The sequence below is a fragment of the Cervus canadensis genome, chromosome 22 (assembly GCF_019320065.1).
Source record: "Cervus canadensis isolate Bull #8, Minnesota chromosome 22, ASM1932006v1, whole genome shotgun sequence".
NCBI classification, from domain to species: Eukaryota; Metazoa; Chordata; class Mammalia; order Artiodactyla; family Cervidae; genus Cervus; species Cervus canadensis.
Genome location: NC_057407.1, coordinates 37,061,683 through 37,133,771, shown reverse-complemented (window position 1 = coordinate 37,133,771; position 72,089 = coordinate 37,061,683). Strand labels below are relative to the sequence as shown.

The following is a 72,089-nucleotide window of genomic DNA, read 5'->3' as shown; positions in this document are numbered from 1 at the left end:
TGAGCTTGCTCTGTGAAAAAAAGTGAAAAAGTGAAAAACAGTGAACGTGTTAGTCACTCAGTCATGTCTGACTTTGCGACACCATGACTGTAGCCCGTCAGGCTCCTCTGTCCATCGTTCTGTAGTTGTTTGCAAACTAACCTTTTGTTTTATCTGTGATACTTAGTATTAAACCTTGCAGAAAATGTTGTAAGGCAAAATTTTATCAATGACACCAGTTAATTACAAGTCCCTGTCCTCTAGGCTGTATATTGTCACCCTACTTATTTAATTTGTATGCAGAGTACAAAATGAGAAACACTGGGCTGGATGAAGCACAGACTGGAATCAAGATTGCCAGGAGAAATATCAATAACATCAGATATGCAGATGATACCACCCTGATGGCATAAAGCGAAGAACTAAAGAGCCTCTTGATGAAAGTGAAAGAGGAAAGTGAAAAACTTGACTTAAAACCCAACATTCAGAAAACTAAGATCATGGCATCTGGCCCCATCACTTCATGGCAAATAGATGGGGAAACAGTGGAAAGAGTGACAGACTTTATTTTGGGGGGCTCCAAAATCATTGCAGATGGTGACTGCAGCCATGAATTTAAAAGACACTTACTTCTTGGAAGGAAAGTTATGACCAACCTAGCGAGCACATTAAAAAGCAGAAACATTACTTAGCCAACAGAGGTCTGTCTAGTCAAAACTATGGTTTTTCCAGTAGTTATGTGTGGATGTGAGAGTTGGACTATAAAGAAAGCTGAGCACCGAAGAATTGATGTTTTTCAACTGTGGTGTTGGAGGAGACTCTTGAGAGTCCCTTGGACTGCAAGGAGATCCAACCAGTCCATCCTGAAGGAAATCAGTCCTGAATATTCATTGGAAGGACTGATGCTGAAGTTGAAACTCCAATACTTTGGCCACCTGATGAGAAGAACTGATTCATTGGAAAAGACCCGATGCTGGAAAAGATTGAAGGTGGAGGGGAGGAGAAGGGGACAACAGAGGATGCGATGGTTGGATGGCATCACTGACTCAATGGACATGAGTTTTGAGTAAACTCCGTGAGTTGGTGATGGACAGGGAGGCCTGGTGTGCTGCAGTCCATGGGCTTGCAAAGAGTCAGACACCGCTGAGCAATTGAACTGAACTGTCCTTATCTGGTGTCTCTTGCAGTGATAACAGACAAGGCCATTTATCTCAAATTTTGAAGAATCCTTAGCAAGAAAATAACATCACAAGATGAGATCCCCAGAGAGGCATGGCCAAGAGTTCTGCCTCTTTCCATAATATTCCCCACTGTTTATTTACTGACTGAATTGTTGTGGTGGAAGACAGAGTGTTTGCTGCCCTGGAAGGAGGTTAGGAGATTGGCTGGGGTTTGATTATAACAATAGAGGGAGTGGGTGCTCTGCCCTTATTACATTGTTGGAGGTACACCTACCTGAGGTGTAGAAGCCTACCTGATTCTCTCTGCCTGAGGGCTTATTTTGATCACCTTACTGCACTCACCTGCCTTTAAACCTGAAGTATTATCAGCCCAAGAGCAGTCCCTAACCAAAAACTGATTACAAGAGTTGGTACATGTATTGGTTTCCTCTTCATCAAATTACCACAAACTCAAATAAACACAAATTTATTATCTTATGGTTTTGAAGGTCAGAACTCTGTAACACAAGTCCAATGGAACTAAGTCAAGGTATTAGCAGGGCTGTGCTCCTCTTAGAATACCTAGGGGAGAATTGTCTCCTCACTTTTTCTAGCATTTATTTATTTATTTTTCATTTATTTTTATTAGTTGGAGGCTAATTACTTCACAATATTGTAGTGGTTTTTGCCATACATTGGTATGAATCAGCCATGGATTTACATGTGTTCCCCATCCCCATCCCCCCTCCAGCCTCCCTCCCCATCCCATCCCTCTGGGTCTTCCCAGTGCACCAGCCTTGAGCACTTGTCTCATGCATCCAGCCTGGGCTGGCATTTAAACTTCTTTGATTTCTGGCCTCAAATTACTTTGACCTCAACTTCCATAGTCATATTTTCTTATCTGACTTCAACTCTCTTGCCACCTTCTTATTAGGGTTACACTGGACCCATTTGGATAATCCAGGATAATCTCCTCATCTCAATGTCCTTCCTTAATTTTATCACACCAGCACATCCCATTTGTAAGGCAACAACATATCCACAAGTTCTGGTCAATAGAATGTGGACGTATTTGGGGGTCATAATTCTGCCTATCTCAGTGTAAAATACCCCAATTCCACCACTCCTTGAGTGAGACGGCTCTGAGCATACATTCTGTACAGTTTCCAGACTTTCCCAGCAGGGCTTTGCTCTAGCTACCCACATTACTTACTTGCTCATTAGTATACCCTTTCCTGGTTTCCTTACCTTTTCCTATTTCACTACACCCTATTTCCTGGAATACTCTCCCAAATTCAAATACATATGGTCCCCAGCTTATGATTGTTCTACATTACAGTGGTGTGAAAGTGATATACATTCAGTAGAAATTGTATTTTGAATTTTGATCTTTTCCCAGGTTAGCGATATGTGGTGTTTTCTCTTGATTTTGAGCAGCTTTAGTGAACTGCATCTCCTGCTCAACCACTCACAAGAATAAACAACCGATACACTTACAACCATTCCATACTCAGACAAGCACTCTGTTTTTCACTTCCAGTATAGTATCCACTACATTACAGAAGATAGTCAATACTTTATTATAAAATAGGTTTTGTGTTGGATGATTTTGCCCAACTGTAGGCCAAGTATTGTAAACACATGTAAGGTAAGCTAGGCTAAGCTATGATATTCAGTAGGTTAGATGTATGAAGTGTACTTTAAACTTGCAATGTTTTCAACTTATGATGGGTTTATTGGGATGTAAGCCCAAAGCAAGTCAAGGAAGATCTATACTTGCATTCAAATTTCAGGGTCTTCTTCTTAGCTCAGTTGCTTAATATCTGTAAATGCTTAGAAGACTGAATCTTTGAGTACTCTAAAATGATGAGAGTAGGTCAAAAGAACATGAGAGCCAACTTGAAGGAACTCCCACTAGCCAAATCTGGACAGTAAATAATGATTATAAATGATCACAACCTACTGAATAGAGTTAAGAATCCACCAGTCCACTGATAAACAATTAACAAACAAATAAGTAAGAAGGGAAAGTTCTTCCTTGCAGCCAGATTCAACTACCAAATGAAGAAGGGAGGATAGAATCACAAAATTATTATTTGGCAAACATTATACTAATAACTGATTCAAGCAAGAAAGTTCAGTGGATGCTAAAACCAGGGAAAAACAGGAGTTTACATAGTCTCAGAGTATTTCTCTACAAGATCATTACAAAGGGTAAAAGAATAGCTTGACAGTGGAGAAATCTGATAGACATCACCTTAATCAAATTATTTAATTGGTCAATGGGACATATTTATGTGCCTTTCGATTGGATGCATTGAGAGGATCTCAGTGTATTCCTGCCAAAGCAGCATAACTTAAATCTAATCATGAAAAAAAGTGACAGAACAAAATTAAAGGACAGTCTATAAAATAACTGGCCTGTCCTCTTAAAAAAAATGTCAATGTCATGGATTACAAAGTAAGATTTCAAGAACTATTCCAGAATAAAGGAGACTAAAAATACATGAAAACTAAATATAATACATGATCTTGAGTTTTTATTTTTCTATAAAGAATATTATTAAGGCAACTGAAAAATCTGAATAAGGGTTTAGATAATAGTATTTTCTCGGTATTAATGGTCCTGATTTTATAAATTGTACTGTGGTGATGTACAAGAATATTCTTATTTTTTGTGGTTAGAATACTTGAGGACTTTTCTTATTTTTAAGAAATGCACACTGAATTATTTAAGGATGAAGGAACATCATATAAGAAACAAATAGTTCAGGAGAGAGAGACAGAGAGGATAAAACAAATGTAGTAAAATGTTATCATTTGGTGTATCTGGGTAAAAAGTATCTGGGAAATTTTTTGTACTATTTTTGTAGCTTTTGTGTATGTCTTAATTGTGGCAAAATTTTTAAAATGTAATAAGTATTAAGCATTTCAGTAATGGAGTCATTGCCCTGCTTACCTACAGGTTGTTGTCTTGCTATGTGGTAAATAGTATGTCCCTGACTTTCTTAAGCCACATTATCTCCTCACTGTGTCCCAGGGATGTGTTGACTATTGAGTAGAGTTTCTACTACCTGCAACAGAGCACTGGATTGAGAACCAGGAAACTGGAATTTGAGTTCTGACTCAATAGCTATACAACCTTTGATAAGTTATTTTACTTTTCTTGGCTTCAAACCATGTCTGGAATCTTACAGATTTTTAACTATTCTTTGATTCTGCTTCATCCCTTTTAGACACTCATTTATGATTCTCTAACATTCTTTGGTTATTTGAATAACTGGATCTTTTCTTCTGGATGTGGGATTCATGATGACTTTGCCTTATAATAAATTCCATTGGATGTGGCTACTGTGATTCACATCAAAGAAATTCCCAATGGAAGGTTATTATTATTTGTTGTTGTTGTTGTAAAAGAGGGGGAAAACCAGGCAAAATATTCCAGAAAATTATTCAGTCTGTGATTCCACTTTTTAGATTTCTCACATAGGAAATTTTATAAGTTTAGGTAATCAAACTTCATAAGAATGACTACTGGGAACAATTTTCTTGGTGTAACAAATTAGCCCTTTTTGCTGAGTTAGTTTGAGCTGGTTTATTTCCAGAAGCTCCAGCCATGTGTGAGTTCCTAAGTTACACTGAAGGGTAGGATGAACAGTCTAGAGGAAACAGCTAGGAACAGGGGAGTTGAGCTCAGCTACTGCATCAGCCCTACAGCTGCTTTGCTCCTTGGTATTTGGCTGGCAGCAGTTCTCCAGTTATTGCCCTTCCTCTTTTTTTTTTAAAGAAAAGGTAATGAGGCTTGAACCTCTCTCTCTCGCCTCTCAGAAGTGCTGCAGTGATGAATGGAAATGCCATTTGCAAACTGCTGTGCATCCTTTTCTAGGGAGATATTTAACGAACAAAGCATCCTCATCAGTGTACAGTCAGCTCTTGCTGCAGTGGCAGCACCCAGGGTATTGCATCTTCTCACATTAGCATGATCTACAGTGTACTGTACATAGCCATGCTGGGGGAAAGGAACAGACCAATCTTTTGTCCCACGCCAGTTATTTTTATTCACTACTTTCATTTTCTTCATAAGACTTGTCATAAGCTGCAATTAATTCACTAATTATTTAACTTCTCTCCAGTTGCCCGTCAGGAACATAAAAGTTCAAGGCATGCAGGAACCAAGTCTCCTCTGTTCTTCTTGTGTCCCCAGCACCCAGCACAGTGCCTGACAAATAGTAGGGGTTCAATAAAGACCTATTAGTGATGAGATGAATGAACTATATAAACTGTGATCTAATCTTCCTGTTCCTTTATGACACTATTTGACCACATTTGCCAAGCTGCTTAATAACTGCTCATGAGCTTTCAAATTCCAATAACCAAATAGGCAATTTCCCATGAATGTGATTTTAAAGATACCAATTATGGACAAGAAATAAATAAGCTGACATGTGATAATGAAATGTGGGTCTGTCCTGTATCAGTGGGAACTTCCTAAGGAACTTTATTATACATATCTGGTAGCGCTGAAATAGGCAATTCACCAAATAGATTCTATTTAAATTTGAAAAGTAATCTGCTTATCTCTTTACTTTTCTGGTGAAGACCTCTACATTTTGTTTTGTTTAAATTGCTTAAAAAGTGCATCTTTTTTTGGTCAGTTTTTAAAATCTAAACAGCTCCCAATACTGAGGCAGAAAGGAGGTCAGGAGATAGTAGGGATATGCATTGAGATGAATCATTTGCCCTAGATAATCTCCAGCCTGTGTACTACTTCTCCAATGATTTATTTTTCTTTCTATACAGCTTTAAAAGTTGAGGCAATATGTGTGTTAAACCTGTGAGGATTTGAGTCACCCGTCTCTCTAGCCTCCTTTGTTGTGGTACCCAAAGTTTGATGACCTAGAGACATACATGAAGTGAGGGTGAGGAGGAATGGAGACTCTCACGGACTGCTTCAATTCCTTAATGGTAGTCAAGCTTGGGAAAGAGCCTTTGTTCTTGAATGCTGTACTTTTTTTTTTTTCCCCCACTCTGCATAAGTTCTGGGGTCTTTTTTGTGTGTGTATTTTGGACCCTTGATCTGTGATTATTTAATCTCTTTACCTTCCTAAAGAATGACATTGATTATGTCATTTTTGTTCAAACCCTTCACCAGCTCCCTAACACTTGAAAAATAAAGTCTTAAGCATTCACTCTGTGCTTAAGTGTTCTTACAGTCAAATTCTAGAACAGCATTGTAGTTATGAGCATAGATTCTGGGATTAAATATCTGATTCTGCCTCTTGGATGACCTTGGGCAAATTGCTTAATCTTTCTAAATCTCCTGTTTTCTCATAGAGCAAACAGTGGAAACTGTCTCATGGGGGTTGTTTTGAAGATTCATTAAAATTATGCATAAAAGGGCTCACTTTTATGCCAACAACATAAAGGCTCAACAGAAGGTTGTTATTTTTACCATTTCTCTCTCCCCTGATCCAGCAAACTGGACCAATTACTGCTGCAAGCACTATTGTGAGTACCCCATAATTTATATTTTCTCTGAGACTTCTTCTGCCTCATGCTTTTGCTCACTCCTTCCCCTCTTTTCTGAGTTCAAATGTAATTCATTCTCTGGTATCCTCTCACAGTGTTGCTTCCTAGATAGGCAACACCGCTTCCACAAAGGTAATTCCTCTTTTTCTGCTCCCCACATTTCTGAATGACCTCTCTTTTCTTTATATCCCCTTGACTTTTTTTTTTCTAAGGTGAAAGTGGCAGCCACTTGAATCAAGGATGCCCTCCAAGACTCCCACTGGTTGAGATCTGGAGCACGTTTTTTCCTTCACCCATATCTTAACGTCAGTCCTCCCCGACATGCTGCTCAGCCTTAGCTGGTAGACACAACTACTCTGTGATCAAGTTCAGCTCTCAGCAGATGCTCAATGAAGGAAAGTATCTGTGCAGAGTGAAAGGGACTCTCTGAGGATACCACGTGTATCCTTCCATCTGAAGACCTCATTTCATCCTACATTGAAATTCCCTAGAGATTTGAAAAGCCTTTGCGCTTTGAGCCTGGGGAGGATTTGGTGACATATCAGATGTATTTTTTGGCTCAGGAATATAACTCGGGCTTGGGGATTCTATGTGTGAAGCTCTCTATGACAGCTGTCATTTTCTCTTATGGTTCAGGTTAAAAATGATTGCATGGAAAACAGAATGCTTTGTTATTTGAACAGACTATGATGGATTATTTCTGTCTTGTTATCGTCTTCCTTCACAAGATGGTAGAAAAAAGAAGTCCCCTAAATTTTGAAAATAACGTTTCTTTTCAGGACTAGACCTGGCCTTGGGGTAGGAGCGCTGCCTGTAGTTTTACTCAGCACTACTGGTATGGAGAAGGTTTTGAAGCAAAAACAGAAAGGAATTTCCGACATATAGGAACTAAAAGCAAGACTCTGGGTGCAATCTCAAAAACGACAGAATGATCCCTGTTTATTTCCAAGGCAAATCATTCGATATCACAGTAATCCAACTCTAAGCCCCAACCAGTAATGCTGAAGAAGCTGACACTGAACGGTTCTCTGAAAACCTACAAGATCTTCTAGAACTAACAACCAAAAAAGAGGTCCTATTCATCACAGGGGACTGGAATGCAAAAGTAGGAAGTCAAGAAACACCTGGAATAACAGGCAAGTTTGGCCGTGGCATACAGAATGAAACAGGGCAAAGGCTAATAGAGTTTTGCCAGGAGAACACACTGGTCATAGCAGAAACCCTCTTGCAACAACACAAGAGAAGACTCTATACATGGACATCACCAAATGGTCAACACCAAAATCAGATTGATTATATTCTTTGCAGAAGAAGATGGAGAAGCTCTATACAGTCAGTAAAAACAAGACCGGGAGCTGACTGTGGCTCAGAGCATGAACTCCTTATTACCAAACTCAGACTTAAGTTGAAGAAAGTAGGGAAAACCACTAGACCATTCAGGTGTGACCTAAATCAAATCCCTTACAATTATACAGTGGAAGTGACAAACAGATTCAAGGGATTAGATCTGATAGACAGAGTGCCTGAAAAACTATGGACAGAGGTTCCTGACATTGTACAGGAGGCAGTGAACAAGACCATCCCCAAGAAAAAGAAATGCAAAAAGGCAAAATGCCTGTCTGAGGAGGCCTTACAAGTAGCTGTGAAAAGAAGAGAAGTGAAAGGCAAAGGAGAAAAGGAAAGATATGTCTATTTGAATGCAGAGTTCCAAAAAATAGCAAGGAGAGACAAGAAAGCCTTCCTCAGTAATCAATGAAAGAAGTAGAAGAAAACAATAGAATGGGAAAGACTAGAGATCTCTTCAAAAAAATTAGAGCTATCAAGGGAACTTTTCATGCAAAGATGGGCACAAAAAGGACAGAAATGGTATGGACCTAACAGAAGCAGAAGATATTAAGAAGAGGTGACAAGAATACATAGAAGATGTATTATATGTATTATATTTATTATATAATATATAATTATATTATATATATTATTATATAATATATTACATATATTATTATATGTAATACATATAAAAAAGATCTTCATGACCCAGATAATCACGATGATATGATCACTCACCTAGAGTCAGACATCCTGGAATGCAAAGTCAAGTGGACCTTAGGAAGCATCACTACGAACAAAGCTAGTGGAGGTGATGGAATTCCAGTTGAGCTATTTCAAATTTCAAATCCTAAAAGATGATGTTATGAAAGTGCTGCACTCAACATGCCAGCAAATTTGGAAAACTCAGCAGTGGCCACAGGACTGGAAAAGGTCAGTTGTCATTCCAATCCCAAAGAAAGGCAATCCCAAAGAACGCTCAAACTACCGCACAAGTGCACTCATTTCACATGCTAGTAAAGTGATGCTCAAAATTCTCCAAGCCAGGCTTCAGCAATATGTGAACCATGAACTTCCAGATGTTCAAGCTTGTTTTAGAAAAGGCAGAGGAACCAGAGATCAAATTGCCAACACCCGTTGGATAATTGAAAAGGCAAGAGAGTTTCAGAAAAACATCTATTTCTGCTTTATTGACTATGCCAAAGCCTTTGACTGTGTGGATCACAACAAACTGGAAAATTCTTAAAGAGATGGGAATACCAGACCAGCTGACCCTCCTCTTGAGAAATCTATATGCAAGTCAGGAAGCAACAGTTAGAAGTGGACATGGAACAACAGACTGCTTCCAAATAGGAAAAGGAGTATGTCAAGGTTGTATATTGTCACCCTGCTTATTTAACTTATATGCAGAGTACATCATTAGAAACACTGGGCTGGATGTAGCACAAGCTGATATCAAGATTGCTGGGAGAAATATCAATAACCTCAGATATGCAGATGACACCACCCTTATGGCAGAAAGTGAGGAAGAACTAAAGAGCCTCTTGAAAGTGAAAGAGAGTGAAAATGTTGGCTTAAAACTCAACATTCAGAAAAATAAGATCATGGCATATGGTCCCAACACTTCATGGCAAAATAGATGGGGAAACAGTGAGAGACTTTACTTTGGGGGGGCTCCAAAATGACTGTGGATGGTGACTGCAGCCAAGAAATTAAAAGACACTTGCTTCTTGGAAGAAAAGTTGTGACCAACCTAGACAGCATAGTAAAAAGCAGAGACATTACTTTACCAACAAAGGCCTGTCTAATCAAAGCTGGACCTACTCTTCTAGGTCCAAGTAAAAGTTCTCTTCACTCCCCAAGGGAAAACCCAAGTGAAAGAGGGGGTTAGGAGTGATTGTAGAAATGTCAGACCACTTTGCCTAGAGAAAATGAGGAAAATGGGAGGGGAAAGGAGACTGACTCACAAAAGATCCATTTAAAAGGCTCTTTTTTCCCAGCTAACTTTGTCCTTTGTCTGCTCCTACCATGGTTGCATGGTACAGAGCTTTCAGGGAGGTGGATTGCTCTCTGCTCTCTGTCCTTAGATAGCTGTCTGTCCACATTGTTTCTATTTTTTTGGCATTTCTACAGTGGCTGCATTGCAAGGCTTTTTTTCCATCTCTCCTCTAGTGGCATTATTCTCCCCAAAACTCTTCTCCAGCCCCTTGCTATTGGTAGTTGTGAAACATGAGATACATTGAATATGAATTTCTGTTTGCCTTCAAAGCACAAGGTTTAATGAGAAAAACAAAAACAAAAGGGTGGTTGTGCTATTTTGAATGAAGCTTCCATAACTGCGGAATTAGTAAGGTGTTCTCCAGCGAACTAAACAGAATATGTATTCATCTGCATGGGGAGTGTCTGAGGCTCTCAAATCCACGGATAGTTGCTCTATGCCCAGATAGTGTAAGCTGCTGTGTGGTGTGTTCAGGAAATCCCAACAATCCTGGGTCACCACAAGTGGCTCAGTCCAAGCAGGTGTTTTAGGTTGCATGATACCCACAGACTTGAGTTGAAGTTAAGACAAAATTTCCCAGACCTCAATACAGGAAAAAACAAAACAAAACAAAAAAAAACCCAGGAAGAGCAGTCTGTTCCCCAAATCAACCAAATGCACAGCTTGCTCCCTCCAGCAGTCCAAAAATGTATTACCAGACAAAAGAAAATCTAACTAGGAAGATGAATCTGTTTCTAGCAAAAACTTATTATTCACTCCAAAGTCAAAATTGTGAATGAATTCATTCATTCAACAAACCACTATTGACTTCTGGATTGCCCAGTGTTTTTCCTTGTCTACAAAACTGCTTGTCTCAATTTATATACCTAATAGGAGACTAACTATAACTTATACTGTCTGTCTGGGGAATGAAGATGATTCCCAATGATTGGAATGAAGATATCTGTAGAATGGTTATTTGAATCTTTCTCCAGAGAGAGACCAATACTTCAGAGACTGAGTTGATGGGAAGGTATAAACAGTCTTGGACAGATCTCCCAATAGAGGGAAAGAGAAAACCTACTAAATATTATATCCACTAATATCCTTTTTAAGAGCAGAATTAGGAAAAAGAAACTTCTCTCCCAGTCTCTTCTTGCTGTCATGAATTTCTATTCTCAGGAATTAATCAAATTAAGAATCCAAAGGAGATTTTGTAAGAATAGATTCTAGATTCAGAAGTATTTTATATTAGGTTACACTACAGTGTCTCTGATCTGTTTTACTTTGGGGATCAAAGTGTGGTGCAGTGTGTGAGTTTGGAGGTAGATGTGCCAAGGTACAGCTTGTTCTTTATTGCTATTGCCAGCCCAAGGCCTAGTTTATTACACTTAAAAAAATCAGATTTTTTTGGAACCAGAAATGTTTGTATTTAGTGGATTAAGAGCAAGTTGAAAAGAGAATTTTTGTGCTTTACAATCCCACATAATCCGTTTCCGTTTTCCAAACATGCACTTCCTATTTCCTTGACACCAGGATCACTGAAGGAAACGTGAACTAATTGCAGGCCTCTGATGGTGGCAATTAGGGCAATCTCTCATCTGTGTAATGCTTGGGTTTTACCTATCTCCACAGTTGAGACTCCACGTTGAAGCCCCAGGGATTGGGAGGTTTATCAGGTTGCTCCTGCAAGCTTCTCTTACCTCCCCAGGAAGGCCCTCCTCCAGGGATTCACACAAAGGCTAAAAGGAATTAAACTGGGGACAAAACTCCTGGAGCCCGTACCCTCCTTGTATTACTCAGCCTCATCTTCTCATCCTTGCACAAAAACTATTCTCCTACCTCAGCTTCCTGTTGAGTTACTCTGTACTTTTCAGTAGCCCTTTCCTCATCACCAAAGTGCCTCCAGAACCCCCAGCTTCTCGGAGAAGCCTTCTTCCAGGCCCTGGGACACTGTGATCATGGGGCTTCGCTCCCTTCACCCAGGCTGCCTCTCTCTGATTGTTGGCTTGTTGAATGCTCACCTCATCTTCTAAATCTGAGCTTAGGTAGTGAGATTTGAAGTCTGAGTTCCTCAGCTGACCTGCATTCTTTTTTCCTGAGCTTTCACGCCACCATTTGATCCTTTTGGTGGCTGAGCTCATACTGGGTAATCGCGTATGTAGATGTTCATCTTCCTTTGTGACTGTGCCCTGAGAGCATGGGCACAGGATGCTTATTTCTATGCCCCTAGTGCTTGAGAGAGGTAAAATGCTCCCAAGAGAAGGAATTCTTCAATCACCGGATATCCATAATCACTGGATTATACAGACGTTAACAAGAGGCTTTCCATGAGAATTTAATAAATAATATAAGAAGATGCTCATTGTCTTTGCATGAAGGGAAAAAAATATACAAGATCATATATACCAGGATTCTAAATTCTATATTCATAAAGATGTATGTTTTTATAGTTGTTGTATATATACATATATAAATATACACACAGAGGGGGAAAAAAAGACTACAAGAAAGTATACCAAAATCTCACTTGGTTATTTTGATAAACACTATTTTTTATTACTATTTTTCTCCAGATACTCTATAATGAATGTATGTTACTGTTATAATTGAAGGAAAAAAATTACCATTTTTAAATTTTAAATTACCATTTTTAAAAATGAATGGCAAGTAGGACTATCTTAAGATGTGGGCACACCTCAGCCAGTTAGAATAAAATTTGGTGAAACAGAACATTGTTATGTGTCATATTCTAATCAGAGGAAAAATACACAGGAGCATACATTTTTAGTTACTGTTCATAGTGGCCCTTTTTTATAGTTTCATCAGTAGAACAGAAGGTATTTAAACCAATTTGCTTTTTATAAGATAGAAAGTAATGTATTTTTAAATTAAAGGCTATTGAGATCACAAAGATATGGGATTTAGTATAGAACTCTTCACTTAACAGGTCCCCTGGGAGTTTATCTTCCCTTTCCTCCCCCTATGGTCCCCCTTCCCCCACGCCCTGAATGATTTACAAGAAAGTTTAGATTACGCAAGCATCTCTGTGCTCTGAATGATGTGGTGTAGCTTTAAAAGGCAGATCAGAGAAATGATTAAACTGTGAGACTAACCTTAACGGTTACAAAAGAAAAAGAACGAGGCAGCGTTTTTCTTCTTACCAGAAGTCTGTGGCATTAATCCATGTTTATACACCTTTTGTGGGAAGGTCCTTTCAAGATCCTCACAAGGTCATGAAACCTACCCCTTTTCTTGCTCCTCACTCTCAGAGAAGAACCAAATCAAGCAAAGGAGCTGGCCAGCCCAGTCTTCTGGGTGTGTTTTAGCTACAAAAACAGTTCAGGGGTCAGTCTTGGCTGAAATCAGCCAGGGCTGAAATCTTCGCTTCAGATCTGATTTCAAACTAAGACTGATGAACTGAGGCTCAGTTTCTCCATGTGAAAAATAAGGATATATGCATTTCAAAAAAATAACCACTTCATCAAACTGTTAAAGATTACAAGAGATAATATGGGTCAAGTGATTAATACAACATCTGGAGCATAAGTGCTCAGTATATGGCAAAATATGGCATCTACTCCAAGTTCTACCCCTACCCATCTCCCCCTGCCTTTTTTTTTTAACTGTTTTTTTCTTCTTCAGCTTCAGTGTCTTCCATCTGATTGTATGGATTTACTATCACAAATAGTCCTTTCCTTTTTCCTCTCTCTGGCTTACTGTTATTTCTGTACACTGATCTCAAGTTTGGGTCTTAAATTAGATCCCTGCACTCTGAGGCCTCACTGCTGGGCAGTGCCTCCTTTTGCTCCATTTCCCTTCTGTCTCAAGTGCCAAATTGGCTTTTGGGCTCAGTGTTCTACACTCCTGGTCCAGATTTAGCTTGCAGACCATTTTATAATGGAAACACTGCAAGTTTTATTTATATACATCTTGAGTTTAAGTTCTCCTTCTTAGAAGCTGTATGATTTCAGGTAAATTGCTTGCATCTTTGAGGTTGAGTATTCATTTTTCTCCTCTCTAGTGGAGGGACAATGCTACCTGCCCTGTACCCACTCCCTGGGGGAGGAGGGTCAATTAAAAGGATTAAACGTAAATAATCCACATGAAGCTCCTAGCAGAGGGCTACATACAGAAAAAAAAATGTTTTTCCTTCCTTCTTTCTTCGTAAGTCACCACTGTAAGTTTGGTTTTCTTCCCTCCAGGACCATCCTGTCTTGTTTGTATTAGTGAGACATGCTAAGGTGCAGACTGACGCATTAAAATGCTGCTTAATTCAGGGCAGTCCGCTAATTAGGAATTCATTACCATTTTATCAGGGCCCAGGCTGAATTTATTTACCTTGTCAGTTTAATCTTATGGGAGAGAGAAAGGAAGACCAAGGTAAGAGGAGGACTACATGGTCTGACCCACTCTGTACCCAGAGCTACTTTCATGAAGGGAGTGAAACAGGCTTTGCTTCATATTAAGTAATACAACTGACAAAACTCAATTATGTCAAGAGTGCTGTCACATTTATTAAAAATAAGAAATCAAGACATCCTTTTAATGTCTTTCAGCCTCTGGATACTTTTTTTCCCTGGGGAACAGAGAGATCCCTGAATAAAAAGATCTCACCAACTCCATAAACTTGGTGGTTATACAAAACCCATTTTTTTCCAAGTATGTCAGACACACCCTTCTAGTTATAGGAATTCCACATTTCCCTCTTTAAGCTTCAGAGCTAAAGATTGAGTTTGTTACTAACTTTACATACACCTTCCATAATCTTCTGCTAAGGAAAGGAGGAGCTTGGAATTTCCTCCACAAAATCTTTAAAATTTTCTGAGCATGTAACAGATTATAGGAGAATTGAAGGTTAGAATTAAAGTTAAGCCTCATGTGAACATAGTTTTGATGGGTATCTCAGAAATTCCTAGCACAAAGCTTTAAAGGGGAAGAGAGAAGAACTTTAAGATACAAAGTTTGCAGAGTCATCTCCCGTGAATTCTCCAGCATGTGCTTTCTCTGCCTCCTCCACATGCTTGTGACCTCCAGCCTCTCACCTTTGGTAGGTGCTCCCCACTCCACCTTAGAAGCGTGCCAGGTGGATGTGGAGGAGACGGGAAGTGAAGGGCCCCATCCCAGTCACCCACTTACAGAACTGGATGGCGTCAGGCAAAAGGGGAAGGCAACAGCAGAGGAGGAGCTGGTTAGACAGCATCACCAGATCAATGGATGTGAATCTGCGCAAACTCCAGGAGATAGTGGCGGACAGAGGAGCCTGGCATTCTGCAGTCCATGGGGTTGCAAAGACTTGGACACGAGTTAGTGACTGAACAACAACAACAAATAGGCCTTGACTGTCTTTTCTATAAAATTGTGAAGAATAAATACCCAGTTTATCAGGACTATTTTGGAGATTAAATTAAATCCTCAAATTCTCAGGATCTGTAATGCAGAATAATAGTAGCCTGAAATATCCTAATGGTGAAATGACAGGGAAATGCTATGTACTTCATATTAGTACCATCAAGTGTCTGAGGAACTCTACAATACTAGACATCCATTTAGTTCTCTTAAACTGTGCTGGGCAATGCTGAATAAGCAGGTACAAAAATAAAGCACTCCCTTGCTATCTCCTTATTCTTACCATGTACCCTAAGTTCCTGACTTGGAGTACAGAGTGAAGGAGCTGGTATCACAGCAAGGGAGGCAGGGCAGAGAGATCTTGCCCACACCAGATTAGATCAAGTCCTGCAGGGATTCTAGGTCAAAATCATTCCAGGGCTCTGGATGAATGGTGATTGTCAAAGTCTTTTAAGAAACCTTTTCCCTGTAGGTAATCCCTTATGAATAACAATTTTAAAAAGTCTATTTGCCAGCAGGGTGAGAGTGACGGAATTTAGGTGAAGAAAGCATTTTTCAGTTGTATTTAGAATGCATTAGAAGTAGTTAAACTCCTCTTTTCAGTGAATAGAAAGTCAGAAAGTATGGTTTTCCTGGGAAAATGTTAGGCATGTGAAAAATTTTCCCCTAGTAATGAAGAAAAGAAAATGCCCTGGAACATGACTATAGAGATAGAAAGCAAACACCAAGTAAAGGACTGATCATGGTGTCCTTAGCAAATAAATGAATGAATAAATAGAAAACCACATGAGAGAAGATAATAGACTTCAGTATTGTTTGTTTGTGAAAGAATGGATATAATTCCTTTTGGCCAATCACACAGGCAAATTAGAAAATTTGATAATCAAGCATTGCATTTGTTTTTATATTCATGGCATCAGTTCAATTAGGCAAATTTGGGAATGCCTGTTTTAAGAAACTGATCCAAAAATAACCTTGTGAAATAAAGTTAGAGATACATTATATGCCCTGAGGGCAGCAGGAAGTGGAAGGGAAAAATATGAATTAGAAAATGACCTATAATAGTCCCTTCATTGGTAAAGGTGATATAACTTCCATTACCAATCAGGACCTCGTTTGATGTCTAATTTCACTGGCTGTCTAACGGATCAAATTAAATTAAGTACAGATGAGAAAATACTTGGTTGGGTAAAAAAAAAAATACTATGCCGTTTTGCTTTCTCTCGACTGAAAACCAAGTGGCATGGACAAGGAACAAGAAGCTCAAATATTTTATTGGAAAAGGAGTTAAAGGGTTTTACCCCCAAACTGACCTGGCAGAAGATAGTTGGCAAAAAAAACACTGGATTTCCTGCTGCTTGGTGGTGGTGGTGGTGGTTTAGTCGCTAAGTCGCGTCCGACTCTTGCGACCCCTTGTTACATACCCAGAATAGGGAAGTGGTTTTGTTGTTGTTGTTTTCATTTATGCCACTAATAGTTGAGTGCTGATTATGTGCCAGGTTCAGGTCAGTGCTGTATGGGATGAACAATGCCTCCTCCCTGCTCTGGGCCTAAAGCTTTGGCATCATTCTCCTTTCACGGTTTGCAGAATTAGTGGAAGAGTTTGTTGGATAGTCCATTACTCTCTGTAGATATTTGAAGAGTCCCCAGCAGGAAACCCTCCCCCACCAAGGCTGCATCCAAAGCATCTCTAGTCCCCGGTGTATCCCACATGTAACTGGCAAATAACCATGAGGCAGAAGCTTTCCAGACCCTTTGGTTTGCCGTTGTGCTAAAATATGTCCTGAATAAATGAGAACTTGAAGATACAAGGCAGTTGTGAAGCAAGGGCACCAGAGGTTGTGAGAACTATAAAAGAGAAGCTCTGCACCACAGTCTAGAAGGCTGCTGGTCCCAGAGCAACAGATGGAGGCAGCCTTCTCCATGGATAAAAGTCTGACCAGGGCAAGTTACAATCCTTCTCTGGGCCCCAGTTTTTCTGCCAACAAATGAAGGCTGTGGAGAGAGATGCTTCTTATTCGGATGCTCTTTGTTTTTCTATGCAGCTCACTTGCTTCAGCTTTCAAACTTCTCTTCTACACAGTAGACACTATGGGAAGGAAGGTGATGATTTTTTCCTAAGAGATTCACACACACAGAAAAGGAATTTTACAAAGAAATCCTTCATCCTTCCTCACTTGCACTTCGTTCTCCCTTTCCCTTGCTTTTGCTCAGCTGGCACCCGCTTGCTCTCAATTTCTTTTTACAATCTCATCGTTCCTGGTGTGACAGCATGTCTCTGGGAGCAGGTGCCAGCTGGAACAGTCTTTTAAAAACATTTCTCTGCTGTATCAGTCTTCATCTTCAAGTGGGTCCTCTTTCCTCTAACTATACCTTCAAATCTTCCCCCTCCCCTACTTTGTGGATTTGGCCTCCCACCTAAATCTGGGTCCTTCTGTTCTAAATTTCACACACATTATTCGGGAAACACATTATTCTGCAAAACTGTTTCTATATCTTATTTGGATGTAAAATGCTAGTTGTAGAGAAGTTGTTCTCTCTTCTATTAATCATTTACTTCTCTTAGTAGATATCTCCCCACTGATATGTGGATTATTATGTATCTAGGCATAATGACAGCTGTTAGAGGAATAACATGTAATACATTTCGGAACTTATGTTTTAGACTGATGGGGAATATAGATACTACTTTAAAAAAATCAGATTTTAACAAGACCCTTACAGAGAAGGAATGTGACACATCTATGTCTTTTGCTACATTTAGCTCTACATGGGATACAGTAATACACCTTTTTTCTTCATATGAACTTTTCCTTCCATTAGGTCTTATCAGTAATATTTAAAATATAGAAATCCTTTTCATTAAAATATTCATTTCTTCCCTTAGAAAAAGAAATCAAAAATTTTTAGGCCTAGTTTTAAAAAGCAACATGCTCTCGGTAATTTATTTTGGTGGTTGTTTTTAGGGATGTGAAAAATATCACCACTGCAACTAGCAAGAACTATAAATGATACATTATTACAAGTGTTCTAAAAAATCAGAACAAAACTAATTTATTATAGTTCTGTCTTCATTATACACCACATGTTGGTGAGTTAAACACAACAAAATTATTGTCTTTTTTTTAAAAGTGTCTACTAAAGATAAAAAGAATAAGGTATCAATTAACATGTAGTCTGTTACATAAAAAATCTGATATACATATTTCTATTGCCTGTTAGCTTGTTCTAAGCCTTTTAACTATTACAAAAAGAAAAGTTGTTGTTCAAAAGCAAACATTCAATTCAGTTGATACAACATTACAGTACAGTCAACTAACATCATTCAACAAAGGTAACAAGTCTAGCCTTAGCTTCTTGAGTTAAAAGTCTATAGACCAGATTGCTACAAAAGTTTCAATGCTGCTTCACAACCGGTGTTAGCTTTTTGGAGGACATGGTACTGTCTGCTGATGGCTTCAGAAGAAGGGGTCATGCTACTGGTAAAAGCACAGGGGAACCCCAACCTGTCATTAGTCATTTTATTGAGCATTGTAGTTAGAACAGCATTATTAAGTTTAGCACAACAACTAAAACAAAATAATAATAATAATAATATAATAATAATAATCATAATAATGATAAGAATAAAAACCAAACACAAACCGGAAGCCTAGAGACGCTGCCAGTTGTGTCAAACCCTTGCGATACGCTATACTAAAAAAATCTGAAATATCCACCCGTCCTCTCCACTCTGCCACAAACTAGCAAAGTCAAAAATACAAAAGTCTTCAACTTGTTACTTTTGCAGAATAAAGCAAAAACGTCTTTGTGCTCCTTACTACCAGAAGCAAAATATCCACTGAGTTACCACATGTAATAGCTTCTGGATGTGTCAACTTGGGTTGGCTTGGAATCTGCAATAACATCTTTGTCTTTCTCGCTGTCACCTTCCCAGAGGTTAATGAGTGGTGGGTACAGCTCATTTAGTGGGATGGAAGAGGTTTTTTGCATATACTTTTTCAATGAATGATGGTAGTTTTTCCTCTTAAATCTTTTGGCAATATACACAGCAATGGACGCAAGGCTAATGACAGCAAACATGGACCCCATTACTGCAGCAAGGGCTGTACTGGTTTCTTGATCAGAAATGTCCAGCGCGAAGGCAGCATTTTTGGTTGTGACGTTGACACATGACTTTTGAGTCTGCTGATGAATATTGGACACTGTGAGACACACTTCATAATCTGTGGAAGGCTGCAGATGTGTTAGGTTGTATTCATGAACATCTACCGGGACCCTGGCAGTATATGTTATGTGGGGGTTGTCAATCTTCATGGTGGCAGATGACCATTTTAAGTTTGACGTCATGACATTGGAATTGACTTTCCAGGACACTAAAATGGAATGAGATTCTGTCTGCTTGACATATATTTTCAGCACCTGGGTACCATCCAGAAGGGTTCCATTAACCTTAATCATCACCACTCGAGTGTCTGCCCCTTCCACATTCTGGGCAACACAAGTGTATCTTCCTGAGTCTTCAATCTGTATTTTAGATATTTCCAATGTACCTTCACTGCTTAGCTTATATTTATCTGAAAGGGTTTCCACAGTTATCTTATCCCCGAGGGGAGTGACCCAGTATATTTCAGGTTCCGGCTCAGCCATGGCCCGACAGTCTAGGAAAACCGTTGTGCCGACGTCCATGTTTAAATGATTTGGAAATGTGTCATGAGATATCATTGGGAGGCACTGCTCACTGGAATCCTGGATTAACACTTCCTTTACCTGTTGCCCTCTGTATTCAGGCGGCATGGCGCAGAACATAGACAAGGGCTCCATGAAGCGGATGTTTGTCTTGTTGGAGTTAATCCAGTGGATGACACAGTCACACCTCAGGGGATTGCTGTGAATACTGATCTCACGCAGATTAGGAAGCGACTCGACAGTCTTTTGATAAACGGCATTCAGAGCATTGTTGTTCAACATCAAGCTCTCTAGGGCAGGAACACTTCGAAAAGCCAAGCGGTGGATGTAAGATAATTTGGGGTTATTGGTAGCTTCTAACTTTGTGAGTTCAGGCAAGTTATCCAGGGCATAGCGATCCACAGAAACAAGCTCCCCCATATTGTTGATCCCCAGTTCTTTTAACCGAAGCATATTTTTGAAGTCCCCTTCCTGGATTTTGTGGATGGGGTTTTTGTTGAGGTCTAAGAATTTCAAGTTAGGAACTTTTTGCAGGGCAAGTTGAGGGACTTTGACCAGTTTGTTATCATAAAACGACAGACTCTCGAGGCTATCCAAGCCCACCAAGGCGTTTCCAGGAATATCAGTGAGATACATTCCGGCCAAAACTAAGCTTCTCAAATTTGAGAGAGGTTTGAAGTTCATATCCAGAATTCCAATCACGGGGTTTTCCCCAATCATGAGAATTTCCAGGTTGGGTGTGGAATCAAACCAGCGGCTATCGATCACTTTCAATTTGTTGGAGTTCAGGTGGAGCCTTAAAAGATTTTTTAAGCCTGAAAAAGCATTAGCAGAAATAGTGCTAATCTGGTTATGGTTGATGTAGAGTTCTTGAAGGTTGCTGAGGTCTTGTAGACAATAATCATTCATTTCCGTAATCTGATTTTCCTCCAGATGTAGGGTGGTGAGCTGGGTCAGGTTTGCCAGCCCAACCTCCTTAATGTTTGTAAAGTTGTTTTGGGAGAAATCTAGCTCCGTCAGGTTGAAAAGCTGCTGTAGCTCATCCACAGTCTTGGCGATGTTATTGCTCTGTAAGAGAAGCACCTGAGTGTCACTGGAAAGGTTGCTGGGGATCCTTGTTAAGCGGAGATCATTGCAGTCAACAGTGGTGGCTTCTCTGTACGTTGACTGAGGGGTAAACCAGGGCCTAATTTCACACACACAAAGTTGTGGACACTCACTACTTTGTAGGGGAGACCCAGTTAATGAAGTCATGAGCAAGCTCAGCACCACCTGGTAAGCTGCTAAAACAAAGCTCATCCTAGCCATGCTGGCTTGCCAAGCAAGTTGAACTCCTGACAATTGTTAAGTTTTAACAAAACACGAGCACTATATAGTGGTATGAAAGACAGCAAGCAAAAAATGTAAACATTTAAGCAAAGTCTCTGTTGAAAGCTGTAGAATTCCAGAGTCTGAAGGGATGATTTCCTGGCGTTTCAGAAGGCAGGACGCAATCTGGAGTCTCTTTACCTGTGTCTCTCAATTCCAGGCATACGCACAGCTCTATGGCATAAGTTATTTCAGCCCAATCAGAGTCTGGAGATGTGCCTGAAAATCAGATTAGGACAAATGTTATGTTTACTCCACATACATTCCACATTATAGCTTTTCTTTGTCTACTAAAAAGACAATCACTTATAAATCTAATAGTGTTCAAAGTAATGAAATAAGCTTTTAATTTATAGAATACTTTTAATATATTATTACACTTACTAAACTAGTTTTAGTGTTCCTTCACTTTTACAATTAAGTTGGGACTTCTTGTATTATTGAGTGAAATCATTAAACAGGTACACACATATACACACACACTTAATAAAAACACTTGGAAAAGCCCACAAATGTCATTTCTTTCAAGATGAAGGTGACTTTAGAAACTACACATATTTATGGCTCAAAAAAAAAATTAAAAGATCATTCCTCATAAAAGCAAAGCATGAAAGTCAAAGTTTATTTTTAGTTATTTGTATTTTAATTGATTCTTCATTTGTCCTCATGAATTCTTTCTTTTCCAAATGGTAGACATATTCAGCCACAGCTGATCTAGCTCAATTATTCTTACACAAAAAATTAATTTAACAGAACTACAAAAGAAAAATATCAGTTTTTCTTGTATTCTCATAGACACAGCTGATTTTGACTGAATGAAATTGTATAAGGACTCTAGTCCATCACACTACTGGTCTTCATTAAAAATCCAAATACACTTATACATGTATATATATAATTTCACATGCATGATTTCATCCATCTCATAGGAAATGACACAGTCATTTAATAGCTATATAAGGGTATGTTATTAAACCTTATTTAACATGTTAAATAACAAGGGCATGTTATTTAACCCCTTAAAGCCTCAGCTTCTTCAACCATAAAGCAGGATTGGTCATAAAAGTATCTCTCTCATAGGATTATTGAGAGAACTAAAAGGATCTATGTAAAGCTCTTAGTGTAGTGCCTGGCAGATATTAAATGCTTATAAAAGTTAATTATATTTGTTATTTTATTATAGCTCTCATCTATTTAATTTTAGCTATGCAGTGGTTATTGGAGGATAAATAAGAGAAGGAAAGCTGGAGATATTTGATTTTATTTAGCCATGTATCATCTATTGATTTTGATAAGGTCTTCTGGAGTCAAATATGCATTGCTCACCTGCTTGTAAAGATCATACAGTAACTAATGCCGCTGATTTTTTAGATTACAGCATGTGTAAAAGTCATTATGGATTCAGTGTCTGTCCTGCTCTCCCAAGACCAGTCTAGTCATTTGCTAAGATATTAAAAGTAGAGATATATATTTCCTTACACTTGCTATAATGCAATTCAGCTTTGAGTACTGAAGGTACTTCAGTGACTAGTGTTTTCTTTATCTTCAGAAGATTACTGTAAGGATTCAATAAAGTAGAGCATATAACATGTTTGAAGCCTAGTGTTGTATACACAGCAAGCTCTCAATTCATATTAGCTACTATTACTACCCTCATTCTTTACAAAACACAGTTATCCTTGTGAGGGACCAAGAAGCATAATGCTACAAATAGTCAGTCCTGCAGTTCGCTATTTGTGTTATATATATATATATGTAGAAAGAATGAAAAATTGTATATTTTTCAGGTTGTTTTATAAAATACACAAACCAAGTTACTGGTCTAACAAGATGGAATTTTAAAAAACCATTCAGTACAGATCTGGCAAATCAGAAGTGGGAGAAGGGAGGCCATGTGCTGTGTGATGCTAGATGCTCACTCTCCTCAGTGGGGTGAAACATACTGACATCCTCCTCCCTTGATGTGGATACTTGACTACATACATGGATATGCAAAACTTTTCAATGTTTAACACTACCCAATTGTGACTTTTATTAAGAAATCCCATGAAATAAAAACATACCTCAGAGATACATTTTCCAAATATCATTAACTCCACAAGTTTATTCTACTCTTGTTTCCATTTACAGTAATCTTAAAACAAGGACAGTGGTCACAATAGGTGTTCAGTTAAGAACACTTTTGCCACAGGCTTTTTCTTAATTTTAATTCATAGTAGAAAAACCAGGAGAATAAGTATACCTTTAATAACTCTGAGATGGAATTTCAACTAATTTTTAAATTCTGACTGAACTGAAGAAAACATGGCAGAAAGTAAAACATATATTTAAGTTGTGTGAGACTCCCAGAAAGTCTGTTACCATTGAAGAGTATCTCTTATGGGGCTATCCTTTGAATCTTGTCATGTGGAATCCCTCCATTTTAGTTTATATGATGAACTTATTATACTGAAATACTCAAAATTCTCCTTGACACATACACAAACCTCTTTATTTTTTTTTTTTACAAACCTCTTTAAACAAACACACCACACAAGCTCAGAATGTCAGCTATCATATCAAACATAGAGGGAAGATATATTCTCTCAAATTAGCATTCAGCTCCTTTGGGAACTGAGAATAAAACTTCCTTAACACAAAAGGAGGTTTTTAAGATGTTTCTATTTGTATACCATTGTAACTTCTCTTTATTGTATTCTCCCAGACTTATTTTTGAACATTATACATAGAAAAAAGCTTCATAGAGTCCCTATACCATTTTAAAACATAGGTTATATCTCAGGAACTATTCATTAACAGTGTTTAAAAGTAAAGCCATTATTGCAACAAGAGAAGAAAACTACAGACCAATATCTGATGACTATTGATCCAAAAATCCTGAACAAAATACTAGCAAACTGAATTCAGTGGCACTTTGAAAGGATTATACACTATGAATAAGTTGGATTCATACATAGAATGCAAAGATGATTCAATATATGAAAATCAATCACTGCACACCATATTAACAGAACGGATGACGAAACCCACATGATTATCTCAGTTGATTCAGAAAAAGCACCTGACAAAATCCAGCACCCTTTCATGATAAAAACACTCAACAAACTAAAAGAAAACTCCTCAACATAATAAAACCTCTATATGAGAAGCCCACAGCTAAAATCAGCCTCAATGGTGAAAGAGTGTAAGTTTTTCATCTAAAATCAGAAACAATGCAAGGATTGTCACTCCTATTTACCTTGGTACTAGAACTAAGCCACTGCTATTTACCTTAGTACTAGAACTCCTAGGCAGAGCAATTAGACAAGAGAAAGAAATAAGAGCCATCCAAACAGGAAAGGAAGATGTAAAACTGTCCCTGTTTGCCAATGATATGATCTTCTATGCAGAAAGCCCTAAAGATGTCATGCAAAAAACCTCCAAACTGTTAACACTAATGAACAATTTAAACAATACTGCAGGACACAAATCAGTTGTGTTGCTATACATGTTGATGACCCATCCAAAAAGGAAATTAAGGAAAGAATCCCACCTATAATAGCATCAAAAATAATAAAACACTTAGGGATAAACTAACTCAACCAAGGAGGTGAAAAACTTGTACACTGAAAATTACAAAATACTGCTAAGAGAAATAAAAGAAGATGAAAATAAATGGAAAGAAATTCCATGTTCATAGACTGGAAGACTTACTACTGTTAAGATATCTATCTACCCCAAATGATCTATAGATTCAATGCAATCCCTATCAAAATCTCAATGACAATATTTGAAGATAATTAAAGAAGAAAATCTTAAAATGTACATGGAATCTCAAGGAACCCTGACTAGCTAAAACAATCTTGAAAACAAAGAACAAAGATGGAGGCATCACATTTCCTGATTTTAAAACATACATACTACAAAGTAATAATGACCAAAGATAGACATACAAACCAACAGAACAGACAGTCCAGAAATAAGCTCTTCCATATATTGTCAGAAGATCTTTGACAAAAGTGCCAAGACTATACAATATGGAAAAGATGGTCTGTTCAACAAATGGTGTGGGTATCCAGATGCAAAAGAATGAAGTTGGGCCCCAAGAGGATAGCCACTGTCAAAAGAACAGAAAAGAACAAACTTTCTATGAGGATGTGAAGACATTAAAACTCTTGTGCATTACGGGTTGGAATGTAAAATGGTGTAGCCATTATGGAAAACAGTATGGAGGGCTCCTCAAAAAATTAGAAATAGAATAACAATATGATCCAGCAACCCCAATTCTGGGTATTTATCCCAAAGAATTCAAAGCATGATCTCAAACAGGTATGTGCACACCAATGTAAACTGCAGTGTCATTTATAATGGCAAGCAGTGGAAGCAACCCAGATGTCCACTGATGGATGAATGGAAAAAGAAAACATGGCATATACATAAAGTGGGATCTTACACAGCTTTAAAAAAGCTATAAAAAAGAAGGAAACCCTGTCACATCTACAATATGGATGGCCCCTGGGGACATTTACACTAGATGAAACGTCAGTCACAAAACACAAATACTGTAAGATTCCACTCATATGAATTATTTAAATAATCAAAATCACAGAATCAGAAAGTAGAGAGGTGGTTGCTAAGGACTACAGGGAGGGGAAAGAGATAATTAGATTTAAAAAATTTTAAAACTTCATCTTGGAAGTATCAGTTTTCCAAGATGAAGAAGTTTTGAGAGCTCTGTACAACAGTGTGACTATACACTTAGAAAATGGAAGATGGTAAGTTTAAGTGAAGGACAGGGAAGCCTGCATACTGCAGTCAGTGGGGTTGCAAAGAGTTGTATATGACTTAGCAACTGAACAACAACAACATTTAATGTTAGGGCTTTTTACTATAATAAAGTAAGTTAATCATAATACAGGCCAACTTTTATCACTCACACACAAATTGAGATCTTAAATTCTGCAACAAATAACAAATGGCTAGCACAGATTATTTGAAAAAGTAAAACTGATTTGTTCTAGGGCTGATTGGACCAAAGTTGGTCAAATGTGAGAAGACAGTGTCTTCCATAAACAACTGTGGCAGTTTAAAGGAACAGTCCCTTAAATAATAACAAACCATAGCTCTAAAAGCCCGGAATTGGCCAGTGATGCCTTTCAAAGAGTCCATGAACAATTATATAATTAAATTTGATGCTTCTTTTATATATGTTTGGAACACTCTGCTCTGCATATAAAATTTCAAAGGAAATGGACTGCATGGTCATCACCATCAGTGAAATTGGCACTGATTCCCATTTCCTCCATTGAATCAAGCAGACGGGATGTTAGTTTAACAAAATCACAATAGCTGATAGGAATTTGGGCTAGAATCTTTATGCATTAAGTTCTTAGGGAGTTGGGCAAAAGAAATAAGCAAGTCACAGTAACATGATGGTTGTGCAAATTCTAGTTATGCTAAACCCAGATAGCTCTCAAATTACAGAAAGGACTCTGTCCTGGGGGAATCAAGTGATCTGGATTCAGAATCAGACTTCTTAACTTACTTACTAGAAGTGTTACCTTATACAAACTACATACATTTTTTGTGTCTCAGTTTCCATGGCTTAAAGTAAGACTAATTATACATACTTCATATGTGGAGACTAAATAAAATAATCTATGTGAAAGTATTCAGCCCAGAATCTGGGAAAGAGTCCAGCACAGACTGAGACCGCAAATCCTTATTTGAATCTCTGGAACCTCATCAAATTTACCCATTAAATTTCATTCTCACCCTGCAGTGCGATTGGGAGGTAATGAATAAGCAAATCTCTTTAAGACTCTTGGGTATGACAGGTATTTAGAAAAGAGTTATTTTTTCTAATTATTTCAAAAATTATTATTGCTTACCATTTCCATTATATTTTTACCCAGTATTGTTGGAATTAATAATGTTAGAAACCCAGAGAGCAAATATTGCACTGGGGCTAAATTAAAACTTGTTGCAGGCAAGCAAACTGTAAAACACAAACCTCTCACCTGGAAATTAACATCATCTCATAGACACTATTAGTCACATCAATGAAGAACTAAAACTTTGACCTCCTAAAAGCTGAAGAAAATGCCTTCAGCAGACATATACTTTTATGCAAAGTTTCTTTGGTGGCCAAATTCACACCATGTACATAATGTTCAGAAAAATCAGTCTTTTAGCCCACATAGATCCAGGGCTAACACAGAATTCAGGTTTGATTGTCTTCTTTTGGGAATGGCTTGAATAATGGAGAGAAGGGATTTTTATTCAAGCAAGCTTTCTTTCTGGTTAGAAACAAAAATTGTCTCCATACACATTGTCTCTCTATCCACTCTCCTGGTATGGTACAGTAGAGCCAACCTCACTCTATGGATTGACCTCCCATAGGGAACTGCCCTATGTCTGAAGGCCACCCTGACTTTTGCTCCAGGTACAAGGGGCTGATGATTAGATTCACAAAGTCTTTAAGCTTTTTGAAATAGGAATTTAGAGTCAAGAGTGCAGTTTCTGGAGAAGCAGACCTGGTGTCAAATTCAGCTCTGTAACCTTGAGCAAGTTATTGAAGTTATCTAAGTCTGGTTCCTTTTTTAAGAAAATGGCTATCATGAACCCTTCTTTGGTAAGAGAATAAGAATGAGATGTTAAATGTGGAGCTTTTGGTAGAGGACCTGGCACATGGCAAGCGCTCAACAGATGTTAGCTATCATTATTTACAGGTTTGATGTCTCATATTGAATCTGAGTCTCTTAATGGGCATTGAGGATGAAAGGGTGGTAGAAATCAGTAGAGTGCCATTTTGGTATCAGCAACTGCAAGTTCTGAAAAGGACTTGGCCAGAGGCCTTCTAACAAGGCAGATGGCTACAGCAGGTAGAACCAGAGAGAGAGAGAGAGAGAGAGATTGCAGGGCTTTCTTTATGAAGGGTGTATTTTATTTCCCTTAAGAAAGAAAGAAGGTCTTGCTAATGCATTCTGAACTCTGAATCTGCAAGAACTGTTTTTAAAGGCATTGGTTTCTTGCACTTTCTTCTGGCCCTTGACCCTTTCTGACTTTGGATTTCTTTCTCCAACCATTTTCCAAAATTACGCTCCTTGTTCGCACATTATCCAAAGTGAAGCACCCTGTAGCGTGTGTTAGTGATCGCAGATGGAGGGTGCGTATGGGAGGAGGAGCTATAATCGTCTCCATAATGCATTAAGGCAACAATAAAGTGTATCCCCTTGCAAGGATGTAATGGAGCTCACAGAGACTCTTTTGCATAAGGAACTGTTCCTGAGAGCCCACATTATTCATCAGCAAAGAGTGCAGCAGTGTGTGTGAATGGGCTGAGCAACAGAACGAGGACACCAGGGAAATGCTTCTTCATTTTGGCTTCACCACAAACTTTTCAGGTGACCTTGAACAAGTCCAGTACTCTGTGTCCTATTTTATTTATCTCACAGTAAGTGGGTCAAGAGGAAACACAGTCACAGCTTCCAAGACCAACATAATCCTCAGGAAGTCATCTCATCAGCCCATTCTCCAGTGTCATGAAAACTACACTTCCCGCCATTCCAGAGAGGTAATCCTTCTTCCTGCCTTTCCTTCTTTACTTTATTTCTATTTTTTGGTTATTAAATCATTACAGAGGCATGGCATTTGATGATTATGCCAAGGATCTCAAACCGCAGTGCCTTCAGGGGTCAAGTGGGTAAAGTCAGCTGAGTAGAACACAGAAGGAAATAATGGTCATGTAAAAAGCTGGAGAGTGCATGCACTCCCAAAGGCATCCACAGATATTTATATCCATACAAGCTAAAACAAAACAAAACTATCTGCTTTATGAGGCCTTTAATGGCATGTGGCCAGTTTGAAATCTCTGAACTATTTAAATATCACCATAGGTAACAATATCACCAGTAATGCTGAGCTAATGGGAGTATCTGATAATTAGATGTCAGTTTTCAAATATTATCGGCAAATACTTCCTACATGAAAATCTATAATTAGAGGCTCAGCATATTAAGGTGTGGATGTGACTCTTTGCTCTGAAGAAAACTTCTTTTGTTGTTGTTCAGTCGCTCAGTTATGTCCACTCTTTGCAACCCCATGGACTACAGTATGCCAGGCTTCCCTATCCCTCACCATCTCCTGGAGTTTGCCCAAGTTCATGTTCGTTGCATTGGTGACGCCGTCCAGCAGTCTCATCCTCTGCCACACTCTTCTCCTCTGCCTTCAGGCTTTCCCAGCATCAGGGTCTTTTCTAATGAGTCAGCTCTTGATATCAGGTGGCCAGAGTATTGGAGCTTCAAAATCAGCATCAGTCCTTCCAGTGAATATTCAGGGTTGATTTCCTTTAGGATTGACTTTTTTGATCTCCTTGCAGTCCAAGAGACTCTCAAGATTCTTATTCGACACTTCAGTGCTTTTTAAAAGAGCATTACATTTACAGAAATTCATTTTACACCCCTTTCTTTTGGAACACCTACTTTAAAAGGCAGGACCTTAGAGATACCCTAGGTGATCCAGCATGACCCAGTTAATTGGCAGAGGAACAAAATAAAACCCAAGTGCCTTGATCCTCAATTCAGCAGTTTCTGATCTGACCACTTTAAAATTCAGTGTTGGTTTTTCTGGCTCCTAGAGAAAATTGTGATCATCCCTTCCCTAATTTTATTTTCTTCCTGTATTTGTTATTCTTAACTAATAAGGACTCAAAAATCCCCTGGCATGCTTAGGCAGTACAAATGCAGGAGGGTGTAAAGCAGAGGATGATCACACGTGATCTTTTGATTACCCCGAATTTTCCTTCCTGTTCTGGGCTGAGGCAAATCCATTACACAGCAGATAAAGCATCAGCCAGCACCTCTGGGAAAAGCTCACAGGTGCAGCTGGTCTCCAAGTTGAGGGTATAAGCTGGAGCCACAATTCATTAGGCTCCTGAGAAGAACTGGGCATGGACAGCACATCAGCCCTCGTGGGAGGGTTGGCCAGGCATGGTAAACAGAACAGGCTAGGATGCATGGACTGAAGAGTTACAAAAGAAAAAATGTAAAAGGCCAAAAGAAAACAAAAGTCAGAAACCCAGAGCCAGTTGGGATGAACCCAAATCTAAGTAGGTGACTTAGTATGGTTGGGAAGGGACATGTGGAAGAGCCCTGGGGAAAAACATCTACTTCAGAATCTGATTTGGTTTCAACCGATCAAAGGCAAACAGGCTCATCTCCCTTTGAAATATGAGAAATACAAACTATGAAAGTTGGATAAGGCCTTGGAGATTAATTACCTGGCACATCTAAAACAAGCTCTCATTTCATAGAGGACACCTCAGAGAGGTGAGATCACATATTTGGAGGCCAAGCTTGACTGCATTCCTACCCTCCAAATACAGGGCTGTTTATGGAACGCCACACTGCTTTGCTTAGTCTTGGGTTAGTTGAAATTCATATTCTGGCAGGGTCTAAATGGTCAGGGTCCAAAACTCTCTGAAGAATGTTGGCCTCCAGCACTCCATTAATCAGTTACCATTTATTTGAAGCATAGGAAAATATCATTAAATTTAGGAAGAGTGCAGTGGCTTGTTTAGTAAACTCCATCTTAACCTTCGCTTAGGTGGATCACAGACGGGATAACTCAATCAATCATGCTGATGGCAAGTTTATTCCAAAAAATTAAGTCAGGTCAGCTAGACAATGTCTATTGATTTTTTTAAAACATGCTATTGAATTGATTATAATGGTTGATCTGTTCTACATAAGCACAACCAAATCACAAGTTTAATTTGTAAAATGCATAAGTTAAACTTTTTAAAATTTGATGATGGACTGTGTATGTTGCAAACTTTGTAAGTAAGGGCACAGATATTCAAATATAATAAGTGTAAAGTGGATTTGAAAAATTAGTAGGAGTTGGAACTGAGCATTCAAGGTAGCAGAAGCCTCATGAATAATATAATAATAATATGAATACAGCTAACTTTATTAATAGACTTACTTTAATAGAAGACTTACTACAGACTAACCACTATAGTGAGTGCCTTACATGTATACGCTATAATGTATGATCATCCCTATGTGTTATAGAGAGGTCAGGTAACTTGTCTAAGATCTCAAATAAGACTGAGTCAAGGACATAAAGCTCAGGCCAAAATGTTATCTAGTTGTGAATCTTTTCTGGTTTGGAGGCAGTTTGAAAATCAGAGTGGTACCAGGATTGGTGCATTAGACCAACAGTTAGGTGACCTGAGTCCTTAACTCTGGTTTTGCCTCCAACTCAGATCATGCTGGCCATCTTTCCTGCCTGTAAGGGATGGGTTGGGGCCAAATATAGATGATGTCTTAGGACTCTGGTAGCTCCAGGATTTTAGACACTTGACCCTTCTTTTCTGAGTTTCTACTCATAGTAGCACCCATGTAAGCAGCCCTTCCTATGACTGACAGCAAAACACTACTTAATCCTGGCTTTTTAAGAGAAATTGTGTTTAGCAATTTTGTTTGTTTTTTTTAAAGAAATGGTCTAAAGAGGCAGACAGAGCTAGGTCCATATCCTGCCACTATCTATATCACCTTGGACAAATTAGTCCAACTCTCTGAGCCATGGTTTCCTCATCTGTTGGAAGGGGATCTTTATCTATCTGCCTCACATGGGTGCTGTGAAGATTTAATGAAAGAGCATGTCTTGAGCAGTGCCTGGGAATCTCAATAATCACACATTTACTCTGGAGTTCTCAACTTAGAAAATACAGTCAGGTGCTGAAAACTGAGTTGATATCTACTCTTCCAACAAGGAAATGAACACATTTTCTGAAAATTATTTGGAACACCTTTCTCTTCTTTCCTTTCCTTTCCTTTCTCCTCTCTCAAGCCCAATCTTTATGTAGTGTTTACTTTTGCCTCACATCATCTTTGGGAGATAGAAACTATGGTTGTCCCTTTTCACACAGTAGAAACCAATGCAGAGATATTCAGTAGTATGCTCAATATATACAGCTAGAAAGTGATGCAGCAGGATTTGAACAGAGGCAGCAGGGCTCCACAGCCCATGGCCTAAACACCCACATGTAACACGTGACCTCCCACATGATCATCCCAAAGAAGCCCAGATTTTGAATCAGAGGAGTATGACTATCAATGAAGTATCAAAAGTATAGTATTCTATACTAGCTGGCTGGGAGTATTTATTGCTCTTAAAGGCAATACAGATTCTTCCCAAATGACTGGAGTTTAATAGATCTAGGCATGGATCATCTTTTTGCCAAAATGCTCGTGTACCACTGAGACATCCTCTATTCCTCAGTTAAGGATAAAACAGTTTTCTAGAATTCTAGAAAGACGTTAGAACAAAGGCACAAGAATAGTTCTGCAGTTTGGTTTCGATTGAATCTTTACAGGAGACTTTGGTAGGTACCACGATTTTTATTCTATTTTAATGTGAAATACAAGTATACACGTGTACACACTTGTGTACACGTGTATACATTTATACAAGCAGCTGTCTTTCTCCCTCAGACAAAACAATGGACAGGACTCAGAAAAAGCTCAACCTGCAAACTCTCCAATTATCTCATTACTGCCTTCAAAATTCAATGCTCATTTCCAGAACATACCTTCAAAGGCAATATCATTTTTAGAAGAAAATATTATATTTATTTTAATGAGACAATGCTAATTAAATCCTTGCATGCTAGTGAAGTAGGATGTCAATTTTGCAGTTTAATGATAAACCTCTTGAAAGAATTCTCCTTTGGAAGAACTAGGTTTAAAAGTGCATACACCTCTCTATACTGAGAGGTTGAATGACCTCTCAGAATATTTCCATTTCTAATTGTCTTAGAAATGTTCCAAATGAATTAAATCCTTTGCCAAACAAAGAAACAAAAAATGAAGCAAAGGATGGGCATTTACCAACATACTTACTTATTGATCTTGGTTACTCTGGGTGCAGAGATGTAAATAAGAAGCAAAGAGAATTAAATTGTTAGCCCAAGAAAGATAAGAAGCATCTTTTCTAAAAAAATAAATTATTCTCTAACCTTGTAGACACTTGTCATTTTTACACCTAGTGGTTGTTTTGGGTTCATGTTGACCGAGTAGTAGTCATAATAATAATATCCGTCCATACTTACTAATAGCAGTTAGCTGTTATAATGCCACAGGCACTGCACTAAGCACTTTACACAAGCTATTTCATTTAGTGTTCACAACCCTATGAGGTAGGAAACATTAATTTATCTATTTTTATGGATGATGAAATGGAGACTCAGAAAAATGAAAGAAGCCGGCAAAGATCTTGGAGCCAGCAGAGTGATAGAGGATCTGTGTGAATCCAGCCACCTGAGGCCAGAGCCCAAATCATGCTCCTCTACTGTCCCAGCCTGTCTGGGCAGAGCAAGTCCTTGGCAATGATTTATCTGCCAGGGCTAACGTGAGCTTCACAGTAGAGACCCTGTTTCTGTCTTGTTCACAATGACACTGGCCTGGCATCTACACAGTGGGCACTTACTAAATAAAGAAAATATCTGAATCAATTAAAACATGCTTTCCAAGTGCCCAAATATGACAATGACATTAAGCCAGCAATTTTCACAGCCCTACTGGGTCTCTTCTAATTTGGGCTGATAGAAATCCTATGCTTTTATTTTCTTTTATTTTTTTGGCTGTGCTGGGTCTTCGCTGCTGTGTGCAGCCTTTCTCTAGCTGTGGCGAGCGGGGGCTCCTCTCCACTGCAGTGCTCACTGCAGCTTCTCATTGTGGTGGCTTCTCTTGTTATGGAAGGAGCACGGGCTCTCGGTGCCTGGGCTCCGTAGTTGTGATGAATGGGCATGTGGGATCTTCCTGGACCAGGGATAGAACCCATGTTCCCTGCATTGTCAAGAGGATTCTTAACCACCGGACCACCAGGGCAGCCCAACCTTGTGCTTTTAAAAATCATACTTGTATTTAAATTAACAAAGAAGAAGAAAAAGCTTTCAATTTAGCACATAAACTTCTCCCCATCCATCCTAATGCCTGTGATTTAGGAAAATCCTGCTCTCTGATTGATCTATTTTCCAGACTCTGATGAAATCAGGATTTAGTCTAAATGCAAAAGAGGTCTAATAAACTGATGCCTAATTTAATTAGATTAATTTAATTACACAAATACTCATTGGGTGTTGACTGTGTCACAGAGCCAGAAAGACCAGACCCTGGGCTTAAATAATTTATAATCCTGTGGGGGAGAAGAAGACAAAATATACAAATGACTCTGCAAAATAAGATACATGTCAGAAAGAAGGAAGGAATGAAGAGATATGTAGATCCTTGGGAAGGACAGATGAGAGTTGCCAGCCTGCGACAGCTCCATCAGCAACATCCAGTCCAGCCCTCTGATGACAGAAGTGTTCTGCGTTGGCTCTTCCCAACAGGGTAGTGACTGAGTAGCTACTGAGCACTTGAAATGTAGTTGGCATGACTGGGGAATGGAATTTAAAACTTTTATTTAAACTTATTTCAATTGCACTTAAATGGCCAGATGTGGCCAGCAGCTACTATATTGGGCAGCAGAGCCCTAGATTTATAGACTTAGTTGTTTATTGCCCAGGGTTCTCTTTAAGAATGCAGATTCTCATGCCTTAAGGAAATTTTGATGAAGTTGGTCTGGGACAGGGTTTGGGTATATAAAGCTCCACAGGGTGCTCTAAAGCACACCGAGTTAAAAAAATTCCAGCCTCAGGCTCTCCTGGGCTCTGCCCTGTCAGCAAGCACAAGCTCGGAGTGTCTGGTAGGCATGTCAGCCAGATGATCTCTTTACATGGGAACTGTAAAGATGTCGCTTGGCTTGGCTTTGCTCTAAGTCACTCTGTTTCCTTCCTTTATCTACTAATCCAGGTGTTTTTGGAGGTGACCCAAGCTCCAAGCTAATATTTAACTGAAGTCCAAAGTTGTGTTTTATTCCTCTAGGTAGTTGCTGTGCCTAACACAGTGCCTGGCCTATAAGTCTTCTATATATGTTGACTGAAACAACCAAGATATATCACAAAATATATTTTCAACAATCTTCCACTTGAGGAGACTGCCACTCCAGAGAACAAAGTCCACTTGAAAGAGGTGTATGTATGGATGGTGAACTGCAAAAAGCAAACACAAGAAAGCCAATGCACTCTTTAAAAGATTCATAATTTGACTACAGAAGGAAAGTTATGAAAAAAGAATTCGTTTGTCCAAAATCTCAGGATAAGGCAAGTAAGACTCCTGCCTTCAAATTAAGTATCAGAGTGCACCATTGTTCTCCTTACCATCTTTGAAAATGGCAGTTATCCGAGACCATTCTGTATAGAAAATAATAGAAAATAACCTAAACAAAAAATGTCTAACCCTGTAACAAATGCCATAATACTTTGTCTATTTCTTACAGATAAGGCTGAGTGTAGGAAACTTTCAGAAATTAAAATTTTTGATGGTGTTTGCTACACAGGGCCTAGTAGAGTGCTCAGCATTGAGGGGGCACTCAACATTGGCTGTTGAATGAATAAGCTTTTAGGTGCTATTGTGCTTTAACTATTTTGTGTTTTAGGCAGTTGGCTCTCATCAAAAACATTTGTCATTTCTGGATCACACCCTTGGGTCAGATAATACTAGAAGATATAAAATAACTTCAAGTTTAAAAACCAGCAAAGCAAATTCATATTATGGTAGGAAAGGTGGAAATTGTTTTTAAGAACTCAGGAAATTATATTTCCCACCTAGAAGAAAGGGGAGGGAAAACATGTCAACTGATAAGGCAACACTTTAGAAGATAAGAGTAAACTCAGGCTTTGGAGCCAACAGATTGAATGAAAATCTAGTTTTACATACAGGAGTCGTGTGAGCCTCCTTTCTTCATGGGGTTGTTAAAAGGCTCAAATGAACTGTCCTCCCTCAACAAGGTATGTGTAAGTCCTAACTCCCAGGACCTCAGAAAGTGACCTTTTTTGGAAATAGGGTTGTTGGAGATGTTAATTAGTTAAGAGGGGGTCATATTGGTGCAGGGTGGGCCCCTAATCCAGTGGAACTTGTGTCTTTATAAGAGAGAAGATGTGAACACAGGGACACACATGAAGAGTACGGTTGTTGTTCAGTCGCTCAGTTGTGTCTGACTCTTTGCGACCCCATGGACTACAGTACACCAGGCTCCCTGTCCCTCACCGTCTCCCACGGTTTGCTTAAATTCATGACTATTGAGTCGATAATGCTTTCTAAGCATCTCATCCTCTGCTGCCCCCTTCTCCTTTTGCCTTCAATCTTTCCTAGCATCATGTTTTTCCAATGAGTCAGCTCTTCGCATCAGGTGGCCAAAGTATTAGAGCATTAGCATCAGTCCTTTCAGTGAATATTCAGGGTTGATTTCCTTTAGGATTGACTGACGTGATCTCCTTACAGTCCAAGGGACTCTCCAGAGGCTTCTCCAGCACCACAATTTGAAAGCATCAATTCTTTGGCACTCAGCTTGCTTTATGGTTCAACTCAAATCCATACACAACTACTAGAAAAAACCACAGCTTTAACTATAGAGACCTTTGTCAGCAAAGTGATGTCTCTGCTTTTTAATACACTATCTGGGTTTGTCATAGCTTAACTGCCAAGGAGCAAGTGTCTTTTAATTTCGTGGATGCAGTCACAGTCTGCAGTGATTTTGTAGCCCAAGAAAATAAAATCTATCACTACTTCCACTTTTCCCCCTTCTATTTGTCATGAGCATGATTTCAGTCTTTTTAATGTTGAGTTTTAAGCCAGATTTTTCACTTTCCTTTCACCTTCATCAAGAGGCTCTTTGGTTCCTCTTCGCTTTCTGCCATAAGCGTGGTATAATCTGTATATCTGAGGTTGTTGGTATTTCTCCTAGAAATCTTGATTCCAATTTGTGCTTCATCCAGCCCAGCATTTCTCATGATGTACTCTGCATATAAGTTGAATAAGCAAAGTGACAGTGCAGGGAGAACGCCTTTTGTCAATGAAGGCAGAGATTTGAGTACACAGCTGCAAGGCAAAGAACACCGTTTGCCAGCAAACCCCCGGATGCTAGGGAGGGGCCAAGCAAGGGATCCTTTGCAGGTTTCAGAGGAAGCATGATGCTGCTGCCTCCTGGGTACCTTGGTTTCAGACTACTGACCTCCTGAACTGTGAGACAGTAGGCTTCTGGTGTTTCAGCCACCCAGGCCTTGATCCTTTATTATGACAGTCTTGAAAATAATACAGTGTTCTTGCCTGGGAAATGTCATGAACAGAGGAGCCTGGTGGGCTACAGTCCATGGGGTCACAAAAAGGTTGGACACAACTTAGTGACTAAACAATGAATATGTGTATTAGCTACTTTCCTAATTATTTTTCCATGAATCCTTGTTTTATTTAAGGTGCTGATGCTCTTTACCCTCCTTCTCCCCACTACATACCTAGGACACAGAAACTAATTATGAAAAAAGGTGGTTTTCTGCCATTGCCTGTACATCTTATGGATAGGGAAGTACTCATTCTTAAATGCTCTGGTAAACTTGATGATCTTTACAGCTTCTTCTCTAGGACTTAGCAAGCAAGACTAATGGTTATTTATGAACTCTCAGCTCTATGCCAAAATAATTTTTCCTCCAGTGTTTTGAAAGTCATAAAGCAGATACAGTTTGAAGAATTCTTGAACCTATCATCTTTCTAATCCCTTTTAAACATGAGATTCTAAGACAGGCAAAGGAAGCTGGACCAGGATTTTTTTTTTTCCTGTTTACATCACTTGCAGGATCAAGAAAGTTTTTTTCTTTTTTTCCTTTCTTTGTAAGAAATGAGCTATTTGCATAACTGGAATCATAAAGTAGCAATTTAACATTATTGAATTGAGAAACCGACAGAAGGCTAAACAGAACAAAACATGAACCAACAACTGGGCTATTTTTATTGCTCCTTTTTAGTATCAGCAAGTGCAGTGACATAAAAACTACCATGAAATCAATTAATTTTAGTCTTTTTACAAGTTATTTTAATTCTCCTCCCATAATATGTCTATATAAAATAATTGCTTTGTAATTACCGACATGATTAAATGTTAAATAAATGCAAAATTCTTAGTTTGGCAGCCTTTATATGCCCAGAAGGCTGTTTCATTACTTCTTTTTAAGAACTTCACAGTATATTGCTTAATATTTTCACTGCACCCATAGATTTTACCATGCCATGTTAATAAATGTTGCATAAGGAGCCACCTGCTATAATGGCTCTTGATTATACTTTCAAAACTACAGACAGACCAATGAAAAAAACAGACTCATCACGGTTGATGAGTTGGTTGGTTTTGAAAGTGGCAATATGTCGGCTGCTAATACCAACACTGTAGACTACTGGATGCCAACCAAGTCAAGCAACGCCATTAGACTGTATCAGATTTTCTTTTGCTTCCAGCCTGAATGAGAGTTTAGTCTGTAATAACTTCTCATCAAAAAAATGGCAAACATTTTCACATCCATGTCAGAATATTTTTTGCATTCCTCTTTGCTCAAAGAGAATTCTGTACCACCTTTTGTTATATTTTTATATCCAGTAGTAATCTTTATTAGCTAAGAGACATCTTCACAAAATTCTTATTTAAAAAATGAAAATACCCAGTGTTGTTCTAAGGGGAGTCTATACTTTTAGATCTCATCTTGAGGTATTTCTCTAAGGAATCTGACGCTTAGAATTTGCCAACTACAGGAGTAAGTGCTATTAAACTTTATATTGAGAAAATGTCAACAACATATCCCTTTCACATTGAAATGTTCCTGTAAAATTTGGAGCCCGATATACAGAGGTATATATATCTTCAGTGTAAAAGTTCTGCTACTCAAGGTTAAAGATTGCAGTGTTTGGATGAGTGACAGTATTTGCCCTTCAATTTGATAGACCTTAAGCACAATGTATTTCTACAGACTGCAATATTTTTAAAAGAAGCAAAATAAAGCCATCTGTCCCTGAACTCTTAAAATAAATGTGGTTTCAAGTTCTTTCTCTTAAACTATTTTTATATGACTATTTATTCTAATAAGGACTCAAAGAACTTGATTTTCTTCATCACTGGGAGAGGACAGATACAGTAAAAAGGGTGCCTGTCCGTTCAAATGTTCCCTCTGAAGGGTGGGGGTGGCATGGCTCTCTACGGAAGAGTGTCAAGATGGCCAAAGACCAGGGATGGGAGCAGGATATGCAACAAGAGGGCAGCACTGGGGAGAATGCTTTACCTACTTTCTCACAGCTGAGATGGAGGCAAATGTGATCATTCTCATTTTATAAACGAACTTTTAGGGCCCAGAGACTAAGTGACTTGCTAGAATTCCCACAGCTAACTGGTGAAAGAGCTGGTATTATACCCAAGTTTGTTAACATTCTCTTTTTTTTAAGAAAAGATGTCATTTTTAAAAGTACATTTATTGTGATTTATTTTTAAATATGTATTTATTATTTATTTTGGCTGAACCGGTTCCTAGCTGTGGCTCATGAGATCTTCACTGTGGCATGCGGGCTTAGTAGTTGTAGCACGCAGACTCTTAATTTGTAGCTGCAGACATAAGTTGTAGCTTGTGTGTGGGCTCTAGTTCCCCAACCAGGGATCGAACCCAGGCCCCCTGCATTGGGAGCAAGCAGTCTTACCCACTGGACCACTGGGGAAGTCCCCCAAGTTTGTTACATTCTGAAGTCAGAATCCATTCTGTGAACCCACTTGCCTCAATGATCTCATTGGACCTCCAATAAGAATTGTGAATGCACTGCAGCAAATGGCAGATACACAGAAGAAAACTAACTTATAAAGTAAAACCTTGGTTAACCAGAAGATTAAGCTCAGGGAATTGGCAGATTTAAACCTTTATTAGAAAGCTTTTAGTTTTGATTTTTAATACCCACTTTCTTGCCTTAGATAAGGGTAGTTAATTTTTTCTTTTAAAGACTTCTTTTTCCTTCAAGGCCCTGATAATGAACTCATATTAGAAAACTGTTTTAAAAAATCTAGACCCCTGGTTATTAACTTCTTTTCTTCCAATTTCCCATTTTCTCCTAAAAGTGGACTCTGGAGGAAAAAATTTCTAGTTAATTAGGATTTCTGGTAATCAGGTTTTTAAATTGTTTTGGTAAATTAAAATCAGGTGAAAGCTACCTCCCTGAATTTGAAATAGCTTCTTATTATAGATTCTCCTTAATGCCAATGTGTTTGCCTATGTTAGTATGCATTTGAAATTAATGGTCCAATACACAAAATGCTCACATCGTCGATGACCTGAGCACCATAAATCCACCAGAACACATTAGTGGGACGGTCCCTTAATTACACAGTTTAGGCTTTACGTAATCAATGGTGCAAAGGAACAGCTGAGAACATTAAAATGCCAGCAGGCATTGTAAATCATAATGCATTCCATAATCTCCTCAATTCATGTGTCTTATTAAATTAAAAGTAAAAAGAATAGTTTTAGTTAAATATCTATAATATATTGCCATCATAACCATTAAAATATAAAATAATTCAATGCTATTATAAGATCATCTTTATTACTTTAGTAGTTACTTTTTGAACTTTAGATATAGGAATGATATTTTTAATGACTCAAAATGAAAGTTATCTCTTAGAAAGGTTGACTAAATAAGAAGGTTCTTTTTAAATAAAATACATTTTAGAATAAAATGCGGTACAAGCTCATCTATCTAGGACTAACATACACCGTACAAGCTTTCTATAGGGTTTTAAGTTTAAGAATACACTATTTGCTCAACTGGTTATAACAGAGATGAAATAGATTAATGTTGGCTTATTATTACTTCACATTACATTTAAATGAGGATAATGAAGACATAATTTGAACACAAGACCAGAAAATGAGAATTACTTTCCTGGAGAATTAGGCAATTTTAAATAGTAAGCTTCGGCAACTTGGGCTAAAACATGGACAGGTAGCTTAATCTTGCTTCAGGACTTTTAAGTCTCAGAAATCTAACAAGCACCCATGTTATAGCACTCATGAAAAAACTGTGGGTTCAGAAGGATCACCATCAATATGTGACTGGCCATTAGGTTACTGTACACATCAAAGGGACAACAGAATGAATGAAAATAATTGATTGGGAAGCTCTCCTGTGTAAGGCACTGTTAGGGGGCAGGCAGTGGGGGTGCTGGGCATCCTAGGTTGAGGTGAAACTGTAAGCAAAGCGTAGTATCTTGAGTCAGTTGTGAGCACTTCTTTTCAAATCCAAATTTAGAGACAGTGTGTTGTTAGCTTGAAACTGGTCATGCTAAGTGTACACCACAGAAATTGGCAAACCCTAAGAATCAGGATTATCTTACTGGAGAGATGTTAAACATTTACCAGCACACTACTGGTGTTAAGGCACCAAAGTAGCAGAGTTGGAATTGGTACATGGAATCAGAACTACTTCATTATGAATGAGATTCAACGTCTGCTAAGATAGGATGGTGACTGCAGCCATGAAATTAAAAGACGCTTGCTCCTTGGAAAAAAAAAGCTATGGCAGACCTAGATGGCATATCAAAAAGCAGAGACATCACTTCGCCAACAAAAGTCCATACAAAGCTATGGTTTTTCCAATAGCCATGTACGGATATGAGAGTTGGACCATAAAGAAGGCTGAGTGCTGAAGAATTGATGCTTTCAAACTGCAGTGCTGGAGAAGCCCCTTGAGAGTCCCTTGGACAGCATGGAAATCAAACCAGTCAATCCTAAGAGAAATTGACCTTCAATATTCACTGGAAGGAGTGATGCTGCAGCTGAAGCTTCAATACTTTAGCCACCTGATACAAAAAGTTGACTCATTGGAAAAGACCCTGATACTACGAAAGATTGAGGGCAGGAGGAGAAGGGGATGACAGAGGATGAGATGATTGGATGGCATCACTGACTCAATGGACATGAGTTTGAGCAAATTCCAGGAGATAGTGAAAGACAGGGAAGCCTGGCATGCTGCAGTTCATGGGGTCACAAAGAGTCAGACATGACTTAGCGACTGAACAACAACAAGATAAGAGTGGAAAGATCAAGACAGAAAAGAAGGATGGTGCCTATCTATGCAGGGCTTTTAATGCTTCATTAAGAAGTATTCTCTCAATTTACTATCCTTGTCAGAGACCTAGCAAAAAACAGAAGGTACATTAAAAATGGAGTGAATTTTTTAAAAAAATCCTAAAAGGGGACCATCTACAGGGCATGGAGAAGGTTCAGATAAACTCACAAAAGATGACCAAACAGCCCTGGGCTAGCTACTGCAAGAAGCAGATGCCAACAAGAAACCAAACAGCCAGGGACCTACTGGGACAGTCCATACAATCCAATTCCCAGGTTACAAGCAAAGCGGAAAGGGTAGGGTGGATCCAGAGGCATAGAGAATATCCAGCACAATCTCAGTATCAGTGAGGACAACTAAGTGTCCTTGCAGGGAACTATGGGATTATTTCTATAAATTCAGAAAGACTGATGCACCAGCTGTGTATGACAGGAGAGGGAACATGATGGATATGGGGAAACCCACCAAGAAGCACTTTGAATAAGCTAAATGAGAGGTAATGAGAACTGGCATTGGGGTTGTGGTGATAGGAACAGAGAAGAAAGACCATATGTAGGAGGCATCAGAGAGCTATAAGTAGAGAGGTATTTATCGGATATTATTACATTGACCAGATATGGAGAAAGGGGAGAGAAGAGTTACAAGTAATACCAAAGTATTGAGCCTGGATGACTTTGAGATCCTGGCTGCAAACAAGACAGGGTATGCAGGAGCTTATTTTGAAAGTGGGCTAAGTTTCCATTTGTGTGATTAGAAGGTGGGAAGAGGGAAAGGTCGGAGTACTTCTCCCTCTGGTCCCCTCGCTGCTGGGCCAGTGTGTAGTGACTATGTTCCTCTGCAGAACACTACGGTATCCTCTCATACAACCACAGCTCATTTTGGATCCAAACCATTGCCTCCTCTTGACCCTTTGATGATGTTGTGATGGGGTGAAAATATCCAGCAGATATTTGAAAATATAAAAATATAGGACAGGAGTTTGCAAGTGAGGTTATGGTCAGAGAGAAACTTGAACTTTTTTTCATAAAGGTCTAGTATAGAAGACTTGAGATCTCAAGAGGCATGGAGAGAAAAGTAGAATAATAATAAAAGGGTTCAGGGAAGCCAGAGATGTTCTGCCATAAAGCACAGTACAAATACAAAGGATAATGGCATCTTGCTGAAAAACAACTGACTCTACCTCCATTGTCTCCTTTGATAACTGTTTAGTGATAGTGTTGGAATTAAGTTATATGTCAATACAAAGATGGAGCTAAGACAAATTATTACCAGGCAGCACTCTAACTCAGTATTGAGGTGATCTCTGTATTATGAACCATAATAATTGAGATCAGGCAGAAAAGTATATTTCTCCACGGAGGACAAATCAATAACAACTAGGTTTTATGGTCATTAGCACCCTAATGAAATTACTCACCATCTAAATATCTCAGAGGATCTTGCACATTCAACATCAGTCACCTCTTTCACGTTAACACCGGCCAAATGTAGCTAAGTGCAACTTTTATAATGGAGACCATGAACAAGAATGATATTCTACACCTAAAACATTTGCAAACCAAGCAAGAGGAGTTATTTAAATGATACACCTAAACCAGTACTTAAAATTTTATAACTATGGGCAACACAGTCGATATGTTGTTAGTTAGCCAGTGTCTTAATCAGAGGTTCATCTACAATAAAGGGACATGTATTACACCTACAGTAAAGGGGGAAAACGGGCAATGGAAAGCAGAAAATAAAAGAGGGTATATTAGTTTACTGGGCGTCCCAAGTGGCTCAGTGGTAAAGAATCCACCTGCCAAGGAGGATATTATATGCAGGTTCAATCTCTGGACTGGGAAGATCCACTAGAGAAGGAAATGGCAACCCACTCCAGTATTCTTGCCTGGGAAATCCCATGGACAGAGGAGCCTGGCAGGCTACTGTCCATAGCGATGAGAAAGAGGTGGATGTGACCAAGCAACTAAAAGGCAACACTATGGCCCACTCTCACATGCATTATATCTTTAACCAAAAGGTGGAGAAGTTAAGTAACATGCCCAAGACCACTCAGAAAGGAAGGAGAGCCTTTCTTCCCTTGTGCCTTTTTAGCTCTTAGTCTGGGCATGTCTTTTCCAATGAGTCAGCTCTTCACATCAGGTGGCCAAAGTATTGAAGTTTCAGCTTTAGCATCAGTCCTTCCAATGAACACCCAGGACTGATCTCCTTTAGGATGGACTGCTTGGATTTCCTTGCAGTCCAAGGGACTCTCAAGAGTCTTCTCCAACACCACAGTTCAAAAGCTTCAATTCTTCAGTGCTCAGCTTTCTTCACAGTCCAACTCTCACATCCATACATGACCACTGGAAAAACCATAGCCTTGACTAGACGGACCTTTGTTGGCCAAGTAATGTCTCTGCTTTTTAATATGCTGTCTAGGTTGGTCATAACTTTCCTTCCAAGGAGTAAGCGTCTTTTAATTTCACAGCTGTAATCACTGTCTGCAGTGATTTTGGAGCCCCAAAATTAAAGTCAGCCACTGTTTCCACTGTTTCCCCATCTATTTCCCATGAAGTGATGGGACCAGATTGGAAAAGACCCTGATGCTGGGAGGGATTGGGGGCAGGAGGAGAAGGGGATGACAGAGGATGAGATGGCTGGATGGCATCACTGACTCAATGGACATGAGTTTGAGTAATCTCCGGGAGTTGGTGATGGACAGGGAGGCCTGGCGTGCTGCGATTCATGGGGTCGCAAAGAGTCAGACACGACTGAGCGACTGGACTGAACTGAACTGGGCATGTCAGTCCAAATATGTCAGGCACCGGCATACCACTCAACTGTCGTTCCTGCAGTTCATCTCTCCAGGAATTCAAGCCTTCTGCTGTCTTCTTCTTTTCGTGACTAAACTCAACACATCCCATTCCTTCTGTACATAATGCTAACTCTTCCTTTGCAGAACTTCATAATAGCCTGCCTTGTCTGAACTCCAGCGTACTTTAGAGGAAGGACTAACTTCCCTCAGTCTTTTGTTCTAGTCTAAGCCTCACTGGTCTTCTCTCTCGTTTCTCAAACCCAACATGCTTCTTCCAACCTCCAGGTCCTAGCTTACAAAGATCTCCCCTGCACCCTTCTGCCTAGGTGCTTTTCACTTACCCTTGAATTTTTGGTTGAAATGTCACTTCTTTAGGGAGGTCCTCTCTTAGAAGCCTCCATGGCATGTCCTATTCTGGCCTCTTGAACTTCTCTTTCACTGGACTTGACAGAGCCATACTTTTACATTTCCTTGTGTGATAACTGGATTAATGCTTTTATCCCCTATCAGAAGCTGAGCCTGACATGGGAAGGGACCACATTTCATTTGTTCTGCTCACCACTATATCCCCAGATACAATGCATGTGAGAGTGGGCCATCGTGTTGTCGTTTACTTGCTCAGTTGCGTCCAACTCTTTTGTGACCCTATGGATTATAGCCTGCAAGGCTCCTCAGTCCACACACAGAGATCTGCACCGAGACAGAGGTGGTGCTGTTAGTGTCTGTCAAGTGACTGAAGTAAATGACTGTCATGTTCTAAGCATTTCAGCAAGAGCGTGCCCACGCATCCTCATAGCAACCTTGTGAGATCACATCATTCCTCTATTCCACAGATGAGAGAACTTGGGGCGGGGGTGGGATGGTGGTGGGGAGCAAATAAATTCAGTCTTTTAACCAAGATCACTCAGCTAGTATGGGATAGAGTTGAAATTCAAACCTAGACCCATCTCATCCAAGCCCCTTTTTCTGTTGTTATGGAATTTCCACAGATGATCACTTAATTATTTTGTCTTGTTTCTATTCATTCTATCTCCCCAATGAGTCTCAAAGCTTATTTGGGATGGAAATAGCACCTTGTACATTATTTTCATCCCCCCACATCACCCTGCTAATAGCATTTGATATTCTACATGCATTTAATGAATACTTTTTGATTAATAGTACTTTCTTGGCATTAATAACATAAAAGCATCCCCAAATGAGTTCAGCTTTCTATAACAACCTGTCTAAAATAGTAATGTACTAACATGTGTGAGTATAATACAGGTTTAAGAGCTACTAATTTCTACCAAACTTTAGGAGATAATTTTTTAAAAATTATTTGAAAGAGACAGCATGGCAAAATGAAATGGACATATGATACAGAAATCCCTTTCCTCTTTCATTCGCTGAATATTTGTGTGTTTCCATGTGTACTCTTCTGGGTGCCAGGGACGTAAAGCTGAGGAAGTCATAGTCTTTCCCTCAAGGAGCTGTTGGATGGAGGGGGTGGTATCACAGTGATGTAAATAAATAATCTTAAATTAAGATAATCTATGCTTGAAGAGAGGACAAGGAAATGTGGGAAAAGCAAAGACAATGTGACTAGCTCAGCCTGGAGGAAAACCAGAGTTAAAAGCACCTGGTCCTAAACACTAACTGGCTGTGAGATACTGGACAGATTCTGTGTGTCAGGTTGTTCCTTGTCTTTAAACTGGGGATAATACCTATGTCCCAGAGTTGCCATGCCCTCCTCTCAACACACTTAGGAAAAGCTATTTGTTGGTAAGAGTCACTAGCGGCGACTGACTGGGTGGCACTGGCTGTCTGTCCCCAGTGGCTAAAGGTCGCATCTCCATTTACCTGTAAATACACCCACCTACCAGTTGGGAAGCTCTGATTAGAAGGATGAGACAGACAGTAAAAGTTCTCGGCATATAGTTATTACTTCCAGCCCTCATAGAATTCAGAGAAAATGAGGCACTTAATAGTATTCCAACCCTCCCCTTCACGTGTAAAGTAGAATCTGCTAGCTTAAACACGGCAGAGCAGCTTAAATCATAGCAGCTTTTTCCTATGTCAGCCAGACCAAGCGTCTCCTTAAGAGTCACCTGATTTGGCTAGACTGGTACTTCCTCTTGCTTTGTGACTGACCTGCTCCCAGGAGGACTTTTGGTTACATTGCACTGGATTTTAATCTGGTCCCAACCAGGAGTTTTGCAGTTTTGTCAAGAAGCAAGAAGGTAAATATTACAAAGATGGTGATTCAAAGAATCAACAATAGTAATGGTAGTAGCATGATTTATTATCTTAACAGTGGTTCCTACAGTGTTAGAGTTGAAACTTTTGGGTCTGTTAATTGTAAGAAAATTTTGAATTCAGCTCCTCTTTGGGGGAATGATAGCTCTGAACTGTACCTTTTCTCTCTGGTTAGAAAATCTGATTCTAGGAATCACAGCTTAGGGGAATTATAATATTTTCAAAGAGAGAAAAGGCAGAATGGATACAAAGCACAATCTAGAAACAAAAAAAGGCTCTAATGTATTCATCTGTTTGCCAGTTCTTTCAAAATATTGTACATCCACTGACTCAAGATTTCTTGCATGTCTGGACAAATATAAGCTCTCTTGGGGTTCACCACAAAAGGTGACAATTGTGTGTACAATCAGCTTCTCAAACATCTAGTCTGAATCTTCTTGTCTCTTAAAATACCTCCACTTGACTAAAAAAGAGCATCCAGACACTATAGCAGTCAGAATGCCGGGTTTCTATATAATAATACCAGTATGACCTACTACTGCTATTTACTATGTACTTACATTGGTCCAAGAACTGTGCAAAAGGCTTTAGATGCATGATCTCATTGAATGAGTCCAGTGATTCTGTAAGGCAGGCCTATTATTATCCCCATTTTACTGAAGAGGATACTGAGGCTCATTGACTTCACTCCAGGTCACAGAGCTAGGATGCAGTTTTGAAACCAATTCTTCCCAACTCTAAGACCTGCCTGGTTATCCACTCTCTTAGCCCAGTCTTGGGTTGCACCTCCTGTAACAATATGACAGGGACTCACATTGTTTTTGATGCATCACTTGCACACCAGAAGGATCTATTAAAAGCACTCTTTAGGAGCAAATCTATGCTATTGAAACTGTGTATTTTGTTTTTACCCTGAGGAGCTTGTCTGAGAAGCAGCAAAAATAAACACCTAGCCTTCCATAAAAATAAAAAAAGAAGCAAATCTCAAGTAGTTTCTAATATGGATAGCAAACTCAATACTTTTCATAATATTCAGCAATCTACTTATCTCTGCAAATATCAAATAACTTTTTTCACAACTAATCATTTTACTTCTTTTTTTATGTGTACCATAAAGATGTTTTTCAACTTTTAGAAACCTTCTAAATTTAAACAGATGAAATAACTCAATATGCCATGTCACGGTAATGGTTAGGAGAATGCAGTCTTTAAGTATGCATTTTCATCCACTTAAAATTACTTATCTTAAATACAATTTAGAAACATGCTGTTAATAATTGCAATAATTTTAAAGGATAATTCAATGATGATTGGTTAAATAAAAACATCGTATTTTAAAATTTAAAGTAATAAATAAACACATCATTTTATTTTACATAAACCCTTAATAATGGAATTATAGAATTTTTAGAGCCAGATGGCCTATGAAAGCTAGTTTAGTCCAATCCTTTAGTTTTTCAGCTACAATTAAAGAGAAAGAAACACAGCCAAGGACTTTTACAGTGCAGTTTAAAGTCAGACCCAAGTTCTATCCCTGCCCTGCCACTTACCAGCTCTAAGACTTCATTTGTCATCCAGAGCCAGTTCTTGAAAGTGCCCTGCTTAGAAAGCCGGACTGCTATAAAACTGAGAGTTCACCTAAAGGACTCTCTCCTCTAAAACACATATATTCTATTCATTCATTCGACATATCTATTGAGTACACACTAGTTTGTGGCCTTGGGCAAGTTACTTAATTGCTTTGTCCCTTAGTTTCCTGAGTTGTAAAGCAGGTATCTACATTATAGAGTAATTAATTGCAAGGATTAAATGAATGAATGCAGGTAAGGTATGTGGGATGGTTCTGGGCACACCAGAAAGGCACAAGAATGTTGGACATGTTTCTCCTACTGCTTCTACATTTTATATTAGGTAACATGGTAGGCCCTGGGGATATAACTTGGGAGTCCTATATAATATCTTCTTCCTAAAAACTAACGTATCTCACTTGCATGGACTGAATCTCTCATTCCATTGCTCTATCTTGAGGGTGAAATCATTTGGAAACTTCTTCAGTAGGGTTTATTTGGACAGTGTTATCCTTCAGTGCACGAAGAGAACACTGTCCCACCAGCATTTGCCCACGTACTTTCTGTTTTTCCTTTAGATGGCTTTGAAGGGACCCAAGTTTTCCACCTGGTTTCCCAGGTGAGAAATGATGGGTTTGTGAGTATATGCAGAAGTTGCCTGGGATTCCAGAGATAGACTATCCCTGTAGGACACAGCAAAGCTAACTGGTCCTTTGGGAATTTAAACCTGACATGAAGTTCTCTCTGCAAAGAACCATAATCAGCTGGAAGAACAAGCAGAGAAATCCAGTTAATTGCCACTCCAGCGTCTCCAGCGGTTCCTTCGTGGTTGGATAAGTTAATATAAATTCCATTAGTGTCTTGGAAACTCTCAGGTCATGGCTGAAGCCCTACATAACTCTCACTCATGATCTTGGAAATCACAGAATTACAAAGATGAGAAAACCCTGAACAGTCAGGCAGTTCCTCAGTCTTCCTTCTCACAAGAAAACATCACACCATTCCAGGGAAGTGAGAAGTAGTTGTATATTTAAAACCTTGAGAGAAGGCTCTCCCCAAAACTCGTTTTTAATGTGCCAGTCTTTTGGTGGCTCAGACTATAAAGAATCTGCCTGCAATGCAGGGCACCCAGGTTTGATCCCTGGGTTGGGAAGATCCCCTGAAGAAGGGAATGGCTACCCACTCCAGTATTCTTGCCTGAGGAATTCCATGGAATTCTCCATGTAGCTCTCCTGGTGGGCTGCAGTCCATGGGGTCACAAAGAGTAGACACAACTGAGCGACTAACACTTTCGTGTTCTTTTTGCTTTTATTAAAAGCAAATACAGAAACATTTCGGTGTGAAATCTAATATGTCATCCCTGTTGTATGTGGGTGTGCAAGTGTATCTATGTGTACACTGGTCATTATTCTCAGAGAGAAAAGTTAAAATAATCCTGCCAAAGAAAAAAAGCAAAAGCAAAGGCAGAGAGCCACACTACTACTGCATCTCTTTTCCTAGGGAGAACATCCTCAATTCTGTCCACATATTCTGGGTTATGTCATTTTCCTACCCTGGCATCACTCTTCTATGAACCTTTCTTCCGAGCCTGTCACAGTCATTTTTTAAGCTTTTAAGGTCAGCTTGAAATAAAATATTAGAAAAAGAAATATTAGTCCCTAGGTGTCTGGGAAACCCAGCTTAAATTTCTCTGCATGATACATTATAATTAAAGCATCCCAGATCTTTGCTCTCTTTGGTAACCCAAGAGCTAGATGCTGAGTCACTGTCATATTATTACCTGTTCTGACTTCATAGTCCAGGAAGTAGCTTCAGTGTGAACCAGAAAGGCACTGGGTCTGAAAGAGGCGGGGAGGTGGGTCTTACCCCAGCTCTGTTGTTTCCTTAGGTGTGTGACCTTAGACAAACTGAACTTGCATTACAAAGAAGAGCCTTGCAACCCTACTTCTTTTATAGATAAACCTTAGAGAAATATTAAGTGACTTGTCCAAGGTCACACTGCATCTTTCCGTGGCTCTGGTTCATTAGTTGTTTAAAAAAAAAAAGGAGAAAGAATGATAGTATTTGGTGTCTCAGAATGTTGCAGGTCAAATGAGATACATATTTAAGGACTCTGCTGAATTTGAGGCTCTGAAACATGAGGAATTATTCGCTTTGTCAGCCACATCTCCTCTTTAAGCTCTTTAAGCAGCTTGTACAGCCCTATGTTTCTTGTCACTGACACTCATTCTGTTTCCAGCCTCCTCTCCTGATGACTCAAGACACTCTGAATTCTGAATTCTACAAGGAATTAACAGCTCTGTCCCCAGTGTAGACTTCTTGAAAATTTAAGACTTGTACCCTCTTTCAACCAACCGTCCAACTCATTTATGTTCAGTAAGGTTAGGTCTAAAATTGTCTCCTGCTGAGTATTGGTGTTCCAGGTGATAGCCTGTTCACGGAATGAATCAGAATGTTTCTTAAAGCATTTGCTGGCAGTCAAAATTTGAATGAAGGCATCTACTTCTGTACAGATTCTGTAGCTCATACTTTTACCATCACAGAATGCTTTATTGCACTTGCCAGTCTCTTTTCTGTCACCTGTACTAGACGTAAACTCACCAGAGCAGGATTCCTCACCCTCAGCCTGACTGACACGTGGAGCAGATACTGTTCTGCTATGGAGGGCCCATCTGTTCATTTTAGGATATTTAACATCATCCCTGACTTCTGGCCAGTAGTGGCCCCATCCTCAGTTGTGACAATACCTGACAAAAGTGTCTTCAAATGTCCCTTGGGGGTGAAGGGGCAAAGTCACCCCTGGTTGAAAACTTCCATGCTAGATCTAGCCAAGTGTCTTTTCATACTGGGCATTCAATAAATCCCTGAAGATTACGTGACTGATGGCAACAAAATGCTTATGATGATTTAGTGTACAAGCTGCAGAAAAATCAAGCTAATTTCTTTTGGTTTTAGTGCCTGGCACACGTCTGGTGCTCAGTATATATTTACTGGGTGAACAAGTGTTCTATAATCCTAAGCAGCTCCCTGTATCCCAAGTAAAATTCTTTCCCTCAAAAGAATCCAAGTGAGGTGCTGGGAAATTGTCCTGTGGTGGGAGGGGTGGGGGGGGATTTTTAAAGAACAAAACAATCTCTTAAACTGTGGTATTAGGAACCAGGAAGATAACCTTCCTGTGTCCCCCAGACCTTAAGCTCTCTGTTTCATCATGACATACATGACAGAAATCACATTCTTTGCAGTGGAAAAAACTAGAAACATCTACTAGTGTGCTTGGATCCTTTAAAACACAACTTGGCTAGGGACGCAAAGCACCAAGAGGGATGCAGGACATCCAGAAGGTCACACATTCAGTCATTAGTGTCAGAGCTGGGAAATGAGCCTGCGCCTTCCTGACTCCCTGTCCAGTACTTGATTACAGTGATTATTATAGATGCAAATTAAGACTTATTACTATTGTGAAATAACAATGCAGGTTAATGATATTCTTTATTGCCATGCTAACATTTTTTTCTAGAGGGGAAAATTACAGGCATGAAACCAATTAAGCAAGCTTTCTTTCTTTGTAAAGCTTTCTTAGTTTTCCTAAATGAAGATTCTCTCGTTGTGCTTCCTACTTAATACTGCACGCTGACTTTTTTTTTTTTTTTTTGTCTCCTGGGCCTTCCTGAGATGGATGCTAATACTCGTGCTGTCCATTTTCCCCTATATGAATCAAAAATGACTATGCTAATACATTATCTCAAAGGGCAGTCATAAATAGGAGTAGCAAATATTTTGAAATGAATACTTAACAGACATCCTTCAGTAGAGGTTAAGCATTGTTGGAAATGCCTCCCTTAGAAATCTTTGTTAGTCAAAGGCTTGCAGTTGCCTCTTGCTGGATCTCACTGTAGAATGGCTGCCCTGCCATGAGTGAAACGATGGCTCCAAAAATGGACAACAGATTAATCTATGTATTCCTCAAACTTTACGCAGTTGTCCTTTACCCCCAGGTCTACATAATATTTGCCACAAAAACCTTTCATGTAGAAGAATGTCATGTCACATGTATATTGTTAGTGTAACTATGGTGACCAAAAAATGCCACCAGTGTGTCTGTTTCATACACAAATGAGGGGGCAGCTGTGGAGTCCACATGTCTGCCAGTGGTATAATAGATGTGAGCGAGGATGGCCTGGGTCAGAAAATTACCAGTCATTTATATTAATCAGAGCTTTCAAATAACATTTCAACCCCTGAGCTATGAAGAGTGTAAATGGAAGGCAATAAGCCACTGTAAAAGCAGTTTTCACTCCTCAGTTTTTGAAACTAAATGTCATAAATAAAGGCAGCAGTAACTTTGGAGGGTACCCCCAAGTCAAAGTTGACAGACCTCCAGTAATGTATCAGTGCAAGTTTAAGCCTAGTTTCTTTGCATCTCAGGATGATTTTCAGTGTATCAAGTGTAAAGGTTCCATCCAAGTTAAACGTTTTTATGTTAGTTGTGGTATTGAGGGCACAACTTCCACAAAGCTTTTAGCAATCTTACTTATTAGGGCAGTCAGTCCTTCCAGCCCTATTCACCTAACCTTGTCAGATACAAATGAGGGAACTGAGAGTTTGTGGGGTTAAGAAACTGATCTAAGATCACCTGGCTAAGATTAGATAGCTGAGTTACCAACCAAATAACTGATAAAACTGCTAATAATATTCTACTTTTGTTAGACCTTTTGAAAATATTCAAAAAGTTAAAAAAAAAAAAAATATATATATATATATATATAAGCCTGCATATTGTTTCTTAAAAAATAACTCTGAACATAAAATGGCATAAATTTTAATTATTGAATAAAATGCTTAACACTTCTGTTGGCATGGCATTGTTTAGTCACTAAGTCATGTCTGACTCTTTTGCAACCCCATGGACTGTAGGCTGGACTATAGCCCGCCAGGTTCCTCTGTCCATGGGATTTCCCAGGCAAGAATACTAGCATGGCTTGCCATCTCCTACTCCAGGGGATCTTCTAGACTCAGGGATCAAACCCATATCTCCTGCATTAGCAGGCGGGTTCTTTACCACTGAGCCACCAAGGAAGCCGAAGGGTGTCCATAAAGTCTGAAAATATATGCTATATGATTGTATCATGTATTATAATTATAATTTCAGTAAACAATTTATTATGCATTTGTCTGTTTTGAGACTTGGATACTACATCCAGTGATGGATCCATAAAATAGGCAAATGTGAGTGAAAGAAACTCAGTTGTGTCCGACTCTTTGTGACCTCATGGACTATAGATTCCGTGGAATTCTCTAGGCCAGAATACTGGAGTGGGTAGTTGTTTCCTTTTCCAGGGCATCTTCCCAACCCAGGGATCAAACCCAGGTCTCCCGCATTGTGGGTGGATTCTTTACCAGCTGAGCCACCAGGAAAGCCCAAGAATACTGGAGTGGGTAGCTTATCCCTTCTCCAGCAGATCTGCCTGACCCAGGAATTAAACCGGGGTCTCCTGCATTGCCATCTCTCTTCACCATCTGAGCTATAACAGAAGCAATTAGGCAAACAGTACTATGATAAAACAAGAAAATTTAAAAAGCAATTTTTTTTTAAGACTTATAGAATGAATGGTTCCCTTGGTCACTAAAGTACTGAATTTTACATATAGGGTTTAACTTTTGTCTCTATTCTGCACTTTGAGCCAAAACAAGAGAGAATACATGTTTTTCTGACTTTATATAATTATAATTTCATCCTGAATAAAATATTAATCAAAACTCTATTCATGAGTTAAAGATACTTCCATTGTTCCCAGAAACCAAAATATGGTTATGATTCTGAAATAGAATTTGCTTTATCTCCAGATTGCCTTAACCCAAAATAGATGTTCAGCATAATAATTTTGAAAAGTTAAATACAATATTTGAGCAACCTTACATTAGTGTGCAAGTGAATCATTCAAAAACTATTATTTTGTATCTTAAAAATAAATTACAAGAAAGTATTATGAAAGTCTAGTAAAAAATGACATCCTGGTCCTATAATTTACCACATTTTACTCATGGTTTATGGTTTGTTTATGGTGGCGTAAAAAGGTCTACCATTCTGATTATTTAAAATCATGCCCAACTGCCTTGGGAAGTAGCAGTATAATTCTGTAAAGGCAGATTTTCTTTAGTACCTACTGGGTTCATTCCCATGAGTATAACTGCTTTAGAATATGTGATAATTGTTCTAACAGTTCAGGTCAAAAAGCTAGCTTTAACAGGTTCTAACCAAAGAGAAATCAGTGGTTGTATTTCCCCCGGCTTTTTGGGAATTGCAGACACTGTACAGAACTACCTGTGTTACTATTCAGGACCAGAGTAGGCAGTTGGATCTGGTCTAAGATTTTATTTAGCAGAGTGATACTTTTCTAATAATAGGTACTTTATTGCTTTTATTTACCAGGGAATAAGCACTAATTTTCCCTTTCATTAGACTTGTGGAACAAAAATCTCACACAGCCAGGATAACAGCCAAAGAAATTCTCACAAAAGGTGAAGCTTTGGTCATTTTAAAGTTACAATATTTGTTTCAAAAATATCTAGATGATAACTTTACAATAAAATGACTTATTGCCTAGTTCAGAAATGCCAACTGCATTTTATAGGTACCCTTCAAGTTCATAATACTCACAGAATCCCAGGCTTAAGTCACATAAGAGTTTATTATAATGATTTGTAACTTTCTGACTTCTAGATAGCCCTAAGACAGAAAAATGTAATCTTGGCTATAATCTTTTATTACTTAAATTTGACTCAGTTCAATTTTCCCCTTCTGGGAAAGTACTGTGTTATGTGTTTAAAAGAAGTCACTGAACCAGCTTAACTGGTTCAGAAAAATAACTTAAGAAAACAGGTAAAATAGCAAACTAACATCTGTTACCCATTCCCTAAACCCATCCCACCCCACTGAGCTTCAAAACAATATTGTCTCTCTCTCTCTCTTTTTTTTCTAACTTGTATTTTAATGTCCTTTTCAGTGAATATATAGAATACAGAGGCAAATGCTGTTCAGTGAATAGGTTCTTCTTCCCTCCAACAGTGATTGAGGCTGACAAAAGACGAGGCCACTGGTTGGCTTGTCAGTAGGTATGATCCCTGGGACTCACGTGCAGACCACACTGCCTGCCTTTTGTTCAGCGGTTGATCAATGCCAGCAGGTGAGCAGTGCAGTGGTCTGTTGGCTACTCTTAGACAAGGCAGACATTTCTCTGTTTGAGGGTCCATTACATGAGTGCCTCGCTATTCACTGTTCTGTCCTGTGGCCCTAAAGCCCCTCAGGTGACTAGGAGTGTGATGGTTTCATCACCTGCAATTCTACAAGTTTGGTGCCTGCTCCTGAAATGATTTTGACTGGACTACGAAGATCTTCTAGTGAGATCTTCCTGTCAGTCATCTACAACTATCTTCAACTATATTGTATATCCCTGAGGATGGAGAACCTATGTGAGCAGGAGGTGGGGTTACTAAAAGGAAAAGAGAAGAAACTCTAAATAAAAGTTAAGGGGTCAATTCAGAAATTACTTCAAACCACCAGAAGTGGAATTAAGTTACCTTCTGCTTCATTTAACACTTTTCCTCACTAGCTCAGAACATCCAGCTTGAATATTGCACAAAAACACACAGCCAGGTAAAGAGCAAGCAGTGCTTGGAGCTTTCAGTACAATCACACTCAGAGATTTTGGCTCTTGAATAAAGGTGTCAGCAAGCCTTGGAATTCCCAAAGAGAAAAACTCACTGAGCCTTTATTCCATTTTCTTAAGGTCTATTGTTAACTAAAGACTCCTTGTCTTTTCAAATTCCTTCATGTGAATGGATGAGGCCAGACATCTGCCAGGATTTGCTCACATTTGCATGCAAATCAGAGACTTAGGGACACACATGGCCCCAGAGCCAACAACACCACTTTTTAACTGTAGACTTATACTGATCAAAGTACCTTCCTGAACTTTCCAGTCCTCTAGTGCTGGCTTTCAAAAATAATTGGCATATTCGAGTGTTAATGCTCTTTAGGCCATGGTGGCAGAGCAAATTGCAAAATAAAACAATATACTGTATTTCCCAAATATCCTACAAGCAAAAAGCTCTCAAGTCAGCAATACCTGTCCCCTCAATGAATTCAATTTTCTTTATTATCTGGGTCTGGGAATGAAGATGCTAATAGCGGTGTGCTATTTAGAGAAGGGTCTATTTTCCTCAACTCTCGGCCTGTGGGGTCGAGAATTGAGTGAATGTCTCAAAACCTTCACACCCCGATAATTCATTCATTCAGTTCCAGGCCTATGGCTACAGGGGTGAACTCAGCAGGCAAGGTCCCCCTCTCTCTCCCGAAGGCGGTACTACTGCCCAATCTCCCAGCGCCAGTATCCAGGCCGGCTTCCTCACAACCGTCCTGGGACGGGTTTTCCCACCAGTCCCGGGTCAGCCGAGCCCCTGCAGCTACTCGATCTTTCCACCCTACCTTGGCCTACCAGGCAGCGGCTCCCCTCGGTGCAGGCAGTCACTGCCGGGCCCTGGGAAGTGCCAGGTCGGCGGCTGCCCACACCCCTCTGCACGCAGCACAAAAGACACCCGCTGGCAAACTTTCCGCTATCCGCCCCAGCCTAGCCTGGAACCAGCTCCGGCTCCATGCCTGGGGCGGACCGAGGTTTCCCAGACATTTCTGCATCCCTGGCAAACCTCCTGAGGCTGCCACCCTTTCTGGACTCAAAACGCGACGCAGGGTGAGGTCTTTCCCCACTTAGACCGCGCGACAGCTGAGTTGATTCTTTCGAATGCTTTCACCTCAGTACACTCAAGGGCTTTGTGAATTACGCCCCTTACCCTTTTGCCAAAAAGGCCACCGCCAAGACATCTTCTCTCTTTTCTCTTTCCACAGCTTGCCACCTTCTTTCCCCTTTTCTTAGCCCTCTTTCCAACTCCCCGGGCCCCTTCCGACTCTGGCAGCATTTCTCAGTTCAGATTCCAGCAGCCCTCCTTCTTCCGGATCCCTGGGCATCACCCTCCCCGCCGTCGGTCCCGGGAATCTAGCGGGTTCGTCTCCTGTCACTGCCTTTTGCTCATTTCTGTTCTGCCTTCCTTCCGAATTACCGTTCTCCCCGACCCCAGTGATTTTTTGTTTTGTTTGTTTTTTCAAAACCCAGTAAAGAGGTTACTAGATTCCCGCTCCTTCAGATCCGTCATTTTTCCCATCTTCATGAGCCGCGCCCCCTCGTATCTCTTAGGCCCGCGATCTTGTCCCACGGTTCCCCAGACCGTTCTCTGGCCCTCCAAGCCACCAAGTTTGCCTCGACTTCCCCTCGCTGCCGCCCGCATCTCCCGCCGCTGCCCGGCTGAGCGAGCGCACTTACCCCGAGGCCCGGCTGGCAGGGGTGTCGGGGTGCGCACGGACCGGGCACCGGAGGCGGCAGCAGGAGGGAGAGGAGAAGGAGGACCGGCTGAGCCGCACCTCCCTCCAAACCCACAGGCACTGGCTCCTTAGGGGGCTCGCGGCAGAGCACCAAGACGCGAAGCGAGGCAGTAACACGAGCAACAGCTGCTGCGCGGGCCTGGGCTCAATCCGGCTCTCGGGGCCGGGCAGAGGCAGGCAGGATTGGGGTAAAGGATGGAAGCGGGATGCCGACAGCGGGGCAGCGAGTGTCCAGGTCCAAAGGAGGGCGTCCGGAGCGCCTAGGGATGCCACCGCGCGGATGCTGCTGCCCGCGCTGACGCCGGCGGCCCCTCTCCCCGCCCGGAGGGCGCTGCAGGCGCGGGCGCACGGGCCTCGCTTAGCTCGCCGGCTAGCTGCCGGCGCCCTCGGTGCGCCCCGCTTTGTGCTCCCCGCAGCCGGCGTGCACCTGGTGTAAGCAAAAGCGGTCAGCTGATGGGCTGCACGCCCATTGGCTGCTCCACGGTCTCCGCCCCTCCCGCCCGACCCCCTTCCCGGCCTCCCCCTCCGGTCCTCCTGCCCCCCCACACCACCCCCGACTCAGCGCGGTGCTGGGGCACCATCTGTAGCCGGCCCAACGAAAACGTAACGCCGTGGGTCCGGGTGGCTCGGCCTCCCCGAGTCGCGGCCGCGGCCGCTGCAGGGAGCAGCGGGCCACCGCTTTTTGTCTAGGGAACGACAGGCTGCGGCTGGGTTAGGCAGGCAGAGCACATTGCCGTTTCTTAGCAGAAAAGGTACCAAAAAAAAAAAAAAGAAGAAGAAGAAGGAAAAAAACCCTTTCTACCAGGCCACCTAGGCACAATGGAGCCAGATTTCTGTGCAACATAGAACTTGGGCTTCTGGGACTGAGAAGCAAATTCCACCCAGAAGACAGCTAAGTCTCGGTGTGAAACCTGACCCTTCCTCTTAAAATGAATGGAGATTCATTGGGCTGTGTATACACACCTGGACTTATATGCACATGGAACTGGTCTGTGTCCTTGCCGCAGAAAGAGACTATTATGGCACTTAAATGGATGGCGAAACAGTTTCTTATTTAGGGACGCTTTCAGGAAACATTTCTGAAACTTTGTGATTACAGCTCTCTGATTTGTTAGGTGTGAAAGTTGTGTTCAAATAAGCGGAGGATTGAGAATGCAGTCTGTTTGAAGTGGGGGGTGTCAGAGAGCAAGGTGGAAACGGGTTTTTGGGAACCGCACATGAACCTGAGTTTCATCCTCCAAGCACCTTGCAACCAGACTTCAGAGAAGCCCTTAGTACTTGTTACTGATTTAAGCTAGAGCATTATTAACCCCTCAGTGCCAAGTGGCTCTGGCAAGAGAATATGACAACATTTCTTTGTGATGTCCAAGTTTAGAACTTCTGGGGAATTTGGAAGAATAAATTCATTATTACAGTATCATCTTTTAAATTCCTTGAAAATATAGTATGCATTTAATCATAGTAATGTTTTATCTTGATTCCTGTAGCATTCCTTGATGTCTTTCATAGTTGCCTGATAAATATTTGATGCTCTCAAATGTCCACTTACTTTCTTTTATTCTGAAACTGTCATATAGATATCAGTGGGTCTTAGTGTGCCTTAAAAGGCTCGAGGGAAAGAAGATATTTTGACTTAGGGAAACAGGTAAAATGAAGTGTAGAAGGACAGCCACACAAAAAGGCCCATTGCAAATAGAATGGGAGAGTGCTGCCTATAAAAGATTTTAAAACTTTCAAAGTAAGGTGAATCTAGAACCTTTCCCAAGAGTCAAATTTTCTCATGCTGATTACATGTAGCTTGGAAGTAGCATGTCTGAAAGGAGGTGGGCATCTAGCAGAAACACAGAACTTGAATGATAAGGGAAAGACAGAACACAGGTTTCTTAGGAAGTCTCCTTTAGGGTTTTCTGATTGTCTTTCTGGGAGAGGAAGGGAAACAATGTTGTACTTTGCACAGTGGTGTTTGACAGAGGTAAGTCCTGGGGAGCAGTTGAAGCAATTAATGGTGGTTAGGAATTACTGTTACTAGGAGGCAAGATAGCTAACAGCCTCCAGATTTTGGAAGAGGCTTCATGAGAATGGTGTGAAGCCCAGCTAAGAAGAAACCTAGTCAGACACCAGTGTATGAACTTTGAAACTAGGCTGACACTACTTTAAACCCCAGCACTGCAAGTTATGAACTGTGTCCCTCTGGGATAAGTCACTTTACCTCTTTAAACCTTAGTTTCCTTGCCTATAAAGTGGGATTAATAGCAGTACCTATCCCAGGGGGTTGTGCTGTTTAAGTAAGAATAAGCTTGTAAAATGCTTGGTGCAGTTCTTGGTGTCTAGTGGGGAAGCACAAGCTGGAATCAAGATTGCTGGGAAAAATATCAATAATCTCAGATATGCAGATGACACCACCCTTATGGCAGAAAGCAAAGAGCTAAAGAGCCTCTTGATGAACGTGGAAGAGGAGAGTGAAAAAGTTGGCTTAAAACTCAACATTCAGAAAATTAAGATCATGGCATCTGGTCCCATCACTTCATGGCAAATAGATGAGGAAACAATGGAAACAGTGACAGACTTTATTTTCGGGGGCTCCAAAATAATTGCAGATGGTGACTGCAGCCATGAAATTAAAAGACACTTGCTCCTTGGAAGAAAAGTTATGACCAACCTAGACAGCTTAGTAAAAAGCAGAGACATTACTTTGCCAACAAAGGTCCGTCTAGTCAAGTCTATGGTTTTTCCAGTAGTCATGTATGAATGTGAGAGTTGGACTAGAAAGAAAGCTGAGCGCTGAAGAATTGATGCTTTTTAACTGTGGTGTTGGAGGAGACTCTTGAGAGTCCCTTGGACTGCAAGGCGATCCAACCAGTCCACCCTAAAGGAAATCAGTCCTGAATATTCATTGGAAGGACTGACTCTGAAGCTGAAACTCCAATAATTTGGCCACCTGATGTGAAGAACTGACTCATTTGAAAAGACCCTGATGCTGGGAAAGATTGAAGGCGGGAGGAGAAGGGGATGACAGAGGATGAGATGGTTGGATGGCATCACTGACTCAATGGACATGAGTTTGAGTAAACTCTGTGAATTGGTGATGGACAGGGAGGCCTGGCGTGCTGCAGTCCATGGGGTCACAAAGAATCCAACACGACTGAGTGACTGAACTGAACTGAACTGAAGTAAGCTTTCAGCACAAGGAAGAATTAGGTATTATTAGCCCAGTAGTGAGGACTAATTAGGTTCTCGTTAGGTTATTAGGTCAGACAAGTGGGATGATAATTTCACAGAGCTGATACAGATGACAGATATTTTAAAAGCACTAGCAGCTCCAATGAGAGAAACAGACTGTCTCTCCACTATTCATTTCTTTATAAACCCCCATATCATTTATTTAAACTATTTTCCTTCTTCCCCAAAGCAAGAATGAGAAAGGAAGCTCTGCCTATTTCCACTTGACCACTGCATGTATTTGGCTTCTGACAGAAGGAGCATTACCATTAGGAAGAAAGATATGTGCCAGAGGTGGGAAGGGAGCCTGGTTGGTGGGGAAGACCAGGTTTGCTGTTTGTTGGAAAGATGGCTGTGGGACAGAGGAAGACAGATGTAGACAGAGTATTTATAAAGGAATCACAAGTTTGATGCAGTCATTGGAAATGTGATGAACTGCCTAAATGGTTAATGGGTCCAAATTTTAGGAACTGCCATTTTGTAACTCTGCAAAGGAGTGCCAGGATTATTTTATCAACTGACTTTTAAAAACCCCTTGTCACTGGAATGAATAAAGAGGAAATAGTCAACAGACAAGGATAACTAAACCAAACTCATTTGTTTCTTTTGTAGAATCCTCAAATCTATCTGAATTTCTCCTCCTGAGCTCACCCATTACTCGGGTCCTAAATTTATTAGTAAACATTTATTTCTTACATTTTGGAAGATCTTGGAGGCCTTGGAGGAGAATGGAAATTGATAGAAGGGCCCCAGAGTTCCCAAGAGAGCCAGGTCTTACTGTTGATGTAGGGAGGCATTCGTGTCCCTGGAGTTGGCCTTGTTGAGACACTACAAATTCCTCTGGGATCCCTCACCATCCCCTTGAGGTTCTTTAGCTTCAGTTTGAAGAAACATTATAATTGGTATTAGCTTAATTGTACTGATATATGTGGTAAAAGAACAGAGAAAAGAAAGATGGAACCTTTATAAGGTAATTATATTAGAATAATCTTTTAAAGGACATCTGTACTTTAAGAATGAAATTATAATATGCCATTTTAAGCCACAACTTTTACAAACTGAAAATATGTCTCTCTCCAAGGGCTTAATCTCCAAAATATACAAACATGTCATACAACTCAACAACAAGACAAATAACCCAATTGAAAAGTAGGAAGAAGACCTGAACAGACATATTCCCAAAGAAGACATACAGATGGCCAACAGGCACATGAAAAATTGCTCAGCATCTCTAGTTATTAGAAAAATGCAAGTCAAAACTATAATGAGATACCACCTCATACCAGTGATATTTTCTTGTCTTCATTAAAATGTTTACAAATAACAAATGCCAGAGAGGTTGTGAAGAAAAGGGACACTTCCTACACTGACTGTTAGGGGGAATATAAGCTGGAAAAGCCGCTATGAAAAACAATATGGCAGTTCCTCAAAAAACTAATAATAGACTTGCCATATGATCTAACAGTCCTATGCCTGGATGTATATTTAGACAAAACAGTAACTCAAAAAGTTACATGCATTCCTATGTTCATAGCAGCACTATTTACAATAACCAAAACATGCAAACAACCTAAACATCTATCAACTGATGGAAAGATAAAGAAGATGTGGTATGTAGATAGATAGATAGATAAACAACAGTGTCCTACTGTATAATACAGGGAGTTATGTTCAAAACCTTGTGATAAGCCATAATGGAAAAGAATACTGAAAAGTATATTACACATATAGGTAAAACTGAGGGCTTCCCTGATAGCTCAGTTGGTAAAGAATTCACCTGCAATGCAGGAGATCCCATTTTGATTCCTGGGTTGGGAAGATCCCCTGGAGAAGGGGAAAACTACCCACTCCAGTATTTTGGCCTGGAGAATTCCATGGAACAGTCCATGGGGTCGCAAGGAGTCGGACACCACTGAGCGACTTTCACTTTCATTTTCATAAAATTGAATCAGTTTGCTGTACAGCAAAAATTAACACAACATTGTAAGTCAACTATATGGTTAGAGAGCATCACCGACTAAGTGGACCTGAATTTGAGCAAACTCTGGGACATAGTGGAAGATAGAGGAGCCTGGAGTGCTACAGTCAATGAGGTCATAAAGAATCCAACATGACATAGTGACTGAACAAAAACTTCAGTAAAAAATAATAAAAAAATAATAATAATAATAAAGAAATGTCTCTCTGAATAAAATATTATTTAATATAGTAACTATTAATATCATATGTATCTTAAGAGTAAATGTATATTTCAATTAGAGAGAGACAGTGTGGTCTCTCTCTGATGGTCAGTGTTTTTTACAGCCTCTGAATTAAGATTATAGTTTTAAAACAATCATTACGAAGCTTTCAGAGGATGATGACTGTAAAACTCGTGTGATTGTGATCATTGTTAACTTGCACACCAAACGTATTATTTCTCTGAAAATTTCTGACAATGGAGTGAGTTTACTGCATGTCCATGGTCTCTGTTCTTTCAGTTTTGTACTGCATATAAAATCATTTCAACACAGAAAAGGTATTCATTAAGGTTTCCGTAATAATTTTTATTAATTATTTTAGCAAAATAATTTTACTAATTATTAATGTAAATTATTTCTGCAATTATGTTAATAAGTTGACATGAAACTAAGGTGTTCAACTATCTTGGTTTGCCTAGGACATTGGAGGTTTTATTCCTAAAGTTTCACATCTGAGAAATTCCTCAGTCTGGAACAAATCAAGATGGTTCATAGTTCTAAACAGCTCACATTCCTAAGTTTATGGTACTTTTGCAATTTTAGTCCTGCTATAACCTTGCACATACGCCAAATAATGTCTTTATGCCTAACTGGATCAAGAATCCCATTTCGCCTTAATTTAATTGCTGCGTAGCCCTTATCAGTCATCTAGCCCAATCTCCTTATTTTACACATAAGAAAACTAAGTCTTATAAAAGGATTGTGCCAGGCTATTGACAAAGCTTACTCTATAAAGCTAGACTATATACTGTTTGAAGGCAGAGACCAGATGGCCATCTGCTAGCCCAGCACTCAGCATGTAATAGGTACTCAGTAAACATTTTTTGAATGGATGAATTGACTCAATTAATAAGTTAATGTCTTTATATAATTAGAGCAGATTAGATCATGAGCTTATTCTTCGTATTGTTAAAATGTCTTTGAAACTGTAATGCTTTATGGCTGTGTAATTCTACCAATCTTCTATTGGTGAGAAATAAGGCCTTATCAGTTATTTGCTACAGCAGATGTTGTAATAAACTTACTCTTTAGAAATGCCCATTTTGGTTATTGAACTATGGATGCATAAACTATAGTTTGAAGCATCAATTTAATATATTCAATTTTTTTCTATTTCCATAGCTATTTATTTTTAGGCAGCCAGACCTTGCTAATAAATAAAGGTTTATTTAGGTTTTTGGCTCTTATATTATAAAGATTTTAGTTTATATGTTTGTTTTTAATTATTTGCTCTCCATTCTGATTTCTCTTTTGCCTGTATGATAATAGATAACTTAAGTAACGTAAATTAACTACTTACTCTGTGCCCAGTAATACACCTACTAACGAGGCAATATACTGTAATAGTTACAAGTTAGGGCCTTTTATTTATGTTACTAAGGTTTATATTCCAGCACAGCATAGCTGTGTGGATTTGAACAAGTTATTTAAGTTCTCTTTGTTTGTCCTTGCATCTGTATGGTGGGGTTTGTGAGGATTAAAAAATGTTTATGTTACTAACATACGTTGATACTCTTGTTCAGTCTCTATGTCATGTCCGACTCTGCGACACCATGAACTGCAGCATACCAGGCTTCCCTCTCCTTCACTATCTCCCTGAGTTTGCTCAAACTCATGTCCATTGAGTCAGTGATGCCATCTAACCATCTCATCCTCTGTTGCTCCTTCTCCTCTTGCTTTCAGTCTTCCCCAGCATCAGGGTCTTTTCTTCTAAGTTGATTCTTTGCATCAGGTGGCCAGCATATTAGAGCTTCAGCAATAACCCTTCCAATGAACATTCAGGGTTGATTTCCTTTAGGACTGACTGCTTTGATCTCCTTGCTGTTCAAGGGACTCTCAAGAGTCTTCTCCAACACCACAGTTCAAAAGCATCAATTCTTCAGTGCTCAGCCTTCTTTATGGTCCAACTCTCACATTCATACATGACTACTGGTAAAACCATAGCTTTGGCAATACAGACCTTTGTCAACAAAGTGCTGTCTCTGCTTTTTAATACATTGTCTAGGTTTGTCATAGACTTTCTTCCTATGGACAGTCAGTCAGGACATGACTGACTCAGGGTCATGCAGCAAGGACAAGGCCATCATTATAGTAAACAAAATACACTATAATACAGCTGTTAGGGCTTTCCAATTCTCACTTCCTCTTTTTCTATTATAAATTATTTTAACTGAAGTATAGTTGATGTGTAATAGTCTATGTTACAGATACACAATATAGTGATTCACAATTTTTCAGGGTTATATTCCATTTATGGTTAGTATAAAATATTGTCCATAGTCTCCTCTCTTCTTATGCTTCCTGCTAGGTGACTCAGTGGTAAAGAATGCAGGAGACATAAGAGGTGCAGGTTTGATCCCTGAGTTGGGAAGGTTCCCTGGAGGATGAAATGGTAACCCACTCCATTACTCCTGCTTGGAAAATCCCATGGACAGAGGAACCTTGCAGGCTACAGTCCATAAGGTTGCAGAGTCGGACACGACTGATATTATGAAATATTGGCTGTATTCTGCTCTCACTTCCTCTTAAAACGGTTCTTGGGGGATGGTTAACCTGATTACCATCACTCTGTTGCCTTCCGAAAGTTCCCAGAGACTTAAAGCAGGGAGGGGTGACTGTCAGCTGCCCCCACGCAGCTTGTACTCCTGCTTTCATGAATATCCTTTTTCTTTCAGTAACCATAAGACTTTAAAGAAGTTCAGAATATTTCCTCATAGGAAAACTGCACGGGAATTCAGTGCCCCATTACCATAAATTTAGTATCTACATTTACTTTTAGTCCTAGGGGTCTACCAGGCTATAAAAGAAAGATCATCAGGCAAAGGAGACCAAAAGTTTTATACATATCCTGCAGAAATACAGAAGCTCTCGGAATTTCCCTCCACTTCATTCAGTACCTTCCTCTGTCAAGTTTGTCTGCATTTATGACTGCACTTCATTTTATAATAAAGATGCTCACATTTTACATCTCTGAGCATGTTAACAGTTTCTTCTGAGTAAAGGATTGCCCATATTCCATTTTCATGGATAACTGAGTACTTGCCTACCAGACTAATCATCTGTTGAAATCATTATCCCCTGAAATTTGATTCACATTGTACCCTTGAGTCTGTATCTAGCCCAAGCCTTGCACCATACACTGTCTTTTGGAAAAGGGCCTTAGCTTTTAAGCTTTGTGAGTTAGGGATAAGAAAAAGCCACAGAGAGACATGTGATATATAAGTGGTGACTTAGGCTGGTCACTTGAATTGAGTCTATATTGAAGTTCTGTTCAGCAAGTACCATAGGATTGAAGGTTGAAAAGAACCTTAGAGATAATCTGGCTTAACCCTTTCATTTCACAGATGAGCAAGCTCATGTCTTAAGAATGCTAACATTTCCATGTACTTCAGCGCATCTGGGAAGTTTGGGTAGATTTAAATCCTTGTCCAAGGTCACACTGCTGGTTAATAGGCACGCTTAAGCCTAAAATCTGTCTCTTTGAATTTTAGATCAGGAATCTTTCTCTAGTATTAATAGTAATATGACTTTAACTGGGATCCTCAGGCTTCCCAGCATTTTGTGGTTATACGCTCAGTAGTCCGCTAGGTTGCTGTAAGAAATTTTTATTTGTTCGCATTCTAGTAATAATCTGAAAAATTACTGTCAATATAAGCATATTCTGAATCATTGAATGGCATCCTTATAACTGAATGAAGAAAAATGCCATCGAGTGCCAGTATCTGTTTTTGTGTTTATGACCATGTTGATTATAGTACCACTTTGTATTGGAACTGATGAGAGAAAATGGGTGGTTTTGGTGTATAAATGATGTCTTTTAACTAGGTAAAGGCCACATGATGTCTCAGCACATTCCAAGAAAGAAGATTCCTGAGAAATTTCATGAGTTAAAAGTGAAGGGAAAGGAAAAAATGGGATAAGAGAACTGAATCACCCCACAACATGGAGTAGTCTAAACTAGAGAGAGAGACAGACAGAATGAGTACCATATTCACACATTAAGAGGTGACTTAATTTTAGGGAAAAAATGGGAAAAGTCCAACTCTTACATAAAATTGATGGTTGAATTTAACCAGTTTAACCATTTTAACTGGTTTGGTAAGGTTTTTTTTGTTTTTTTTTTTTTCTAAACAGCTTTATTCAGTTATAATTGCTTGTATGAGTTGAATTGCGTCTCTTCTCGTATGTTGAAGTTCTAATCTAGGACCTCACAAAGTGACTTTCTTTGGAAATAAGATCACTGCAGATGTAATTAGCTAAGATTAATTATGCTGGAGCAGGGTAGACCTCTAATCCAAAATCCAAAATTTATAATCCTATGAAATGGAGAAATTTGGACATCCATGCCCATGAGGAGAGCACTGAATGAAAACAATGGCAGAGATTAGGGTGAGGCTTCTGCAAGCCAAGAGACACCAGCGTTTGCCAGCGAGCCACAGAAGGTAGTAGAGAGTCACAAAACAGTTTCTCCCTCACAGACCTCAGAAGAAACTAGCCCTACTGACACCGTGATCATGAGCTTTTAGCTTTCAGAACTACCAGAAATTAAATTTCTGTTGTTTAGACCAGTTTATGGTACTTAGTTATAACAACCCTAGCAAACTGAAACAATTGCCATATGATAAATTCACTTATTTATTTTGTTGAATTTTGACCTCTCTTTACACCTATGAAACCATCATCACAATGGAGATAATGAAGAGATTCATCACCCACAAGGGGTTCTTTGTGTCTTCCTGTATTTTATTTCTTCCCACCCTCTGTGCCCCTTCTTGCTGCCCAAATCTAGATTCAGTAAACTCACCTTCTTTCTCTAAGTTCATTTATACTTTCCAGAATTTCTTTCACTCAGCATAATTATTTTGAGATTCATCCATGTTGTTTTGTGTTTTAATAGTCTGTTATTTATTGCTGAGTAGAACTCCATTGTGTTTATATCACAATATGTTTATTCACTCACCTGTTGATGGACATTTAAATTGTTTTCAGTTTTTGCATCTTACATATAACACTACTCTGAGTATTTATGTTCAAGTCTTTATCTGGATATATGCTTTTATTTCTCTGAGTAAATACCCAAGCATGAAATGACTATGTCATATGGTACATGGGCTTTTTTTTCTTACTTTTTAAGAAAGTGCTAAACTGTTTTCTAAAGTGGTGGTACCATTTTTTATTCCCAGAACAGTGTCTAAAAGCGGCAGTAAGCCTACACGTTAATAAATCTTGAAGGTGATTGTTTTCAAGGAGTAGGGACTTTTAGATGATCTCAGAAGGAGCACCCTGCCTATTACCTTACACCAGCCTTGAGTCACATACTTAGACCTATTTGGTTTTGAAATGTACAATCTATGATTTATAAATTGGTTTAGAACTGGCTATTCAAATATATGAACAGATACATTACTTTGTCAACCAAAGTCCGTCTAGTCAAGGCTATGGTTTTTCCAGTAGTCATGTATGGATGTGAGAGTTGGACTATAAAGAAGCTGAGCACTGAAGAATTGGTGCTTTTGTGCTGTGAACTCTTGAGAGTCCCTTGAACTGCAAGGAGATCCAACCAGTCCATCCTAAAGGAGATCAGTCCTGGGTGTTCATTGGAAGGACTGATGTTGAAGCTGAAACGTCAATACTTTGGCCACCTGATGTGAAGAGCTGACTCATTTGAAAAGACCCTCATGCTGGGAAAGATTGAAGGTGGGAGGAGAAGGGGATGACAGAGGATGAGATGGTTGTATAGCACCACTGACTCGATAGACATGAGTTGGGTAAACTCCATGAGTTGGTGAGGGACAGGGAGGCCTGGTGTGCTGCAGTCCATGGAGTCGTGAAGAGTCGGACACGACTGAGTGACTGAACTGAACTAAACTGATTCAAATATATTAGTCAAATGTTACTTGTACAGAGATCTCTCAAGTCCTGGGCTACAGTCAGAAGATGTGAGTGTGCCATTGACCAGTCACATCCCTCTCAGTGGGCCAACCACTAGTTTAAATGTGCCACCTGAAAAGTCCAGCCTGAGTGCTGTTTTTCTGAATCAAGTCAAACTGTTCAATGAAGCACTTTGCAATCTGTGGAATATGTCAGCCATTTTTTTCTTGGTGCCAGGAGATTGGAAGATTCTCTGAGACATGGGCTTCTAGCATGAGGTTCCCATAGACCATGACCTCAGGCACAGGCATGAGGTTTTGTTCATTGTTCTGCTAAGTTGTGTCCAACCCTTTGCGACCCCATGAACTGCAGCGTGCCAGGTTTCCCTGTCCTTCACTATCTCCCAGAGTTTGCTCAAACTTGTGTCCATTGAGCAAGTGATGCCATCCAACCATCTCATCCTCTGTTGTCACCTTTTCCTCATGTTCTCAATCTTTCCCAGCATCAGACTCTTTTTCAGTGAGTTGGCTCTTTGCATCAGGAGGCCAAAGTATTGGAGCTTCAGCATCAGTCCTTCCAATGAATATTCAGGGTTGATTTCCTTTAGGATTGACTGCTTTGATCTCCTTGCTGTCCAAGGGGCTCTCAAGAGTCTTCTCCAGCACCACATTTTGAAAGCATCAATTCTTCGGCGTCAGCCTTTTTTACGATCCAACTCTCACATCCATACTTGACTACTGGAAAAATGATAAATTTGACTAGAAGGACCTTTGTCAGCAAAGGAACAAAGCAGCTAGAGAATATTCCAAAATGCCCCTCTTCTGGTGGAAGCAACGTTGTCATTTGCCCGTCACTTGATACCTACCACACTATAGACTGGAAGCCAGAAACTGTACACGGCTCTGCCTAATGATATTGCCAGTGCCCTTGCCAGAAGATCTGAGCCCCCAGCATCTGCGCTGCCCTTTCATGCAGCTCACTTTTATGTGTGTGTGTTGTTGACTGAACCCAGGCCCTGTACAGGGCAGGAGGACAGCTAGAAAGGGGTTGGAGTAGGTACTGGGTGCGCCAACTCATAATACTTGCCATCAGTACACATTGAAGATGAGCAGGACCCCTATTTAACCTTTTCCTGTCACTGTTCCTTCATGTTGATGGGTCCCTGTTGAACAGTCACTCATCAAACAGACTCCCATGGCTCTGTAAACCAAAGCTAGAAAACCACCAATTAGATTATTTCTAAGATCTCTCCAGTTGTAAAATTCCTTGATTCTATGCATTTCCAAGGTTAAAGTGGAGAATTTTAAAGTATTTTCCTAGAGGACTCAGCTAGTTCCAATATATTCTCTGCAATTATCAGTAGTTAAGGATATTAAAGCCATGGAGTATGGCTTCATTTACATTTACATTTGGTTGATTCCCTCAGTTAGATATATCTGTACAAGAACATCCAATTTACACAAAAGGAAAGGAAAAGGAGTGCAAGGGAAAGAAAGGTAAATATTTGATGAAGATGTATAGTTTGTTTGTTTGTTTTTCAGAAGGACATATTTTGGGCTTTTCAAGGGAAGAATTTTTACTTTGCTAGTACTTGCAGATGCAGTCATAGGAAAACTGCTTATAGTGTTAGGCACAGGTTCAGACCTACAGATTCCAAGTACAAAGTTCCGAGAACCAGAAGAAAGAACAAGCAAAGTTAAACCACCTTAAATTATATAAAGTTCTGTTTACATAATCTTTTATTCCCTAATATCTTTCAATTACCAGAAAATAACTATTCTGATTATTTTCAAGACAATCAAAGACAATAGATGTCAGTGAGGTACTGAATGATTAGGCATGACATGTCCATCAACTGTATGATAATATGGAATGTTCTTTGTCTTTGTGTCTAAGGGCTTGGTTTCTGATTCAGCCCCCTTAAGAAGCTTTAGTCAATTTATTCATAAGATGGGAATAATAATAGTAATGGTGTCATGTTGTTGCAAGCATTAGATGGGCTAATTATGAGCACATTGCCTGAGACTTGAGGAATGTTGTCTAGACAGTCAATGGGGCACTTACTTTAACCTTTGCTCCTTTGGAAGCCCAGCTGGTGCTGGCAGTCAAGCAGCAATTTGGGGAGGTTGCTGGTCAGGAGAGGAAATATAGCTCTACCAATTGATCTTCTAGAGGAGAGAGATGTGATAGTCATAAATGTGCAATCAAGCCCCAAGTCCTACACCATCATCAAGATGAAGAGACAGATCTCTTCCTTCCTTGGAACCTTCTTTACCTCTTTAAGATTGCCCTTAATGTTTATTTCAGACTGATTTCATCTGTACA

General features: G+C 39.7%; 1 protein-coding gene across 2 annotated transcripts; it reads right to left on the bottom strand.

Moving 5' to 3' along the window:
- Window positions 1-14,467: 14,467 nt before the first annotated feature.
- LRRN1 (leucine rich repeat neuronal 1) lies at window positions 14,468-58,825 on the bottom strand. Of its 2 annotated transcripts, none has more exons than XM_043443143.1 (2): window positions 58,376-58,825; window positions 14,468-21,600 (listed from the first exon to the last, which is right to left on the bottom strand). In XM_043443143.1, the coding sequence occupies exon 2, from the start codon at window positions 21,319-21,321 to the stop codon at window positions 19,171-19,173; it is 2,151 nt and encodes a 716-aa protein (XP_043299078.1). In that variant the 5' UTR covers window positions 21,322-21,600; window positions 58,376-58,825; the 3' UTR covers window positions 14,468-19,170. The 2 variants fall into 2 exon arrangements, with proteins under 2 accessions (XP_043299078.1, XP_043299079.1); XM_043443144.1 differs by lacking the exon at window positions 58,376-58,825 and adding an exon at window positions 57,849-57,972.
- Between the last annotated feature and the right edge of the window lie 13,264 nt (window positions 58,826-72,089).

What these genes read in the sequence shown, in the direction of transcription:
- LRRN1 (XM_043443143.1), bottom strand. Translation starts at nt 21,321, where the DNA reads ATGGCTAGGATGAGCTTTGTTTTAGCAGCTTACCAGGTGGTGCTGAGC.